The sequence below is a fragment of the Xenopus laevis genome, chromosome 3S (genome assembly GCF_017654675.1).
Source record: "Xenopus laevis strain J_2021 chromosome 3S, Xenopus_laevis_v10.1, whole genome shotgun sequence".
Classification (NCBI taxonomy): Eukaryota; Metazoa; Chordata; class Amphibia; order Anura; family Pipidae; genus Xenopus; species Xenopus laevis.
The window spans coordinates 78,358,481-78,415,739 of NC_054376.1; the positions used below are offsets into that span (position 1 = coordinate 78,358,481).

At 39.7% G+C, this 57,259-nt stretch overlaps 1 protein-coding gene across 1 annotated transcript; it reads left to right on the forward strand.

Annotated features, from left to right (window-relative positions):
* The first annotated feature begins 1,685 nt into the window (after nt 1–1,685).
* Nucleotides 1,686–39,295, forward strand: atp6ap1.1.S (ATPase, H+ transporting, lysosomal accessory protein 1, gene 1 S homeolog). The gene is given in 11 exon segments (NM_001094789.1): nt 1,686–1,834; nt 10,057–10,063; nt 10,066–10,183; nt 11,202–11,270; nt 12,148–12,341; nt 13,742–13,782; nt 16,068–16,153; nt 34,373–34,611; nt 35,562–35,615; nt 36,512–36,755; nt 38,794–39,295. Coding segments are annotated over 11 exon segments (1,293 nt in total). The 5' UTR covers nt 1,686–1,803; the 3' UTR covers nt 39,004–39,295.
* The last annotated feature ends 17,964 nt before the right edge of the window (nt 39,296–57,259 follow it).

The window sequence follows — 57,259 nt, forward strand, 5'->3', positions numbered from 1 at the left end:
TGCCCCTTGAAGTCTGAATGGGTGTGAATGGGGTGTAAGGGCTACTGTTATGTATCTCTTAGGGCTCCACTTTGTTAATGAAACCTTTAATCTCTGAGCACCTGTGTAAAATAAAATGATTGGTAAACCCTCAGGTTTAAGATACTCTCAAGTAATCTCACAGTGTATCTCACAGTGTATACTGTACTGTAGGCAAATGTGTTACTCCAAATATCTCTAAGCAGATATCTGTAAGTATCATTTTTTATATTAACTATCATGTCTGTTCATTGAAATGAAATCAGATTGCTGGACACAAAGGGGCCGATTTACTAACATTCATTTTTTTTTCGTTTTACCAAGTATTTTTTAGCTCTAAAAATTGTGTTTTTTCAGATTACTCTAAACCATGAAATTTTTTTTATTTATTAAGCGTTGAATCCACGAAAAACTTGAATACAAAAGTTTGCTTTCTAAAAGCTGTCAACATAGTATAGAAGTCAATGTGAACTGTCCTTATCCAGTTGTGCCATTCTTTGTCTCTAGGTTTTAGAGGTTTTCAGGGGGTGTTTGCTATTACAGGTATGGGATCTGTTATCCGGAAACCCATAATTCAGAAAGCTCAGAATTATGAAAAGGCTGTCTACCATAGACTCCATTTTATCCAAATAATACACATATTTAAAAAATGCTTTCAGTACCTTGTACTTGATCCAAACTAAGATATAATTAATCCTTATTGAAAGCAAACCCAGTCTATTGGGTTCATTTAATGTTTACATGATTTTCTAGTAGACTTCAGGTATGAAGATCCAAATTACAGAAAGATTTGATATCCGGAAAAACCCCATGTCCCTAGCATTCTGGATAACAGCTCCCATATCTGTAATTGCATGAAAAATGTAAGGAATTACAGGTTTTTGTTGTCTTTTTTTGTGCTTTTTATATTTAGATTTTTAATAAATAACATGGTATTTGTAGTTTTAGGATTAGGGATATATATATATATATATATATATATATATATATATATATTGAGCCAATGGTGGAATGCAATATATATATATATATATATATATATTAATATATTATTAAAACTACACCGGCTTTTCTTTGGCATCCACATTAAGGGCCAGATATTTCAAGGGTTAAATTTCAAGTTCATGGGAGTTATTTAAAACTCCCATGAACTCGAAATTCGATCAACTGCAATTTAATAAAAAATTCAAATAGTTTGAACCCGGGTGAATAGGATCAACCCGCAAACTCGAATCGAATTCGAATCAAAATAGATTCGAGTTTTTTCTCAGAAAAATCCTGAATGTCAGGAAAGCTGCAAACAACTCCAAATTGATCCCAGGACGTCCTCCAGAGGCTAAAACAGCAATTCGCAAGGTTTAAGGTGGCGAATAGTCGAATTCTAATTCTTAAAGGGCCAGTGTATGATAAATTTCAAAAGTTTTGGTCATAAAAAACTTGAAATTCGAAAATTCCGATTTTCACTTCGACCATTGATAAATCTGCCCATAAGACACATATAATTTCTTACAGAACCTTCTTCCTTACAGCCTATTACAATTCACCTATAGACAATGTTTTAGTTATCACATGCTCAAACTCTTTGTTTATATAAAACAAAACAGTTTTGGGTGAAACCAGGTGCTTCTGGCTGGACTAGATTTTCCTTTAGCCCTGAGAACAGCAGACGAGCAGGGTGAAATACACACATAGTTGTGTGCTGCCTGTTTGCAAATATGTTGCTGACTTCTTGGTTTCTTCTCTGCCTGTTCTGCGCCTTTATTCCTGCAGTAATGCCTATGAGTCATGTACCTGTACTGCTTTGGTCAACGGAAAGGTAGGAAAATGCCATGAAAGGGTTTTTTTTAAGCTTATTAAATCATTGCTTAAAGTCAAATATAGGATATTTGATATAAAATTATGGAAATGACTATTAAAGGAACATTGCAGCATGTAGTAACAATAAACTAAAAGCAACATTTATTTTCTGTATCTTTATTAGCTAAGCAAACCAAGGTCATTACTATGTCTTGCTCAGTCATGATTTAGAGAATGGTAACTCCAAGGATGCATTTTGCTTTACTGAGATGAGCTTTTATTCTTCTCAGTCGAGCAAAGACAACTCTGTGCAGAAAACCAATGTCTGTATGTTTTAGTGAAAGTTTATAGAAGAAATTAAAGGGAAACTAAACATAGTTTGTTGGATTCATTAGATTTATTTTATCCCGCTAAGGGGTAGGTTTCCCAAGTGTGAATCTGTCCCCACTTAGGCGGGACTAAAGCAATAGATAGGCCAATGTAAAACAAATTAAGGGTGGATGCTGTTACCTTTAAACTAAAAAGTAAATGGCACATGGGTCATATTCTCCTTTCCGCTACTGAATGTGTATGTGATGACAGGAACTGGATCAGCATACTTTAGCATTTTTGCATTGAAATGACTGGCTGACCCCATGCCTTCCAGTGCACACACATCTAGTGAGTGAAAGGTAGCGCATACACCAGCGATAAACCAACCCATGTACAATTAGGGTAATAGGTAGTTTTACAACATTTTTTTTATAACTTCAACAATGTATCACAAGTGATGTGGAGCAGAAGGTCTGCAGACAGTGTTAGTTATTGATTCATTGCAAGAGCAGAGGTTTAAATTGGGTATGTGAAGATAGATTTGTTATGCAGTGGAATGTGAATTTTGCCAGAGGGTGTCACATATTTTGCTGCTGTGACAGCTTTCTAACCATAATTTTCTTTTCAGGAAAGGGTATTATGGAGAATGTAGTTTGTCCTGAATCAAGTAGCACATTAGGTGACGGAAAGGCTGTGGCAGCAATAATACAGCTTGCAAAAGCAATGCTTACTCTTTTTCTGTTAAAAGTGTTCCTCTTTTATCAATCACCCCCTAGTTTTCTGCTACTCATCACACAGTATAGGGCTCATACACTTACCCTGACACAGTGAGCAGTTTGAGACTTAATTACCATTTTTTATACAGTTCATTGGAATTAATTTCCCGGAATTCAAGTGTTGTTGAGCATATAACGCAGGCATTGAAATTGCGTGGCTGCACTCTATTTCCAAAGTCTGCCTCGCCAGACTTTCAGTGTTTCAACTTTTAGTATGATGTAGAGAGTGATATTCTGAGACAATTTGCAATTGGTTTTCATTTTTTATTATATGTGTTTTTTTTGAGTTAATAAGCTTTTTATTCAGCAGCTCTCCAGATTGCAGTTTCCACAATCTGGTTGCTATGGTCCAAATTACCCTAGCAACCATGCACTGATTTGAACAAAAGACTGAAGTATGAAAGGCAGAGGCCTGGATTGAAAGATGAGTAATAAAAAGTAGCAATAACAAGATGGGGCAGATTCACCAAGAGTCGAATATCGAGGGTTAATTAACCCTCGATATTCGACTGGGAATTAAAATCCTTCGACTTCGAATATCGAAGCCGAAGGATTTTAGCGCAAATAGTATAATAGAATAATCCTTAGATCGAGCGATTAAATCCTTCGAATCGAAGGATTTTAATCCAACGATCGAAGGATTATCCTTCGACCAAAAAAACGTAGGAAAGCCTATGGGGACCTTTCCCATAGGCTAACATTGACTTCGGTAGCTTTTAGATGGCGAACTAGGGGGTCGAAGTTTTTTCTTAAAGAGACTCTTACTTCGACTATCGAATAGTCGACTAGTCGGACGATTTTTAGTTCGAATCCTTCGATTCGAAGTCGTAGTCGAAGGTCGAAGTAGCCCATTCGATGGTCGAAGTAGCCCAAAAAACACTTCGAAATTCGAAGTTTTTTTACTTCGAATCCTTCACTCGAAGTTAGTGAATCGGCCCCGTTATGTGTAGCCTTACTGAGCATTTGTTTTAGATGGGGTCAGTGACACCCATTTAAAATCTGGAAAGAGTCTGAAGAAGAAGAAGAAGAAGGCAAAAAATTAAAAAAAAAATTAAAAAATAAATAATGAAGGCCAATTGAAAAGTTGCTTACAATTGGACTTGAAGGTGAACTACCCCTTTAAGTGCATCAACACCAGTGTGAACCCCAGTAAATAACACCCTGATATCTAAATGCACATTTGCATTAGTACTCAATTTTCAGAATGCTTGCCACTGCAACGAACATTTAAATTACAAACTAGTAAAGTGCTGTAGTCCTGTAAGTAAACCAGATTTTGCCAGCATGTAGGTCTATATCTACTGATGTGTAGATGCTCTGTTATTTACAGTACACATACATTTGTTTGTACACTTAGCTCATATCTTGGTTTATAGGACAAATAAGTCATTGTTTTCCTCAAACTCTATAAATAGTCATTCAAACGAAAATACATACATTAAAGAGATTAGCATGCAGTGTCGGACTGGGCCGGCGGGACACCGGGAAAAACCCCGGTGGGCCCCGGGCTCTTGTGGGCCCCGCCGGCCCAGTTCCGCTACTTAGTGGGGCGGCGCGACCCCACTTTGTTTGGGGTCGCGGTAGACTAGAAGGGCTGCGCATGCGCACAAACGCGGCGCCGCGCGCATGCGCACAAACGCGGCGCTGCGCGCATGCGCACTAGCCGCCTGCAGCACTCCGGAGCGGCAGTGGCGGCTGGAGGGGGCCCTGGGGCAGTAGCCCCGGTGGGCCCCATGCCTCCCAGTCCGACCCTGTTAGCATGTATTTAAAAGAGAACAAAACCCTAAAAATGAATATGGCTAAAAATGCCATATTTTATATACTGAACTTATTGCACCAGCCTAAAGTTTCCGCTTCTCAATAGCAGCAATGATCCAGGACTTCGAATTTATCACAGGGGGTCACCATCTTGGAAAGTGTCTTCGACACTCACATGCTCAGTGGGCTCTGAGCAGCTGTTGAGAAGCTAAACTTGGAGGTTGTTGAAAATGATCGAGCAGAAAACGCAGTTTGTCTGTAATATAAGATGATGTTACAGGACTGATTATTAAATTCTGATGTGAATTGCACTGGTCTCTGTGCTGCCATGTTGTAATTATCTATATTAATTACTAATCAGCCTTATATAGTGACATTTATATTCTATGTGTACTGTATATTGTGAGTGGGTCCCTAAGTTCAGTAAGTGACAGCAGCACAGAGCATGTGCAGTAAATCAGCTGAAAAGAAAATGGGGAGCTACTGGGGCATCTTTGGAGACACAGATCTTCCCTGCTAAAGGGCTGTGGTTGCCTTGGGCTGGTACAAACCGCTTGGTAAAATATATTTTAAAGCCTGGACATCTGGTACATTTTGTAAGTTGACTTAAAAACTTAATGTACAACATTTCTAGCCTAATTATTTAGTTAGGCTTTAGTTCTCCCATTTGTGTGCAAATGAAAACAATCCAACACTTAGGGGCTGATTCACTAAGGGTCGAATATCGAGGGATAATTAACCCTCGATATTCGACTGGGAATTGAAATCCTTTGACTTCGAATATAGAAGTCGAAGGATTTAGCGCAGATAGTACGATCGTACGATCAAAGGATTATTCCTTCGATCGAACGATTAAATCCTTCGAATCGAACGATTCAAATTATTTAAATCCAACGATCGAAGGAATATCCTTCGATCAAAAAAAGTCAGGCAAGCCTATGGGGACCTTCCCCATAGGCTAACATTGGGTTTGGTAGATTTTAGATGGCGAACTAGGGGGTCGAAGTTTTTTTAAAGAGACAGTACTTCGACTATCGAATGGTCGAATAGTCAAAAGATTTTTAGTTCAAATCCTTCGATTCGAAGTCGAAGTCGTAGTCGAAGGTCGAAGTAGCCCAAAAAAAACGTTGAAATTCGAAGTTTTTTTACTTCGAATCCTTCACTCGAAGTTTGTGAATCGGCCCCTTACACATATGCCAGTTTATGCATTTAATCATTTTGAAAACTGTGATTGGTTTATTTAGAATATTATTTTGTGGTCCCATATGTACAATACATTTAGAATAGACAGCATAAAAGTATTCATTTTTGAACTTCACTATTTTCATTAATGAGAGAAAAGTCTAATCTAGGTATCCTTAAATAATGAAGAATGGATTACCATTTCCTGCTTGTGCATTTCTTGATACTGGTGGGCCTGATCACATTGATAGTACAAGTATGGGACTGGTTTTCGTTATGCCTGGGACCTGGGGTTTTCCTAAAACGGATCTTTCATAATTTGGATCTGTACACCTTAAGTCTACTAGAAAATCATGTAAACATTAAATAAACCCAAAAGACTGGTTTTGCTTCCAATAAGGAATAATTATATCTCAGTTGGGATCAAGTACAAGGTACTGTTTTATTATTACAGAGAAAAAGGATTATTTTGATAAAATTGAGTCTATGGGAGACAGCCTTTTCGTAATTTGAAGCTTTCTGGATAACGGGTTTCTGGATAATGGATCCAATGCCCATATATCATTTATATTTTCTCAGATGTGTGGTTTCATTCATTCTCTGCAATACAACTAGCTAGAAAATGCCACTTGAGTAGCCTATGCTTCATATGACACTTCTCACTCAGTAGCATTAGCATCTGTACTGCTGTTATGTGCTATAGAGTAGCAGTAGTAAAAGCACCTGGGTACCATTAGCATGAAGGATATGGTCTGGCTGCATATGAAGTACAGCTTGTTGGCTTTTCTAGTAAAGCGTCTGACTGCAGAAAGGCATTTCAAAGGCAGAGCCAAGTCATTTCATGCTGTACAGGTGGCTACAGAATTCTTTCATGTTACAAGATGCTTGGTGAGACAGTCTAATCAGCGGTAAATAGATAGTTACTCTAAACATTGTACAAAGGATCCATTTGTTGCATTGTTTCTATTAATACAAGGGTCCTTTTACATGAAAACAGCATATACTTATACAGCCAATAGAAAAATGTCTGTATATCTTAAAGGAACAGTTCAGTGTAAAAATAAAACCTGGGTAAATAGGCTGCACAAAGTAAAAAATATTTCTAGTTAGCCTAAAATGTAATGTATAAAGGCTGGAGTGACTGGATGTCTCCCATAATAGCCAGAACACTACTTCCTGCTTTCCAGCTCTCTCACTCTGAGTTAGTTAGTGACTTAAAAGGGGGGCCACATGGGACATACTTGTTCAATATGAGAAAGTTAAGCCAGGCACTCTCAGGTTAACTGCAAAAGTTTTAAACAAACAGGCAAAAGCCCTTTTTCAAGTGTTTCCCACAAAGTATGTTCTGATACTTTGTGGGAAACACTTGAAAAAGGGCTTTGCTCGACACATGTTGTGCGATTAAAACTTTTGCAGTTAAGCTGCTAGTGCCTGGCTTGACTTTCTCACATTGATCTGCCTTCTATGGACAAAGGTAGAGCTTCAGGTGCGTAAGGCTTAATTGGAACCAGTATTCTACATAGGAAATAATTGTTCAGCGAGTTTTCTTTTGATCCTTTACATGCAGCTCAGATAAAAAAACAAACAGTTTTGACCCATGTGGCCCCCCTCAAGTCATCAGTGGAAACTAATATGTATGCCTAAGATTTATTGCAGCAGGCCGCAGATGGGTATAACCCTAATGCGTTTTGGGAACTAACTATATAGAACTAACAGTTTTTATTTTGCACAGTTTATATATTCACCCAGTTTTTTTTCAACACTGACCAATTCCTTTTAATAAGTGGTCTTTTAAGAATATTACTAAACTGGTAAATATATATTACCCTTTACATATTTTCTCTTGAGACATTATTTTGTCACTCACTGACCACCTGACAGGAAATAATGCAGATTCTAACTGTAACAGGAAGTTGGGGAGTAAAAGACTTTGCTTTGTCTATTCATTGGTTGATGTAAGATAGCACATATGTGTCCTTGGTTTGTGTGAGCACAGTGCTTCATAAAAAGCAGGACAAAGCGTTGAGTTACCCAGGCCCAAGTTATGGTAAAAGTAAAAATTTCAGATCTATTTAGCATAGGTACACAAAGCAGTATTTTTCCCTAGAATGCAAGTGTCATTGTGACTAAGCTCTGTCTGTTGCAATTGTGCCTGATGAGCCAAAATAATGGGTACAAGTCTGTTGAGGCTATAAACACAATTCACTTTGGGAACCACATTTAAGGTGGTGCTAGCTTCAGGGTTCCCCAGCATCAATAGGCACATTTACATACAATCAATCAGAGCCAACTGGATAGCACTTAGGGCAACTAACTATATAGAAGTGCAAGAACTATGTTTGGACCTTAAACCTTTAATGAACAGCTTCAATATACACAATATATAGGTCAATTTTAATGTGACCACTTGCAGTTGTAAATTATACTTATAATGTATCAGATTCAAAACAATGACTATTCTTGTTGGATCATTTAGGGAGAGACTGTGCTATTCCATTCTGCTTGTGTATAATATTTAATCACTGTGGTTTCTAGTTATAAGGTGTCATGTGTCATTGACCCCAAGATGTAAGCCTGTGAAATTATCATGTAAATAGGTCAATAAAGTCAGTGCAAGGTATTGTTTTATGAGTCCTGTCCTGTGATATTGCTACCAGTTCTAAGATAAGAAGGTTACAAAGATTATTATTTTATAACGTCCAAAATTTGCTGTAGCTTTACTCAAAATATACTAAAAATGTCCCCCACCCCTTTGCAGTTGGTGAAGGTTAGGGGTCTGCAGTACCTCCTACATTTTACTGTGCTGCATAACCCCACTCGGTCAAAATAATGTTATCTTAATAAATGATAAAATCTGCCTTGAGCCACCTGGTTGGATGATGGAGTGCTAACACAGATTTTATCATTTCCCTTTTTCATTCAATATGATCCCTCTATTTACTTTTACCAGTCTGTTGCTGGCAGCATTGTTGCTGGTTAGGCAGATAATAATAAATGCTATTTTTATGTTACAATGGGAAACTTACGGCTCACTCCATAATCCCTCTTATACAAATACTAAGTACAAGTGCCCTTCAGTTTGATGGCCATGCAATAAATCAGTAGGCATCTACCATATCATTATGCAATTTCCCACTTTTGTTAAGGTGGTGCAAAGTTAATTTTAATGAAAAATTCACTGCAATGACCCTTGCAATGTCATTGTACCCACATCACATTAGATAGGAGATGTCAATTCTGAGTTTCATCAGTAGACGTGTGATTTTCTCATTTTATCTGTATGTGTTCTTCTAGCATGAAAACCTGGGCAGACAGTATTAGTAAAAGAGAGGTAAAAATATTTGCAAAGCAAGAACTTTGCTGTGTTCATGATCAACAAATGTTGTTTTGCCAACAAGGGCCTGTCTCTTTAATGGTAAAAGGTTGTTTCAAGGTCCCAAGGATCATACAGAACTTGATGTTTCTTCTATCAACAACAAAAAAATGAGAATGTGTACACTTTAAACAACAAGTTGTGTTGTGAATATTGTGATACAGGCAAAAGCTTAGTATTGCTTAAATGTATTCTTGTTGTGGTGAATATTTGATTACTAGTGTCCAACTTAAAAAAACAATCTTCCTTTTCCACTGATACACTTTTTGCTATAATATACAGTATAGTTCTTAATGTTACTGAAGTCAGCATAAGCCCATGCTAATGGAAAAAGAATACTGTTTTTTTTTTTAAATATGTTTCAGTAGCCTTAAGGCATTGAACTTGTTATTTGAGATAGACTCCTTGTTCAGGAAAGCTCAGGTCCCTACCTTTCCAGATTAGAGGTCCCAGACCATTTACGTACATACGTTTACAAAACAAGAGTACAACAATGAATAAAAAAGACAGTGTGACAGTGTGTATAACACAGTTAATAGAGCACAACTAGGATATGCAGTGCTGTTCAATTTTACAAGAGAGGAGCAGTACCCTTTACTATATACTGTAGGTCAGCTGTCCCTGGTGCTGGTTAAAGTAAATATAAACCCAAAAAACGTACCACACTCATTCGGGAGCTAGTGTAAATAAGTGATTTATTGAAAAAAATCAGTACCATGTTTTATGCAGTGAATTCTCTAAACAATATAACAAAATGATTGTTGTGCTTAACATTTATTGATTGTTTCCTTTCTATTATCAACTATTTCTCAAATAAAATACAGTTGTTCTTATTTTCAGGTCTTTTTTGGAATTTAAACCAACAGTACATGGTGGGCATGTAACCTCAGAACATGAATTTCATAGGCTGCTTGATCCAGCAGATGAAGCAGAACCAAAAACCGTCATCCTGTTCCTCCAGGAAACGGTATGTAATCTCTCTATCTATGGATCTATCAATCATTTCTCTATCTATCTCTCTATGTATCACCTGAAGCACGAAGACCTGAGTCCTAGGATCAAAGTGTGGAGCTGGGCGAGAAAGTCCAAAAAAGTACTTTGCACCCTGCCCTGCACACTGTAAATTATTTCATATGTGTTGTTGTGCTATCTGAAAGTAGTGTGTATAGTACAGTTTATGAATGCATAATATTTTCAACAGTTACATTTTATGAATAAAAAATAGAGGTAACTAACTATTGAAATTAAACTAAAGATATGGAGTCTCAGAGTGTAATCAATTAACTGTTTCGATTTTTTTTATCATTTTTGAATTATTTACCATCTTTTTCTAATTCATTCAAAAAAATCAAATGCTCTGTAAGGCTACAAATTGATTGTTATTGGTACTTTTTATTCTTCTTCTTTGTATTTAGGCCTCTCCTATTCATGTTCCAGTCTCTTATTCAAATCAATGCATGGTTGCTAGGGGAATTTGGACCCTAGCAACCAGATGGCTGAAATTGAAACTAGACACTGAAACTAGTCACTGTATTCTAAGTGCCTTTTTGTGATTTGTACTAGCTGGAGCCACGTCGTCTCATCTCACTGTGTATTTGTATACTGCTGATATGACAATAAAGTTTACTTTGACCTTGACTTTGACTAGACAGCTGCTGAATAAAAACCTAAATAACTCAAAAAAAACACAAACAATAAATAATAAGAACCAAATGCAAAATGTCTCAGAATATCCCCATCTACATCATACTAAAAATTCATTTTAAGGCAAACAATCCCTTTAGTTTTCATTATTAGGTATTGTATCTAGGCCCAAATGCATGTTGAGCTTTTCTCTACATGGGTTTCCCATCTCTGCAGAGCTATGTATCATTGTTGTAGACTGGGAATTTTAATGGTGCACATCCTGATCCCGGAACTCAAAGGTTCCATTCACTGATAATTTCTAATTACTTAATTTTGCCTCTTCTTTTCTTCATTTGCAGTTGAGTGTGGAAGACTTTACTTATTACAGTTCTCTCAGTGGATCTGAAGGCACATTGCATAATGTGAAGGTAAGTTTGTATATCATATCATATATGAAAATGCTGCACAATATGTTGAAGAATTCCAGCAAGGTATATTGTACACATCTAGCTTTTATTCAGGTACAGGTATGGGACCTTTTATGCTCGGGACCTGGGGTTTTCCAGATAACGGATCTTTCTGTAATTTAGACCTTCCTACCTTAAGCCTACTAGAAAATGATATAAACATTAAATAAACCCAATAGGCTGGTTTTGCTTCCAATAAGGATTAATTATATCTTCGTTGGGATCAAGTATAAGGTACTGTTTTATTATTACAGAGAAAAAGAAAATCATTTTTAAAAATGTGGATTATTTGGATAAAATGAAGTCTATGGGTGACGGCCATTCCGTAATTCAGAGCTTTCTGGATAACCGGTTTCCAGATAACGCATCCCATACCTGTACATGGAAAAAGCGTATTGCTAGGCTTGATAGCAGCTAAAGGTTAAATAAAATGCAATTGCTTCTGCTTTCAGTGAAATTGTCCTGTGAATAATTACATATCAGAATCAGACAAAAGAATCAACATGTTGATTGTTGCAATGATGCATTAATGCTAGCAGGCTTTTGTTCAATATATATGGAAAATATAACAACATGTACTTTATTTGCTGTTTGTTTTGGTGGCTTAGTTGTTGTCAGAGTTGTTGTCAGGGATTTTCAGCAGTCATGCTCATTCAAAGCCATCATCATCATCATGTCTGCTTGAATGTGAAACATGATCTGATTTTGGCACAATAGTTGAAAACAATGATATATGGTAGTAAGGTTTTTGCAGTGGAATGATGTTTTTTTTGAGTTAAGATACTTTTCTTACATCAGAGCCAAAGTCAACTAATGTCTTCTTGTATATTTTTTTCAGGTATTAATGGATTCCTCACCATCTTCTTTAGTTTTACCAGCAGTAAACTGGAAAACAATTCACCATCTCCCAGGTTACATTAAAAATCAGAGAAACTGGAACATAATCAAAGTTAATAACATCAGTATATCCTCTGTGGCACTGGAGAAAGCAAAGTCTAACCTTATCATAGTAAAACTACAGCCAGTTCCAAGGTATAGAAATTAATTTTCTGCATTTAAAGGGGCAATGTTTTATTAATAATAACAATAATGCATTTTTCCATTATAAAGATGACATTTATGTATGTTGTATTATATGCAGCTGCATAAAGTAATGCAAAGTACACTAATCGGATGAAATTAGCCATGATTTTCTACCCACAGTGCAGTTTTTTCTTCATAATTCCATCATAATTTACAAAAATGTTTTTATAAAGGAGATGATGTTTAATGAAAATGAAAAGCAGTTCAGCCAATGGTCATACAGACCTGAGCTTGTGCTTCTATGGGCATGCCTCCCACTCAACATATTAGATCTTTTACATTGTTGCTCATATTCATCATTCAATTATTGTCTTGGATATGCTTATTTTATGACTAGGTTTGCAAACATTTTGACAATCATTTGGTGATTAATGATAGTAAATGTGTATTTACACATTAAATTTGCTAGCAAAAAAATATGTTAAAAATATGGTAAATTTGGGTTATTTGGCTTTGCTTAGTTTTTCCATCCAGTAATGTTACTTTCAAGGCCTCTAGCAGACAGCAGAAACTTTTAGTCATCTAAAGCAGTGAGGTTAGACTTATTTGTGACTCTTATTATAGAGTTATAGATACAAATAGTAGCTTCACTGGGGGGTAATTTATCAACACTGGGCAAATTTGACCATGGGCAGTAACCCATGGCAACCAATCAAATTGCTGCATTCGTTGTTCAACTTTAAAAAGCTTTAAAAAGCTAATCACTGATTGGTTGATATAGGTAATTGCCCATGGGCAAATTTGCCCAGTGTTGATAAAAGAGCCCCCCCCATGTATCAATGTTAAATAATAGCCAAAATGTTGGAAGAAACCTACAAATTAAGGTGACCATCCATCCCACAGGGAAAGGCTCCATTTCAGGACCACGGTCCCTGTTGAAAAATGACCCTGAGAAATGACCCCAGTGCAGCAAGTGAATCAGCCCCACACTGCATAAATGGACAGGCAGGGGGCACAGGAGAACACAAGCAGATGGCAGGGTTAACCCTGAGCTGAACTGATGAGCCCAATAGCCACAGAGATTGCAGAAACATTGCTCATTTTTTTTTTGTTTTGTTCTGACTCCATGTTTCTCTAACTTGATATGCATGTTCTTCTACTTTTTACTGAGGGGGGGGGAAGGAAGTAAAACTTCCTTTTTTCATTTTTTTTTCTTCTTCTCTTGATTCTTTATTATCAGTCAGGTTTGTGAAGGCTTAGCCTTCCCTATCCCTAATGAAAATCCGCACATGACTAAACACATTACTAAACTGTTCATTATATAGGTCTGTAGAAAGTCTGTAGAAACTGAAAAGCCTTATTTTGCTACTGATATACATGCTATTTCTTTCTTTCTTTCTTGCTTGCAGATCAAGTAAAATGGCTGCTGCTAAAGCCTTCTCTGAAAATGGTGAGTAGCAATCCATCCAAGTAAAACATTACATGATTTGGCAATATTAGACATGATTACATTTGACCTTAATCTTTGTCAAAAGACGGGGCATAAATCCACCAGTGAACACAAGGGGTGGATTACAAGAAGACAGGATGGGAGCAATTTGTACTTTTCTCCATTGGCGCATCTACAGCAAGAAAACACTGTGTGTTTGCCACTGGCCTAATAGATACGGATTCACATCTATTATATAACTGAGCAACATTATCTGTCTTTACAAACTGTATGCTACTTTTCTATTTCCTCAGTACCTTCTTTAATGCTGCCCCCCTTGACAAAGCCCCAACTCATGATCATGGGTATCTGAGCAAGAAAAAATAATATTTTGGACTTAGGGTGGTGCCAATACTGTGTAATATAAAGATATTAGAAGTTACAGATTCATTCCTGGTCTGTGTAAAAAAAAAGACTGCATAAATATGACTATATATATATATATATATATATATATATATATATATATATATATATATATATATATATATATATATATATATATATATATATAGTAAAATTATTCATGTTTAAATTGGTTGTGTACACATACCATCATTCAGTGTAATTAATAATGTATAACATCAAGTATACACAGTAAGTATGTCTATTTTTATTTGTATAGTGTTCCTTGAGGGCAAAGCACTGTACAACAGGACTAAGTTATAAAAACAAACAGGAGGTAATTGCAATAGTAAATACAAATACATTCAAATTATAAAGTGCATTTACTATAGAGATTCAGTGCTTAGTGTCAAGGAGACAAAATGCTGGGTTCCCCATCCTGTGGAGTTTACAGTCTAAATGTAACAGTAACTTACACAAATCAGGGGATATTAAGTGCTGTAGGTTACAGTGGCTGATACTGCTATATACAGTAAGTGCCAGACCCCAGTTCAGGTGTTATGCAAGTGCTTTGATTTTAGCTCTGAAGACATTGAGAGAGGATTCACACCAGAGAAATTCAGGAATGGCATTCCAAATATAAGGAGCAGAAAGACAGAAAGGTTTGATGCGGGAAACAGCATTAGTATTGTGGGGGGGGGGGGGGTGCAACCAAGCTGTTGCTCTGAGAGAAGCGGAGGATTTGGAACATATAGAGAGACAAGAGAAGAGATGTAGTGAGGTGCTGAGGAATGAAGGGGTAGCAACCTATATGAGATTGTGTAAAGGCCACTTTGCATGACATTTAGTTTTCCTTCAGAGATGAATGATCTGATTTGTGTGCTTACTGTATGTGTGTATAAAGGGGATTTAATACAGTTGTTATATACTGTAGCTGTTATTTATCTTTAATATCAAATACTAAAATACATTGCTAAATAGTTCTTCTCCTTGACATATAAGCATTAAATATTATAATACTGTATTTTTGTATTAAACAGATGGATATCCAATATGTATCTTTGTCTTGCAAAGTGTTCACATGACAACAAGGAAGCATACATTTTAGTTTAAAACGTGACTGTGCTTTATGAAAAGCAAAGATCATTGGCATTCTTTGTAGCTATAGTTACTGCTGTAGACTTCTTCCCAGGGAATGCCAAATAATATACTGCCAATTGGAAGAACATTTGACTATTTAATGAGAAGGCCAAATATGTTTTTGTTGTGCCAAATTGCACTGATCCTGTTGGACTGACGCTGATTTTTAACGGAAACAGTGAGGGAGAAGTGACCTCTGCTGGTGGCATTCCACGTGTGCAATAACATGCAGTATTATTCTTGCCCTGATTCTCATATCATCTTCAGAGAAACAAAAATAACATATATTTATTGCTTAAAAAGCCTATTTTAACCATTTCTGTGTCGTATCTCTGTGATATTTCCATACCATGTGTTTTCAGTGAGAACATGGCACTCGGCAGTGAGAACATGGCACTTAAAAGGGTTAAGCTTGGTGATTATACCATACAATAATATTAGTAATAATATTAGTAATACAATAATTTTAGTACTTGTCAACAATTTTAGTAAAAATCATCTCCCCAATAATAATTTTGTGCATTTACATAAATGTTACTGAAAAACTGGGCTCTTAAAATTCCATAAGGTGGGTCCAGACTACAACTCGCCAGTAAATGCTCACCTTTAGCTCCCAGTAACAATCTTTGCCTGGCAGGGATACTGTGTTTTGGAACATATAAAGGCCTACTGTTATCATAGTACAATTCAGCAAATGACCTTCATATTTTCAAGGGAAATCTAATTATTCATAAATGGTATAATTACTGTTTTGCTTGCAGATAAACTAATTGGAAAGCTCACAAAAGATCTGATAAAGAGAGACATTGTTTTTACTGGGATTTACACTGGAATGAAACCACCCAAGGTACCCTTCTTTCTTTTTTCTGTTTTCTGTTATTTGACAGAATATTGCAATGGTTTTATCGGTTTTATTTAGACATATTAGACCAACATACCTCCTAGTATTTTAGATTTAAATATAAATCAACAATCCTTGCATAATTATATCCAGGTACTGTCCTCATGCATAAACACCTTATCGCCTTCATGTTAAGCCTTCTTGTTTTCAGAACTGTCTAAATAAGGATAATTGTGAGGGAAGTATCAGGCGTGAATATTGTGTTATTCTTAAAGGTATTCTGTTATGGGAAAACATGTTTTTCTTTAATAATGAATCAGTTAAAGGAAAACTATACCCCTCAAGCAATGTAGGTCTCTGTGAAAATATATTGCATAAAACAGCTCATATGTAAAACCCTGCTTCATGTAAATAAACCATTTTCATAATACTGTAATATACTTTTTTAGGAGTATGTGCCATTGGGTAATCATAAATAGAAAACTGCCATTTTAAAAAATTAGGGCAGCCCCCTGGGAACATATGATTCACGGTGCACACAAACATATCAAACAAACTATACATGTTAGGTCATATGAGCCAATTAACAGACAGAGTTCTGTCTTTTGCTTCCACACTTCTTCCTGATACAGTTAGAGCTGTAGTTATTTCTGGTCAGGTGATCTCTGAGGCAGCACTCAGACCATCACAAAATGGTGGGTCAAGTCAAGAGATGTAAAAGGGCAATATTTACTTAAATATATATTCCAGTTTGGTAAGGTTCTTTAAAATGCATCTTAATTTTATATAAAAGGTCTGTTGCTCAAGTATTCATTTTGGGGGTGTTCCTTTAATAGTGCTGCTTCAGCAGAATCCTGCATTGAAATCCTTTTATCAAGACCAAACTGATTTTTTTTTAAATTTGATTTTAAAATTTGACATGGGGCTAGACAGTCTTAGTCTCCCATGTGCCCTCAGTGACTCTCTACTACTGCACTGCAAGTTGGAGTGATATAACCCTCTCCCTTACCTACCAGCAGTCAATCAACAGAACAATGGGAAGGTAACAAAATAACAGCTCCATAACACCTGCATTACTAAAAATGCTTTACCTAATGGTAAATATGAGAATAGAACTCAAAAATAAAACACCTAAGTCCAACCACGACTCCTCCTACATTGAGCAGGAGAACCAATAGCTTATCTGAAAGTAGTTCCATTGTGAAGTGCTGGCTCTTTCTGACAGCACAAGACCAGGCACAATGCACTGAAATGACTACACACCAATATTACAGAGTAGCACTCAATAGTAAAACACCCAAGTCTGACTGCAACTCCTTCAGTTATACTGAGTAGGAGAAAAAATAGCTTACCGTATATACTCGAGTATAAGCCGACCCGAGTATAAGCCGAGGTACCTAATTTTACCTACGAAAACTGGGAAAACTTATTGACTCTAGTATAAGCCTAGACACAACTACAGCCCTGTCTCCCAGCAGCGCACATTCTGCCAAAGCGACCCCAGCAGCGATCAACCAGACTTCTTTGCAAAGTTGATGGTGACAGAGAATTGCCAAACGGATTACTGTGTGCATTGTCCCACTGTCCCACTACCATGTGCAGAGGGTGCTGTTTGATATTGCCATCACTGTTAATCTTTCGTATAACCAACAGAGGGCGCTGTGTGATATTGCAGTCACTGTTATTCTTTCATATAACCAACAGAGGGTGCTGTGGGATATTGCAGTCACTGTTAATCTTTCATATAACCAACAGAGGGCACTGTGTGATATTGCAGTCACTGTTATTCTTCCATATAACCAACAGATGGCGCTGTGTGATATTGCAGTCACTGTTATTCTTTCATATAACCAACAGAGGGTGCTGTGTGATATTGCAGTCACTGTTATTCTTTCATATAACCAACAGAGGGCGCACTGTTATTCTTTCATATAACCAGCAGAGGGTGCTGTGTGATATTGCAGTCACTGTTATTCTTTAATATAACCAACAGAGGGCGCTGTGTGATATTGCAGTCACTGTTAATCTTTCATATAACCAACAGAGGGCGCTGTGATATTGCAGTCACTGTTATTCTTTCATACAACCAACAGATGGCGCTGTGTGATATTGCAGTCACTGTTATTCTTTCATACAACCAACAGATGGCGCTGTGTGATATTGCAGTCACTGTTATTCTTTCATACAACCAACAGATGGTGCTGTGTGATATTGCAGTCACTGTTATTCTTTCATACAACCAACAGATGGCGCTGTGTGATATTGCAGTCACTGTTATTCTTTCATATAACCAACAGAGGGTGCACTGTTAATCTTTCATATAACCAACAGAGGGCATTGTGGGATATTGCAGTCTCTCCCCAAGTGTACTGTTGGTATAGGAATGATTAAAAGTGACTGCAATCTCAGCTACTCGGGTCTGGTACCGCTGACCCGAGTATAAGCCGAGGTAGACTTTTTCAGCACATTTTGGATGCTGAAAAACTCGGCTTATACACGGGTATGTGATGACTCTTTCTGAAAACACAGGATGAAATACAATGACCTAAGATGGCTGCCTATACCCCAATATTACAGTTAAAAATTTATTTATTGGTCAAGAATAAAATGACAAAGGGATTTATTTGTAATGTAAACATTGTAATTTATAAATAGAAAGTGCACCATAAAATGACAGAATTCCTTTAAACTCAGCCTGTTGAGAACTAAAGGCTGTATCCTGTGCATAAACACAACTGCGTTTCATACCATAGCTCTATATGCCTTTGAGTGGACGATACATTATTTATAAGTAGCTACTGTTTTTAAGTAGCTCAAATTTTTCAAGATTTATTATACCCAGAGGTAAAAAGTCAGAATGTGAAGATACTCCATTTTCAACCTGTCAATGACAGAGGTCCTATTTGCAATTTGAAAATATTATTATTGTGCTGGGTTTCATACAATAATACAAACATTTTAGGCTTTTCCGCCAATTTCACGAAAAATTATTACTTTTTGTGCGTCAAATCTGAAAAATTTTGATTTTTTTTTTCCAATAATTTTATTGAGATTTCTATAAACACAATAGAATATATTACGCAGATTGAGTATGTCAAGAAAATACAATGCTGTATAACATGTCAAAGATACAAACAAATATCTATAAATATATATTCCAAAGCACACATTCCAAAGGAAAATAATTAACATAGTAAATAAAATAATGAAGTAAAGAAACAATAATAAACCAAACTTCACTCAGTGGATTTACTTATTTATGTAAAAAGAATTATCAACAAAAATGGCAGTTTCAAGTATCCAAAATATTCATGAACTGATAAAGCCACCTTACTGTCAGGGAGCCGGGAGCTCCCTCCAGGGAGGTTGTCAGGATCAAGGAGGAAGCCCTCTTGAGGGAACAAGGTCGCGGTGTCCAAAGGGTTAAACGAAGAATAGTCAGGATCAGGCAAGAGTTCACAGGCAGGCAGAATACAACAAGGTCCAAGGTCCAGGCAAAGGGGTCAGGAAACAGATCAGGAACAAGATTTGGCAATAAGGTACACAGGAAACCCAGGATACACTTTAGGGAAGGTAATCCTATACTTGGGCGCCATTCTGGCGTCTAAACAGGCTTTTTATTTGAATTTGGCGCCTTAGTGACGTCATTGACGTCCTTGCGCCGACGTCGGCGCACTGACGTCATCGCGCCGGCGCCGCTTACCCACGTGGCGGCCATGGGCGCCGCCATCTTGGGAGCGACGCCGGCAGGAGAGGACGCGCCGCCCGGAGATCTTGGACCTGCTCCGGGCGGCGCTCGTGACAGTACCCCCCCCCCTCACGGGGGGCCTCCGGACCACCAGGATTTGGCTTCTGGGGAAATTTGGAGTGGAACTCCCTCACCAGACGAGAAGCGTGAACATCACGGTGACCTTCCCAGGAGCATTCTTCAGGGCCAAAGCCCCTCCACTGAATGAGGTACTGAAGAGACCCTCTGGAGATCCTGGAGTCTAGGATTCTCTCCACCTCGTACTCGAGTTGACCCTCCACAGAGATGGCAGGAGGAGGAGATTGACCGCCAGAGAACCGGTTGGTGATGGCGGGTTTCACCAGAGACACGTGGAACACGTTGGGGATTCTCATCTCTGGTGGCAGTTGGAGTCTGACAGCCACAGGGTTGATTATCTCCAAGATGGGAAATGGACCCAAGAATTTTGGACCCAACTTGGGAGATGGTATCTTCAACCGGATATTCCTGGAAGAGAGCCAGACATTATCACCCACCTTGTAGGGAGGAGAGGATCTTCGACGACGATCCGCGAAAGTCTTATGAACAAGAGCGCTCTTCTCTAGGTTCAACTTGGTAGCAGCCCAAATAGCAGACATATGGGCTGCGGAGTCGTCAGCAGCCGGGACATCAGATAGCACAAAGTCTTGGGGAAAAGCTTGAGGATGCAGACCATACACCGACATGAACGGAGACCTCCCTGTAGAGGAATGACAAGCATTATTATGAGCGAATTCCGCCCATGGGAGGAGATCAGACCAGTCATCCTGGCAGAGGGATACGTGGTTCCTCAGGAACTGTTCCAGGGCTTGGTTGACACGTTCAGCTGCCCCATTCGTCTGCGGATGGTATGCAGATGAAAACTGAAGAACAATTCCCAGGTCTTTGCATAGGGAACGCCAGAATTTGGCAGTAAACTGGGTGCCTCTATCGGAGACGATCTCCACCGGGAAACCATGCAGGCGGAAGATGTACTGGATAAATAGCTGGGACAACTCCACCGCAGAGGGCAACTTCTTCAGAGGGATGAAATGGGCCATTTTGGAGAAGCGGTCAATAACAACCCAGATCACAGTATTCCCACCGGAGGGAGGAAGTTCGACAATAAAGTCCATAGAGAGGTGCGTCCATGGACGAGAGGGTATCGGCAAAGGCTGTAACAACCCACTGGGGCGGGAATGGCTAGGCTTAGAAGTGGCGCAGACATTACAAGCAGCCACAAAGTCCTTTACATCCTTGCGGATATCAGGCCACCAGACTAGGCGCCTCAAAAGTTCAAGGGTCTTGGCCGGACCAGGATGTCCAGCTTGCCTGGAGCAGTGGGTTTGTTGCAGGATGGCCAGGCGAAGTTCTGGAGGGACGAAGGCCATGCCAATCGGAGTATCTTGAGGAGCCGAGGACTGCCCAGCCAGAATCTGGTCGGCAAATTGGGGATACAGAGAGGCAATGATCTTGACTTGTGGAATGATTGGTTCCTGTCTCTCAGGGTCACGGTCCACCGGAGTGAAGCTACGAGACAAGGCGTCGGCCTTCAGATTTTTGGAACCTGGGCGATAAGTCAAAACAAAGTTAAATCGGGAAAAGAAAAGGGCCCACCTGGCTTGTCTGGGATTTAGCCTCTTGAGGGACTGTATGAACTCCAGATTTTTGTGATCAGTGAAAATCTGGACAGGAATTTCAGAACCCTCCAGGAGGTGACGCCATTCTTCAAGGGCAAGCTTGACTGCCAGGAGTTCTCGATTTCCGACATCATAGTTCTGCTCTGCGGATGAGAACTTCTTGGAGAAAAACGCACAGGGGTGCAATTTTCCATCAGAGGAGTGTCTCTGAGACAGGATAGCTCCGGCTCCGACTTCAGAAGCATCAACTTCGATGCAGAAGGGTAGTGCAGGATTGGGATGTCGAAGAACAGGAGCAGACGTGAAGGCCTCTTTCAAGGACTGAAAGGCTTCTATGGCAGATGGAGGCCACAGGCTGGGTTTACCCCCTTTTCGGATGAGGGCCAGGATAGGTGCAATGCGGGAAGAGAACCCCCGGATGAACTGTCGATAATAATTAGCAAATCCGATGAATCTCTGGATTGCTTTGGTACTCAGTGGGAGAGGCCACTCCTGGATGGCCGACACTTTCACGGGGTCCATCTCAAATCCCTCTGGAGAGATAATGTATCCTAGGAAGGGGATCTTGGATACCTCGAAAACACACTTCTCCAACTTGGCGAAGAGAGAGTTCTTCCTCAGACGAGAGAGTACCTCCTTCACCTGGGAGCGATGACTTTCAAGGTCCTTGGAAAAGATCAGGATGTCGTCCAAGTATACGACTACGAACCTTCCTAGGAGATCTCGGAACACATCATTCACAAACTCCTGGAAGACGGCAGGGGCATTGCATAGGCCGAAGGGCATAACGAGATATTCATAGTGCCCATCCCGAGTGTTGAATGCCGTCTTCCATTCGTCACCCTCCCGGATGCGAATGAGGTTGTAGGCCCCCCGGAGATCCAACTTGGAGAAAATCTTTGCCCCTTTCAGCTGGTCAAAGAGCTCGGCAATCAGGGGCAGAGGGTATCTGTTTTTCACGGTGATCTTATTCAGACCCCGATAGTCTATACAAGGCCGAAGGCCTCCGTCCTTCTTCTCCACGAAGAAGAACCCAGCCCCTGCAGGAGAGGTAGAAGGGCGGATAAACCCCCGCTGGAGATTTTCTTGGATGTACTCCTTCATAGCGGTAGTCTCTGCAGGAGAGAGAGGGTAGGTGCGCCCTCTGGGGGCATAGCTCCAGGCAGGAGTTCAACCGGACAGTCGTAGGAGCGATGTGGGGGAAGGAACTCTGCAGACTTTTTACAAAATACATCGGAAAATCCCTTGTAAGTGGAGGGCAAAGTCTTTAATTCCGCAGAGGAGACATTCACCTTCTCGAGGGGTTTTGGCGGAAGGCAATGTTGCAGGCAAAATGAACTCCAACGAGAGATCTGCCCAGTGGACCAGTCTATGGTGGGGTTATGCAGACGTAACCATGGAAGACCCAATATCACTGGAGTAGAAGGACAGGGGATGATGAAGAATGAAAGTTTTTCTTGATGCAGCGCCCCAACTTGTACAGATAGTTCCGCCGTGAACTTTGTGACGAATTCAAACTCCAGGGGTTTGTCATCTATGGCAGTAATTCGCAGGGGAGAAGACAATGGAAGCAGAGGAATCTTCATGCGTTCGGCAAAAAAGGCATCCATGAAATTGCCATCCGCTCCGGAGTCGAGGAAGGCCCTTTCGAAGATAGACTTACTTGCCAGGTGAATCTGCAAAGGAAGAAGAAGCCTGCGTGAATTTTCTTGATACTTCTCCAGAGAACCTCGAGTGATGCCCCCTACATGAGAAACCTGAGACATACCTCGGGGTACAAAACTCTTGGCTTTGGCAGGACAGGCGTTGGCAAAATGGGAATGCCCACCACAGTATAAACAGAGACCTGCCATACGTCTTCGGAGTCTTTCCTGCTCGGAGAGGCGAGTCTTTCCTACTTGCATGGGTTCCTCCAAGGGAGACGTCGACACATGGGTCACCGGAACAGCGGGTGTTTGCAGAATCGGCCTTTGAAAGCGAGGGGCCAACATGGGAGAAAATCGTCTACTGCGCTCTCTCTCCACCTGGTGCTCTCTGAGACGAGTGTCCACCTTAATGGATAGAGCGATCAACCCTTCCAGGGTGTCAGGAGTCTCTCTGGAGACGAGATCATCTTTGATGCGGATGGATAGGCCTTGGTAGTATACGGCCTTGTAAGCGTCATCACACCAGGAAGTCTCCGCCATCAGTGTTCGGAAGTCTATAGCATACTCATTGACACTGCGGCTTCCTTGCCGGAGCTGCAAGAGACGGGCAGGGGCGTTCGTAACCCGACCTGGAGCATCAAAAACTATACGAAAAGCCTGGAGAAAGTCTTTAACATCAAAAGTCAGCGGGGAATTCTTCTCCCAAAGAGACGTGGCCCACTCTAGTGGCTTGCCTTCCAATCGAGACATCACATACCCCACCTTGGAACGCTCGCTAGGAAACTGTGTGGGTTGGAACTCAAATTGAATTTGGCATTGCGTGGCAAATCCCCTGCAGGCTTGTGGGTCCCCACTGAAACGAGGGGGAGGTGGAATGCGAGGCTCACCTGTCGGGTAGCTTGTGTTCGTGGGGGCTGCCGCCATGGGGGGATCCCCAGTAGGTGGAGCAGTGGAGGACGCAGAAGGCACTTGAGCCAGCAGGACATCGAGTGCTTGCCCAATGCGAACCTGCTGGTTTTCGTAGTCCTCCATGCGGGATGCCAGTCCGCGGAGCGCTCGTCCGACATGAGGTGTGGCTTCCTCAGAAGGATCCATGGCCCAAGTATAATGTCAGGGAGCCGGGAGCTCCCTCCAGGGAGGTTGTCAGGATCAAGGAGGAAGCCCTCTTGAGGGAACAAGGTCGCGGTGTCCAAAGGGTTAAACGAAGAATAGTCAGGATCAGGCAAGAGTTCACAGGCAGGCAGAATACAACAAGGTCCAAGGTCCAGGCAAAGGGGTCAGGAAACAGATCAGGAACAAGATTTGGCAATAAGGTACACAGGAAACCCAGGATACACTTTAGGGAAGGTAATCCTATACTTGGGCGCCATTCTGGCGTCTAAACAGGCTTTTTATTTGAATTTGGCGCCTTAGTGACGTCATTGACGTCCTTGCGCCGACGTCGGCGCACTGACGTCATCGCGCCGGCGCCGCTTACCCACGTGGCGGCCATGGGCGCCGCCATCTTGGGAGCGACGCCGGCAGGAGAGGACGCGCCGCCCGGAGCTCTTGGACCTGCTCCGGGCGGCGCTCGTGACACTTACATTTCAATATATTTAGATTTGTAGTAGTTCTAAGACTTTAGTTTTTTGACCAGGATCAATTAGTCCAGTCATCCATAAATTTGAATTTAAATGTGGTTCAGCTGTTTTTGCCCATATCGCTTCTTGCCAACACAATTGATCTGTGATTAAATATCTTTCATGGAGGGGGGAGATTCTAAAATGAGAGTACTATATGAGAGTAACTTTTTTCGTAGAAGCAACAAAACGAAGGATTAAGGTGAAATTCCGATTTTTCGATTTGATAAATAAATAACCCCCTAAAAGTTACCTATAGCTCATTTTGATAATTTTTCATTGATAGGGCTGCTTTTGTAAGTAATTCTTACTTGAAGTTCCTAAACCTGTTTTGCCAACCTGACTGTCCCTCATCAACCTGTCAGCTAGAGTTTTTAATGCTAATGGACTACTTTTGCACAAATATGGCAGCCCCTTCATAGAGAAACATGGGGGGATACTTTTTAGGTAAAATTATAAATAGTATGGAAAGACAATGTTATGAGAAAGCTTTCATTTCTGGTGTCAGTACAAAAAACCAGCACAAAAAGACAATCACTGCTGGGAAGAACTCTAGAAAATGGGATTGTCCTGTCTTGTCTAATTAAAAAACATACTGTTACTGCGTAATTATTCATAGGCGGCATTGCACACCTCTTCTCTGCCGCCTGCAATATGACTTATAGCAGCTCCAATGGGCCCCAAGGGCCTGAGTAAATACCTGCACCCCTGTAGTTATTCCACTGGTTCAGAATATGGAAATGAACTATATGGCAGCCAAATCCTAGAGGATTAACACCCCTGGGTATTAAGCTTTATGCTACATTATTAAATATATATGATTAAACATTGGTAGACATTTCCAGTGTTTTTCCAGTTTATAGATTACCAAAGATGGGAGTTAATGAGAACCCAGTCAATTTATATTTCATTTGTATTTTAAGTGAATATTTAACCTTCTCCTACTTTCCAAAATTAACTATATATATATATATATATATATATATATATATATATATATATATATATATATATATACACATATATGACTTTAGCTGACCTTGTTGGCTTTCTGGAAATGTTTGCACTCTAGAACGCATTAATAGTCACTTTCATCTGGTTTAGACCAGCTGATGCTACGGAAACATGACTTGACCTTACCTAAGTTATTTAGAATGATGTGAAGCAAGAAAAGGGAGTTAGTTTCTGTAACCAGGACCTAGATACTCATTAAGCAATTCTGCATCTCACAGGAATGTATTTGTTCTCTTTTCCAGATACTTTGACTGTCATACTCTTTTGGTGATAAGCACTATGGGGCATTTTAAGGGTGAAAACAGAGCTTGATAGTTCACAAGAAGGAAATCTCAACACTCTCAATTTGCTTTTGTAAATTTATAGGGGCATGTTTACCAAAGAGTAAAGATAGAATAACTTAGTAAATATACATCTCATGGGCACATTTACTAAGAATGAGCACCCACAGAGACATCACCAATTTACTAACAGGCACAGGTGCCAACTCGCTAGCTAAATAGACCATCACTAGTGATCATTTTGCACTCGCACTTTTCGTCTGGATTTTACTGAACTTAACCTCTTTCGCCTTTGCCACCTCAGACCAGGCAAAGTGCTATAAAGCAGCTAGATCTTCCTCAATCTTCTGTCACATACATCACATCCTGTGAGCCAAAAATGCATCAAAGTTCAAAAAAAACAGGCGACTTTTCCTTTTTTTAAAGGAATTGTTCAGTGTAGAAATAAAAACTGGGTAAATAGATAGGCTGTGCAAAATAAAACATGTTTCTAATATAGTTAGTTAGCCAAATATGTAATGTATAAAGACTGGAGTGACTGGATGTCTAACATAACAGAACACTACTTCCTGCTTTTCAACTTTCTTGGTTTCCACTGACTGGTTACCCTGGTTACCAGGCAGTAACCAATCAGAGACTTGAGGGGGGTCAACATATCTGTATTTGAATCTGAGCTGCATGCGGAGGGTCAATTGCAAACTCACTGAAAAGATATGTACCATGTGGGCCCCCCTCAAGTCGATGACTAGCTCAGAGTTATAGAGGAAGTAGTGTTCAGGCTATTATGTTACACATCCAGTCACTCCAGCCTTTATACATTACATTTTTGGCTAACTAACTATATTAGAAACATTTTTTTATTTTGCACAGCCTATCTATTTACACAGTTTTTATTTTGACGCTGAACTATTCCTTTAAGCGGGATTGGCTGCAAAAGTCCTAGCTTACTTTTTTGGGTAAGCGGGTTTTCTCAACACATTTTATAACATTTGGAACATTCATACAGTGGGGGCATTATATTAACTCTTGTCTTTATTAAGGTTCCCTGAACATGTGTAATATAAACTGGTAACTTAAACCATTTGCAGCAACATTTATAATAAAGACATCCATACAACTTTATATTACCCGCCCTATGCAAATTGACCGAAGTTTTGCTAGGCACCAATGAATGCTGGCGCTTCTTCGATACGAAATGCTCGCACAGCCGAAGTAACGCTAGTGAAAAGTCACCAGCGCTCGATGCCCGGGACAAAACTTTGACAATAGTGAATAAGCGCATTCGTAGCATATTTGGGCCTGGTGAAGTGTTGCGATGGGTGCGAAGCTGATGCTGGCGAAAATCCGCCCATTAGTGAATCTGGCCCATAGGGGTAAATTTATCAAAGAGTGAGGTTCCACCACTAGAGTGAAATTCAGCAGCTCTCCATTCATTTCTATGGGATTTTGAAAGGCGTATTTATCATTGGGTGAAAGTGAAATTTCAACCTTTTGATAAATATGCCTTTAAAAATCCCATAGAAATGAATGGGAAGTGGCGGAATTTCATTATTAACTTCACTCTTTGATAAATATACCCCATAGAGAGCTGAAGAGTTCCCTTCCCTCTCTACACACTTTGATAAATATGCCCCGTGAATCATGTTATCATGAAAAATCACCAACATCATTAGAATTTTTCCATGCATTTTATTTCGTTGGTAAAAATGTTTTTTTTTTTTAAATGGAAAAAATAGGGAAAAAATCAACACTATTAAAATGTTCCACACATTTTGTTTTTGCAGGAAAAAAAATACATTTTTTATGCAGGAAAAATTCCTTGCCACTGACTCCAATGGATTTTGTAGCATTCTGCAGAAATTTCAAAGTTTTCCACCACTTAATCCATTTTTTTCAGAATGGTCTAGTTTTATTCATCACAAGTGGTGACATACATTGCATGGACCCCTGTGCTGGAGCAGTGTTTGGGCCCTTCTCCCATTACATACAAACAATAGATGGCATTTTAGGAAAATATTTATAGGCATCTTAAGAAGGTTTTAAAGATACCAGAAGCAAATCACAGCAAGAATAATATATTTCAATAACTGCAGAAGCTAATTTAGACTGCTGCTTTAAAATGTAAACTAACCCAAGTGTTTTCAAAAATGTTCAAGATATTTTATCCATATTTTTTATTTCTCTATTAGCTGGTGTACTTGACGGTGGGTGTGTGGTAAAACATTGACAACTAGGCAACTGTAAACGTTTTTACTGTCTATATATGCAATCATTGATCATGTATAGCTGAGAGATTTTCAGTGTGTCAAACAGTTAGCAAGGTGAAAAAAAAATCTGTAGGGTCATGAGGTTTACTTACCAAGTATATAGACATGATGTCAACTGAAAGGTAGTAAAATCACTTTATGGGTGGAATTTAATTTCACTTCACATTTCCATAAATATATATGAGGTTATGTAATAAAAAGTGTAATGTTTGTAATAGGCTGCGTGACCTATAGTAATAACCAATCAGCAGGTAACTTTTACTGGAATTTTTACCATTATATCCCCATTATATCATAGGGCCTTATATGCTAAGATCTACTTGTTTGGCAAATTTAACAAATGTGCAGGTGGTGGGTCAAGCTTATTGGTAATCCCCCACCACCACCAGAGATAGACATAGTACTCATTTTTCAGCCACCCCAATCAATATCTGTCCCAACAGAATATCAGTTATGATGGCCACGATTTTGGCCATGTACATGGGACAATAACATTGACAACTTGACCAGGAGTGGCACAAGAGACAACATAGAACTGTGTATGGGCAACATTAATGTTACCATATCTAATGCAGTATCAAGGCTTTCACCATATGACAATATAATTAGGGATGGGCGAATTTTTTCGCCTCGTTTCGCCGAAAAAATTACGCCCATAGACTTGTATGGAGACGTGCGTCAAAATTTTTTTTTTTACGCCCATAGACTTTAATGGGCGTCTGCGACATTTCGCCAGCGGCGAATTTTTGGCGAAACGAAACAGGTCAAATTCGCCCATCCCTGAATATAATCTAAGCATCAAATTTGTTGAAAAATTGCATATTACTTTGCTTTTGCTGGCAACATTTTATATGCTTTTTTGTAGCAACAAAAAGGGTTTGTATATGGTTTCCACCTCACCCCTTTAATACAGGCCATATATTGAATCCACAACCTGCATGGCTAATTAGCAATTAGCTTAGATACATGCTGGAGACTGAACTATATTTGTGTGTTATGTATCAGAATTGATTGCTAATTTAATTAATTTGTAGATAACAAGTTGTCTACTTCTGGGCAGTGTCATTCTGTGGCTACAATCCTAGTTGTGTATACAAATACAATTTTGAAAACTCTGTGCTTGGTGGATGGGATCAATTACCAATTTTGAGTACCTTCCAGAACTGTTTGTGTAGACTGGTGTACACTAACTGCAGGGTTACCATCTAAAAGATTATGTAGTGCCAGGTTACATGAATAGCTTCAGACACATTTCTAAAATGTACTTTCCATTAATTATATCACCATCAGGGCTGGATTTAAAGATTTTGTGCCCCACAGCCGCCACTCACCATTTATTGATCCCACCCACCCCTTATGCTCTCATCCCCTTTCACCCAACCATTACTTGCAGCTTCCCCTACGCTGCCCCCCTTCCTCTGATTCCCTCTTGCAGAATGATCGCTTCCATTGGGGACTATCCAAGTGGGAGTCCCCAGTTGAGGTTTTACCAGTGAGTATGTATGCTACCCCCTGGTTTTTGTTGCCCTGTACCTGGGTTTTGTGATATGTGCACAAATCTGAGCCCATCAATAGGGATGTAGCGAACTGCCGATTTGGTGTTCGCGAACGCCGTTCGCGAACACCGGCAAAAAATGCGAACGTTTGCGAACAGTTCGCGAACTTCGAACACCCGCTAAAATCATTCGAATCGAACGATCGAAGGATTTTAATCGTTCGATCGAACGATTTTCTTTCGAATCGAACGATCGAAGCATTCGATCGAATGCTTTTCATTCGATCGAATGCTTACAATCGTTCGAACGAATAAAAATCGTTCGATTTTTAGCGGTCGAAGGAATTCGAATGGTCGAACGATTTGTATTCGAATCGAACGCGAACTCAAAATGCGAACGTCGCGCGACGTTCGCGGACATTCAGCGGACGCGAACGGTCGAAGTTCGCGCGAACAAGTTCGCTACATCCCTACCCATCAACCATCATTTTGGATGTGAGAAATACATGACAGGTTTTACTATATGTTTCATATGGTGGAAAATCCATGTCCTTAGGAGATGCAAGTAGGCCACAGTAAACAAAACCAGAGTGTTTGGTATTAATATGTTTTTTATCTGGTCTTCTTGAGTCTAGTATTTTTAGAATTCCTTATCCGTGCCTCCATGTAAGATATTTCCAGGTAGTTCATTTCTCAAAACATTCATGGATTCACAGACAGATGTCTTGCTGCGTTTACTGCCAATCCCTTTGACCTATTTGGCAAACTGAAAACCCCAATCTAATTGCCACTTGACCAACTGTGAAATGCTGACATACACTGTCACTGCTTTAATAAATGCAACGTTTTGTACTACTTGGCTAAATGCTAATTTGGAAAGGAATTTCCCAGTAAACATTAGAAATGAAAAGTTAACCTTAACACTTTATTAAGTAAAACAACAATATATAATTCAGCTAGGCTAATGAGTTTATGTAGTTAAAACAGAAATCCTTTTCTGAACATTCTGAAAGAGATTACATTTCAGTTCTAGTCAGCATTGTGTAGCAACTAATGATGGATGAATCATGTGTGCCAAACTGTGCAACAATTTTTTAAACTGCATAGTGCTTTTTAAACTATCCATTATAGTTTATGGGTGTTTTTTCCTTGTAAAACAAGGCTCAATATTTTGCTCAACCCTAGTAGCAACATCAATGTGAAACCAAAGTCAAAAGGTAAGGTTTCTATGTTTGTCACAATGGTCCTTTTGCATCTGCAGCCAGAAAGTTCAAGGCCACCCTTATTTATTTACTGTTATAACATAGAAATGTGTCTAACTAGGCAATATAGTTGGGTGTGAAAGATAACCAGAAGAGATCGAAAGGGATGTGAAAGGTAACCAGAAGAGAACGCAGAAATAAAATATCTACACCCTACAACAGTTATCAGGAAGATAGACTTGGCAGCCTGCAGAAAGACCTAAGGAATGCATCTGGCACATTGTGCTCACAATTTAGTTCAATGGAGATATGGTTTTGAATGTGAGCTGTAAATGTTTTAATAAAAGGGGCTCAATGTCTTCAGATTTTTTCATTAAGATTATACCTATGTGGCAAGCTGGCGGCTTGAACACGTAACTTTTAGGGGGATTAGTAAATGGTGGGCAGGCAGCATAGGACAAAGCAGCATAAAGACAGGGACACACAGCTTCTTCAAGAAAAACACATGTTTATTTTTCCCACTTTCCAACAAACACTGTCAATAATGCACAGACACAGGGGTGACCATTGTATCATACAAACAAAACAAAATAAAAACCTTGCCCACTGGGCACTACCTTCACACGTTGAAGCAGTCCCTGACTAGACTGGGCCCCTTGTGGACAACCAGCACAACAAATAGTTTGGCTCACCCCTGTACTCACAGGACTTTCTCCCAGGTAATATTCAGCCTCCTGGCTTCCTCATTCTCTTCACAATAATCTCTGTGAGAGTCACAGGCTCCCTCTGCTTCTTGCAGTAACAGGCAGCATTCCCAGCTCCTCTGGGAGTTCCTCACACAGCCAGGTCTCCAACCTGCTGTGCCCTAATGAGAGACACACTCTCCCATTCTAATTAACTTTAAATAGTCTTTCCACAGGACAGCTTTCCTGTGGAAGGTGAACTCCAATCTCTGGACAGGATCTGCGGAATGGAGTCCCTGGCTACTAAAGTCTTTAAACAGAGCACTGATTCTCTGTTTCATAACTCCCTTCCTGGAGCCTATCTCCATACCTGGGAAGAAATTAAAGGCTAGAGTGACCTTTTTCCACCTTTTCCTAGTCACTCCGTACAAAGTACATAATGTAGATACATAGGGGCACATTTACTTAGTTCGAGTGAAGGAATAGAAGAAAAAAACTTCGAATTTCGAATGGTTTTTTTTGCTACTTCGACCTTCGACTACGACTTCGAATTGAACGATTCAAACTAAAAATCGTTTGACTATTCGACCATTCGATAGTCAAAGTACTGTCTCTTTAAAAAAAAACTTCAACCCCCTACTTCGGCAAGTAAAACCTACCGAGGTGCAATGTCCCCTAAGGTCCCCATAGGCTTTCTAACAATTTTCTGGTCAAAGAAAAATCGTTCAATCGATGGATTAAAATCCGATTGATATCCTACCATGCTGCCATTGATCATCAGGCCATGTACATTTCTACCTTTTTCTGTTGACATTATGACCAGAGGTTGAAGCCAGTGGTATGTGAAAAGGATCTTGTGGCTGACGATGTTGATTTAGTAAATTTTATGATAATCGCAATGCTAAGTACTATAAGCTACAATTACTTTTTTGTATTCTGTTTTACTGATGTTTGGGTGAATTTCAGCAACAATTCATAGGGTTATTGCATTTGCTTATTCTTAATGATGTAATGGAGTGTTGCAAAATGAGTCACATGGTCCCTTTTAACTAATACATATATTTATATATTCTGTGTATAACTTTTTGTCTACATTTTTCTACTAATATTCTAGTACTAATTATTATTCATTATCGGCATCTTGTTTTTTGCAGCACTCTACAATACTACTGCAACAAACAATATGATGTATAGTTGTATGTGTATATATACTGTACATGGATATATATGGCACACCCAGACAGGTCAACAGCAGGACTAGTTGTAAATGTTGTCATTTATTTCTTGTCACGATAAAGTTCTATCTGGTCTGTTGTGTTCAAAAAAACCTTAAAGGAGAACTAAACCCTAAAAATGAATATGGCTAAAAATGACATATTTTATGTAATGAACTTATTGCACCAGCCTAAAGTTTCAGCTTCTCAATAGCAGCAATGATCCAGGACTTCAAACTTGTCACAGGGGGTCACCATCTTGGAAAGTGTCTGGGACACTCACATGATCAGTGGGCTCTGAGCAGCTGTTGAGAAGCTAAGCTTAGGGGTTGTCATAAATTATCAAGCAGCAAATGAGGTTAGCCTGTAATTTACACTGATGCTACAATGTTGATTATTAAATTTTGATGCTAGTTGCACTGGTGTCTGTGCTGCTATGTAGTAATTATCTGTATTAATTACTAATCAGCCTTATATTGTGACATTTATATTCTATGTGTACTGTATATTGTGAAGGGGTCCCTAAGCTCAGTAAGTGACAGCAGCACAGAGTATGTGCAGTGAATCAGCAGAAAAGAAGATGGGGAGATACAGGGGCATCTTTAGAGACACAGATCTTTACTGCTTTAGGGATAGGGTATCCTTGGGCTGGTATAGAAGCCCAAAACATAATGTACAACATTTCTAGCCAACTTCTTTAGTTAAGCTTTAGTTCTCCTTTAAACTGACCACACATGTCAAAACTTGCAGTTTGATTTAGGTACAGTATAGTGGTGTCCATCTGGGCATGTATGTAAACCATCCTGCAATCCTGTCCATGGTGGACTGTAATTTGGACAGTAATTGCATTTGGTCTTTCAGATAATGTATTCCAATAAGTCACCACCATACCCTAGAAAAGTGGCATTCAGATTTAAATTAGATTTAAATTAGGAATGCAGCAAATCCATGATTTTTTGTATTTGGGCAAATACTGAATCCTCCACAAAAGATTTGGTCCAATAACAAACCAAATCTGAACCATGATATGCATATAGATTATAATATGCAAGAAACTATAAGTAAGATTAAGTGGAAGACTACAACATTCTATTTTTGATAGTTTGCAAAAACAGTATTTCTTCAATAGTGGGAATTTTATCTTATCTTGTTGGTCGCTGTTTTCCTGCACTCACCATCAATGTGCTTCAAATCCAAGAATAAAGTATGAAAAACTGCTGACAATACACAGTTTCAACCTGCAGATACCTTTATTGTGTGGGTCACACCATGTTTCTGGATACTTCCCTTTATCAACCCACACAATAAAGGTGTCTGCAGGTTGGAAACCACATATTGTCAGCAGTTTTCCATCATTTATTGTTGGATAAGACGTGATTCTTGCAGAGCACGTGTCATAACAATTATTTCTTATTGCAGGTTTTACAAACATTTGAGGTGACAGCAAAAATAGGACGACAGCTCCAGAGCCTTGATACAACTGTGCAGTACCCCCCACTAAATGTGACAAATGGAACTGACAGCACATGTGTTTTGATCTATGCCCAGAAAATACTGATCACAGCCAATAATTCATTGGTTTTTGACTTAACAAATATGACATTTGAGGCTAAAACAGCAAATACTTCATTATCTAGTTGTTCAGAATCCAATACTACGTAAGTAAACCCAATATGTATTTGTTCTGTATATTTCATAAGCCTGCTGTTTTCTTCATTAATTGATGTTCCAAGGGCATCATCACAATAAATTTGACATGGCATATATATATATATATATATATATATATATATATATATATATATATATATATATATATATATATGTATATATGTATATATATATATATATCTATATATATATATATATATATATATCTGTATATATATATATATATATATATATATATATATATATATATATATATATATATATAGATATATATATATATGAAAACAATTGTTGTTTCCCATGTGAATATATTGTATTATTGTATTGGTAAAGTGATACTTACACCCACATTAGGTGGGTCCTGGGTATGGCACTTTTTTCACTGTATTTGCATAATAATGAGCCTTGGGAATGGGAATGGCACTTTTTTAACTACTTAGAATTTTTTACTTGAGGGCATCAGTATAAAATTTTAAGCCACTAATCACTTTAGTTTAGATGCATGTACCTGGGGACACTCTGGGAGTCACTGGATCTGCAGCCTTTATTTTATATTTATTATATATATAGTATAAAAACTTATATTTAAATAAACATAGTTAAGTCAGTTGTAGATTCCTTGTAGCTTATTACTATATTTATTAAATGGTGCTAACGGTTGCAATCAGCTTTACATCAGTCCCTACCCCACTGGAGCTTACAGTCTAAGGTTCCTATCACATTTCCACAATGCATTAGGGTACATTTTATCAGAAGCCAGTTGCTCTGCCTAAATTTTGGAGAGTGGGAGGAAACCTGGAGTATCTAGAGGAAATGCATTCAGTGTCACAATCACTAAGCCACTAGGCCACTGATCTAATGTGTACATTGTATAAATCAATACATTTTGCTGTACTTGTAACATAAAATGTAATGATTTTCTTAAAATATGTTTTAGATTGTCATTATTATATTCTTCTCCTGGAAATGGAATTGGAAGCCTTGAAGTAAGGTAAGAGTTTATAAAGAAACCACATTTTATTGTTTCTACCAGCTACCACAAGCATAGAATGTAGCCTCGTTTATATCTATTGTCACTACAGGCTTCTTCTAAGTGCTTTGGGTGTGTTTGTGTATACAATGATTTTTCAAGAATCATTAAGGTTTCTCAAACTTTTTCTTTCCAATAAAAAATGTGTTTTTGGGGTACAGCTTTATATTCATAAAGCGCTGAACTACGGGAAGACCATCTCCCATAGATTCCATTTTAATCAAATAACGCAAATGTTTAAAAAATTATTTGCTTTTCTCTGTAATAAGAGTGCCTTGTACTTTAATACCACCAACTGTAGTAAACGTAAGGTATGGAGATCAAAAGACCCATCATCCAGAAAATCCCAAGTCCCAACTATTCTATAAGAGGTGCTTTAGCTATATGTTTCTTGACATTTTCATGTTTTAGCACTGAGTTAAAAAAAAATATCTTTCTTTGGCTATTAATTATTATTGCTACGATTTAGTCCTATGTGAAAACTTGCAACAATTTTGGCTATAGTTTATATTTTTTTTGCCAACTTAGAGTTGCTGAACAGTTTTAGGAGAAAGACCATAAGGGAAAGTCAAAAAAATGCTTTAATTAATAGTTCAACAAACATGCATTTGTTGTAAACAAAACTTGTATAACTTTAATGAACTTTTCATAAGTTAAAAACAAAATTTCATGTTGGAAAAACACAATATTTATACAAATTTGCACAGCAAAAAAAAGCAGCCTTTAATATGTGTCTGTGTGTGCCTCTGTATTGTGTGAGGGTGGGATCTTCAAATGACTGTAAATTGCATGTAAGTCATACCATTATAAGTTATTATATATAAATATATATATATAGCTTTGCTTTTCTTTACCAGGTTTGTGATGACTAACCAATTCTACCCTGGCTCTGCTAGACACTGGTTCAAGTTAGAGTCTGTTCAAATAATCCCAGATGGAGACGAATCCAGAACTGCTGTGTTTAATACAACATATGCCTCAGTTCCTGCAGAGTATTCATACCACTGTCAGCAAATAGGATCAAGCTCTCTTTATGGAGAGCAGCTAATTAGAAGCAACTCACAAGCAGGGAGATGGGATATATTCATTTCTGAGTTTCAAGTGAGTAAACTATCCATTTCCTGTTTGATATATTTAATAACAGCATAAAAAAATTCTATAATACATAAGCGTATTTACAAGGGATGACCACATTGTTATAATGGACTTTTCTCAGCCTTTAAGTAGCAACTCTGTAGAATCAAGTTTATACAACTGATCCAAGTAATTGATCTTTTTGGTTATATTTCAATACGTTCACAATCTGTTCATTCCATTAACTTGCACAAGTGTAACAACTTACCCTGGTGGTCTAGTGGGAGGGGGCCTGCAGGGACGCCTGCAGCCCCCTCGGCGGGGACGCATGCGTGCAGGCGTGATGACATCAGCGCAGTGGCGCGAAATTTAAAAGTATTTAAAGCCACAATACGTATTTTCACATTGCCCGTTATAGGATCTTGTTCCTGAGTTTCCTGGTGCTTCTGTGATATTGAGCTTTTTGCTATTCTGTAATTTTGATTACCTGGTTTGACCCCTGCCTGCTTCTGACGATTCTGACTTCCAAAATCCTGACCCTGCCTGGTAACTGACTCCTCTATTCTGTAACCCTTCTGATTGATCTCCTGGTTTGACCCTTGCCTGTCTGACTCCGCTTGTACTCTGCCTGCCCCGACCCGGCCTGATTGACTACACTTTCTGTCTACTCCTTGTACCTTGACTTTCAGCCCCAAGACTTTGCATTACCGTTGTGCCCCGTTGCTTTGCACCCCTCTTAATAAGACCTGGCGGCAACCGACTAGCCAAGGGCTCCTCCCGAGGTGAAAGGCGGCTGTTAAAGGCAGAAACAAGAGCCGAGAACAGGGTTCTTAGCATCGATTCTGAATTTAGGGTGCCAACATTAAGGGGCACATTTACTTAGTTCGATTGAAGGAATAGAAGAAAAAATACTTCGAATTTCATACGTTTTTTTGGGCTACTTCGACCATCGAATAGGCTACTTCGACCTTTGACTACGTCTTCGACTTCGAATCGAACGATTCAAACTAAAAATCATTCGACTATTCGACCATTCGATAGTCGAAGTACTGTCTCTTTAAAAAAAATTTCTACCCCCTACTTCGCCAAGTAAAACCTACCGAACCTCGATGTTAGCCTATGGGGAAGGTCCCCATAGGCTTTCTAAGCTTTTTTTGATCGAAGGAATTTCGTTCGATCGATGGATTAAAATCGTTCGAATCGTTCGAATAGCGCTAAATCCTTCGACTTCGATATTCGAAGTCGAAGGATTAAACTTCTACAGTCGAATATCGAGGGTTAATTAACACTCGATATTCGACCCTAAGTAAATCTGCCCCTAAGAGTATGCCTTAAGATTTCTTTGTTTGCTAAGAGTAAGAACTCTGGCTCTTTTGTCAACTCATCAACTCACATTGGATTACACCCAGCTGTCATGATGTCCATTCCATTTGAAGAATACTGTTCTTCTGCCAGTTCCAGTTGTTAAAGGAGATATCTATGCAAAAAACAATGACTTGCATAATGATAGAAAATGTAATTTTAAGGAACTGTCTAATAAAATAGTGAATAATTTACCCCTTATTTTAAAATATAAAGATGGTAGAAATCACTGAGGCTTTCCATGACCTTATAAAAGAACGAGACAGAAAGCCTTGTGCTTTTATACAGGTCATAGAGTGCTAAAGTGATTTCTAATATCCTCATATATTAAAACAAGTGGTACTTTATTTAATATTAAATTATGAGACCCCCAGTCAACTGGATTTGGAGGTGCGCCCTACCAACTAGTAGCACTAGGCCTCAATTTAAAAAAAATGCCCCCTGCACTCATGGTCATGCTCCCAATATTCCCCTTCTACACTTATTATAAAAAAAAACTCATTCTTTCCTTGCAAACCTAGTTATACCACTGTAAACCTGCTGTCTTTGTAATCTGCAGTCTGAACCTTTAAGTGTCTCTGCTACAGGTGATTTGTCTGGAGTACCCCCATACTGCCCAAATGAAAGATTTATGCATTATTTTTATCACATAATGTTTTGGCAATATGCATTGCATCTAATTATTTTGTTGTTTTTTTTGCAGATCCAAGGATTTAACATCAAGAATAATCTCTTTTCCTATGCAAGCGACTGTACCTCTTTTTTTACTCCAGCGATATGGATGGGCCTTGTATCCTCTATTGTTTTATTGTGGATCCTGTCTTATGGGATTTTTATGATAATGCAGCTAACAACAAATGACAAATTTGATGATCCAAAAGGTCAACCATTGTCTGTTCCTCAAACAGAATAACAACCTGTGGGATGATTTGTGGTTCCTATCAATGTTATTCTATTGTAGCTATGCAGCTTTTCTTATTATTCCAGTAGCTATTCTGTCAAAGATAAGTGACATTCAATGTCAGTAATAGTGAAAGAAGACAGGCAGGTATATAAATAATGCAGTAAATCCTACTTAAAACCAAGTCACATAACTTGTTTCTAGATGTTTCACTCCAGATGTCTGTATCTGTCTTAATCCAAGAAGAATTCAGGCTTGTTTTGAATGATACTTCAACTGGGCTTTTTTTGCAATGGAAAAAAAATTAAAAGGACACATCTTTTTTCCAGCTACAGCTGCCTGGAAATTTACAAACATTTATTATATTCTGTGTATTGCATACAGTTCTACCAACAGGTAATTGTTTATTTAACTGTTCTAGTTAAAAATAAATACACAACTGTTTAAATTATACATTTATCTGTATACTCTTCTCCTTTCCTTTTGACCTTATGTGAACCTTTTATGTGACAGTTTTATGCCTGTCTCTAGAATTCCTTGCCACATTCTATTGGACAATGCTTATAAGTCTTCAAATGCTCCCTGGAGACCTTCCTATCTCTTCATAGATGCATCTAACATGCACCCAAAGTGGACGCTCTGAAGAAAAAGAAATAGCGTCTTCCAGAGTCTGTAGGGCTCATTTTTCATCATTTGTGCACATTGTGCAGTGTGCAAAATGTAATTCTACCATGGTTTCCCCCCATGTGAGGTGGTGTTGCACCTGTGTTTAAATGCATATAGTTGCGATTGACACTAATTAGACACAGTTGCTCTGAAAAGCTGCATTGTTCAGATTTTGTCACTTCTGGCGTCTGCATCAAAATTACACCCGTTTCTGACTATTAAGGGCTCTTACTGATGAGCGGTTGTAGCTGTGCTCCCCTGCGTTCCGCTTTTCTGTGTTCAGCCGCAGCATGAATAGAGCATGGAGAGAGCATGAATAGACGCATTACATTTTTCAATGGGGCTGTACTCGCACAGGTGTAGGCGCCGAACGCAGGAAAAATGCAGCATGTTGCATCTCAACCTATGTTCGGTGCCTGCATGCGCCTGTGTGAATACAGCCCCATTGGAAAAATTGTAATGCGTCTATTCCTGCGATCCCATGCGGCTGAACGCAGAAAAAGGAACGCAGGGGAGCGCAGCTACAACCGCTCGTCAGTAAGAGCCTTAGAGAACCATGCACTGCATCTATTCACACAGGCTTGCATCAATAGTCACACATGTGGCTCTTGTAAATGAGCCCTAATATTATGATAGCAAGGCTCAAGGGTATGTGCCTAGGACAGCAGCTTTTAAGCAGGGCATCCCTTGGATGCCTATATGGTAAATTCATTTTGCATTAAGAAAAAATCCTTTTCTACTGCTTGCTGCCGGAAATATTTCCATGAAATCCGGTGGCACGGGTGGGGGTATCAGCAGGTCCGCTCCTGCCATGTGGCAAGGTAAGAACCTTGCCTTAGGTAGCAACCATCGACCAGCAAAAAGCTGTCTCTTATAACTTTAAGAGACGCTCCGCTAGTGCAGGGATTGCTATTGCACTCATTGCAATAGCGATGTGACCCCCCTTTGGCCCACTTTGATGCTGATGTTTAAAGTGCGGAGCGGGAGAGGGGGCAGCATTGGGATGGAGGCATCAGCTCCAGGTCGCGGTGACATCATGTGCACCTGCCAAGAGGCCCAGTGTTTAGGGCAGCACCAGACCAGAATGCATCCCTGCTTAGAAGCAGAATCTTATTTCATGGGTAAATGATAACCCCCTACGTTTTGTGGGGATACTTAATTTTAACTTGAAATTATTTTTTGCATTTTCATTCTACTCAGTTCTACAACTCTTTGTACCATCTAGTGTACCATCTAGTGTACCATCTAGTGTCCTTTTGCCTTAACCCTGATTGCTTTTCATGGGTTTTCACACTTGGCTGGACACGGCCTACTATCTTCTGTTATTACATCATTGTTGACAAGCCTTCTGTTTGATAAATATTCCCTACTCTCAGTCCTTTTGCTGTTATTCTCTACTACACAGTGAATCAGGATAGAGGTCATTTACATAGTGAAGGACTGGGTGTAAAGTTCAAAATATTAAGTAATCCACCATTTTTTTACCACTCTGTGCCCTGCCCTTTTCATTGAAAAATGTTACTGATCTCTGCATTCTGTTTCAGAGCATAGAGACCTGTGACCATCACATGAATACACGCTACTGGCAGTGGGATTTTTTTTGGAAAGCAAATAAAGTATATTTTAAGATCAGTCATGGATTATTTAGATTTTTAGTTAAAAAATATACAGTCTTGTTAAATCAGTCAGTAGTAGAACTGTAAGTTTATTTACCTTTCCGTGATAAGGCTAGCACTATATTTTCCAGAGGTATGCCCTGCTACGTCTATGTTCCAGCTATATATCCCCTTTGCTATGTGAAAGATACTGGGAATTTTTAACGCAGTGCATCCGCCTAGTGAACACTGAGGAATTACACCTCAGGGGTTTTCCACTAGGACAAAATAAACTTCATGCAGGGGCTATTCTGGGGCTGCTGTGGCCAGAGGCAGAAGCCCAGATGCCCTCCCTCCTGCTCCGCGCTTAAAAATGGGTCAAAGGGGGGCAGCATCACTAGCGCAATAGTGCTTTCTGCACTAGGTGAGCCGAATTTCCAGGTTAAAAGATCTTTTTGCTGCCCTTTGTAACTGGCCATTCGCTGCTGCCTGAGGCAAGGTTCTCACCTTACCACATGGAAGGAGCGGCCCTGACCACACAAGTGCAGAAAACAAATAGTAAAACAATTTTATCAATATCACCCCTGCCCTGGGGAACCAGTATGGTAAATCCAACCCTGGCACAGTCTTTACCAGAACATAGTCCTATACTCAACCCCAGATGGACAAAGAAAGTCACAGTTTGGTCCCTTTCCCCAAGGGCTCTTAAACTTTCCCCAGGTTGCTCTACCTGCCCCAAAGTATCTCTCCCTTTAGACAAGGCAGTAGCTCATATGTAGCAGGCTCTCAAACAGCACCTGCCAGTACCCTACCTCAGGCAGAACACTCAACGAGGACTCACAACAGAAGGGTACAGGCATCCACAGCGTCTACGAAGAACTCTTTCAGCTTTAGGTCTGACGTCCAAGCATTCTAGCTGAGTATACAAAGCTTCTTTCTTTATCTTCAGGCTGACCTCCTATCACTTATCTGAAGTTCAAGCATATCCAAAGCCTCTTTCACTGGAATTCCAGCTCTTTTTTCATTCTTTGCTGCCTCAAGCTCCCGAACATCTCTTCCAGGACAAGCTACACACATTGCACTGTCCCTCCCATATCCAAATAATGAGCAACTCTTAGCTGGCCACAGCAGGAGCTTGCCAAGCTGTAGGAGATTTCCAGAATATAGGGGAAGTGAAAGATATGGAACCCTACAAGAGCAATTCAATTACTGCCCTACAATGGTATCCAGTGCACTTTTAAACCTTCCCACACCTTTCTCAGAGGGGATTAATGAGTGCCTTATGTGACAGAACAGTTGGTAATGCATTGACTTTATACTTAACATTAATTTACAAGAGATCATTTGAAACAGATTAATTAGATGTAGAATAACTTATTCTCCAGCCCCTCAGCATGTTAGTAACCCTATAAACAGCTACAATCAGCTCAGTCTTTGGCACTTTCTGGCACAGATCAGTGCTGACCAGCAACAAGTTGTGTGCACTTTGACTCATGCATCAAGGAATGTAGTAACGTGATCCCACATTTGAGTTTACACTCACTACATGCACTCTGCAGGTAGTTGGATGCTCAGGACTCTTCAAATTGCTAAGTGGTCATTATGAGACACTGGGCCTTTTGTATTGAGTTACTCATATGTTCCTTCTTTGGCCTGACTTTCTGGGTTTGAACCTTTTCTTGGGTTTGAGCCTTTGCTGCCTGCACTGATGTTTGGATTCCACTCCTCCACTGGTTGCAGCCCTGTCTTAATGCTCAAAGACTGTGTACCCCATGGGAGGAGTGGATTTACACAGACTCCCTCATATCAGGGCTAGATTAACTTCTCATGAACCTAACAACAAATGAAAATCAGCAACATTTATCCAAACTATGAATTCCGTATTCTACAACAGATCCCCATAAGTAATGGTTATGAGTACAGTGCACAGATAACCCCCTGCACTTTTGCAGGTCCATGCACTGTTAATCCAAATATCTGCCTTGTCAGAACTGAAGAGGGCATTTTCCCTGTTTGCCCTGTTTAGCTCAAGAAATAACAAAAGCATAAAGTTTTCATGATCCAAACAATCAGCAAATTTATGTTCAGCACAAGCAATAATTATTTAACTTATGTTCAACACTAGACATTTTGTGCATACTGCTACTGAAAAATGCCTTACCCTTTAAACAAAACAGGGATTGTTTGTCCATATATTGCAATTTATTTAAGCTGGCCAACTACGTCAAAGTCATCCCATATCTAGCCAGTCCTACGCCAGTCCATACATATGGACTGTTTCTAACTACAGTATATTAGAAACATTTACCTATTAACCTATTTACCCAGTTTTTATTTTTACACTGAACTGTTCCTTTAAGCTCACATGCTGGAATTCTACAGTTGAGTTTGTACATTGTAAATTGAAAGATAAGGATTCAGGAAATACTGTAAATTGGCAAGGAGCTGAGCCAAGGCAAACGTCAATCAAATATTAGATTTAAATGTATAGCGCGCACAGAAATATGTCTGCTTGTCATGTTCAGATGACAGGGAGAAAGAAATATGGATTGAAAAATGCCATATGGTAAAATGCAGTATGGTAAAGGCTATTTTAGTTAAAAAGATAAATAAGGATGGCACTGGTATTTAACATTGCCAATAGCAATTATCTCCATAAAGAAAAACTCCAAAAGTACATGGTCCTTGTGAGTGAACAAAAACGTGAGTGTTTGTAGCATAGCTGTGCTCTTCATGCACAAGGCAACTTGTCCCAGCCATCTGCCATATACTCCCTAATTAGCATGTCCAAATGGAATGAAAGTGCTGTATTTTTCAGGAACACACAGGAGCTCACCCTCAGGGTCGGACTGGGGGGCTTTGGGCCCACCGGGGCTATTGCCCCAGGGCCCCGCTCCGGCCCCCGCTGCTGCTCCGGCGTGCTTCATCGGATGCAGTGCGCATGCGCGCGGCGCCGCATTTGTGCGCACGCACGCGGCGCCGCATTTGTGCGCACGCGCAGCAATACCTTTGTGCGCATGCGCAGATCCTCTTTTCTACCGCGACCCCCGACAAAGTGGGGTCGCGCAGCCAAATTAAGTAGCGGATCTGGGCCGGCGGGGCCCACAAGAGCCCGGGGCCCACCGGGTTTTTTCCCGGTGTCCCGCCGGCCCAGTCCGACACTGCTCACCCTTCCTTGTAATTCCTCTATTTGGTTGCTACTTTTATTTACATTTTTTCTGTGGAGATAAAATATGTATAACAGTAATGTTTGCACTCTCCAGCCTCATAATGATTATGGGGATAATATTTTACATATTTGTAACCCCCATATGTAATATAAGGCACTAAGTTTGCCCAGGAGCAGTAACCTATAGCAACCAATACGATATTTGCATTTAAAAAAGTGATCAGTAAATGCGACCTGCTGATTGGTTGCTATGGGTAACTGCCTATGGGCAAATTTAATGCCTTTTATTACATAACCCCCCATAAAGCATTGATTACACCGGTGCCTAGTACACATTATATCTGATTTCACTAGGGGCACACATGTTTATTATAGTATAGTTCATTAAAATAGTCCAACCTACACAGCCTAGTTGTCCTGATGATGATGATGATTTCTCCAATGATAAAGGCTCTGGGATAGTTTTGGTTTAAGAAGGGGCACATTTTCCTTTTGTAGGTATGGGTGACCTTCATAATCATATTCCCTATATTCCCTATATGTTCCCTTTGTATGTAAGTATTTATTTATCCAGGTATCACTCCTCAGTCTCTCTAAGTAAGAGGGAGTTTATCTGAGACCAGAACATGGCTTTAAAAGCACAATATCCTTTTAAACATTAATGCTCATGACATTTTACAATTTAAGAAACATTAAAACCCGATTTAGAAAAAGCATTTACAGTTACAGGCCGACATTTCATAAGGCTCATGGACAGATTTTACAATTTTTTTGACCTAAAACTCAAATAAAATGAAGTCACTGGGGATCATTTATAAACACTGGGCAAATTTGCACCTGGGCAGTAACTCATAGCAAGGGATGTAGCGAACTGCCGATTTGGTGTTCGCGAACGCCGTTCGCGAACACCGGCAAAAAATGCGAACGTTCGCGAACAGTTCGCGAACTTCGAACACCGCTAAAATCGTTCAATTCGAACGATCGAAGGATTTTAATCGTTCGATCGAAGGATTTTCATTCGAATCGAACGATCGAAGCCATTCGATCGAATGCTTTTCATTCGATCGAATGCTTACAATCGTTCGAACGAATGGAAATCGTTCGATTTTTAGCGGTCGAAGGAATTCGAATGGTCGAATGGTCGAACGATCGAACGCGAACTCAAAATGCGAACGTTCGCGAACATTCGGCGGACGCGAACGGTCCAAGTTCGCGCGAACAGTTCGCTACATCCCTACTCATAGCAACCAATCAGAGATTAGCTTTTTTTCAGCCAGCTGCAAGTTGAACAGTGAAAGCAATCATCTTATTGGTTGTCATGATTTACTGCCCAGGTGCAAATCTGCCCAGTGTTTAAATGGTGTGTATTTGAGCAAAGAAATCTGCAAATGAGGGGTGAGTTTGGAACCTGATCTACTGAAATTAAACAGAGGAATGTAGTAAACAGTATTAACAACAGAACATAGCAAAACACCTCGTAACACTATATTCTGTGTTTAACTACACTGTTTATCAGGATTTTGTCCATGGAACTGAAGGCGAGTTACACTCTGAACATCTTCTTTTCACCCACATCTAGGAATACAAGGGTATTGGTGTCCTTTTTGCCCACCTAAAAGAATATTGTGACATTGTGGCAACTAACACTAAAAGGGTTACATTAATAGTGTGTTTGGTGGAGGCACAGTATGTTCCCCATCTCAGCAGTCACCCAGAGGACATTCTGTTCTTCTGTAATACTAGCAACAATCATAAGAAAACAGAACAGCTATTTAATCCTTATATGCTAAATTCTGATTTCTGAACCTCTGAAAGCTAAAAACATGTTATACAGAAAAAAATCATACATTGGCATCTGCATCCTTGAAACAGTTGTTGGCACAAATTGATATGCTATGTTCTAGAGAAGGACTGAATTTCTATGGAAACTGAGATTACCTTAAAATCTCCATAAAGAAACACAACAAACGAAAAAGCACATTAATCATTGACATGTATAAATGAACAGATTTTCATAAAATTCACATTATAATTTTCTATCCTTGTAAAATCGCATATTTATTAATACTAAACAATACTTTTAGCAGCACGAGCACATCAGTCTATGACGAGCAGCATTATAGCATCAAAACTAGCCAGGTCAAGCAATGGAAATCAGTTAAAATGTGTAACCTCATTAAACCTGGACCCATTTCATTATGTGATGTTTATGTCTACATCTATGTCTATCTATCTATATCTAAATATTTTTACTTCTCTGCTACTAAAAAATAGTCAACAAAAAACCTAACTAGAGGGCATTACTCATCATCCTTTCTGAAGCCAAAATAGAACAACATGCCAAAGATTAGAAGCAATTGGTATGTGTCCCTTTTATGGAAAGACAGCATAATAAAATATCTATTTCTCCAACAAGCTATGCATTGATCACTACTACATTTTTTCCTGTCTTTGTTGGAAAGTGCTGACTCGGTCTGACCATTCTATCTATCTATAAAAATGGATGGTTTTCAGCCTATCCCCCTGTAAAAAGTAAAAGACACCAGCCTTTTTTGGGACTTTGAAACTATCTTATGACCAAGTCCTATCTACTCTATTGCACTTCGCCTGGTCTGAGCTGGTGAAGGCAAGTCTAGCGCAAGAGGTAACATTCAGTCGAATCTCAATCTTAGTGAATTAGCGTAGTTACATCCGTTCGCCAGAGCGCAACTTAGCCTGGTGTTAGGGTGCAAAGTACCGCTAGAGTCTATCTCCTTCACTAGCGAAGTTGCACCAGCTCCCGTTAGTAAAACGGCGAAAGTTCCGAAATGACATCAGGCTTGCGAATTTTCGCCAGCGTTAGTCACTTCGCCCTTTAGTAAATTTCCCCCACAGACTGTGCTTTACTTTTTAAAAGGAAGAAGTGTACATCATAATGTCCTTCATTCAATGGGGGCATGGAACATGGAAAACATGCAAAACCAAACTCCATCCTGTAACACACATGTTCAACATTTTCCTACAATGTTTGTTCTTCTACATGAGCAGCCACTGTAAAATATAACGAATTTACGGTGTTTCTAATTACCTTGAATCTGGGTCATGAAATCTTGCTGTACCCATCTCATTTTAACTTTTATCCATACAGTTTTCTTTCTCTATGCTTGAAAAATTAGAGTGAAAAAATAAATGATGATGAGGCCTTTAATTATGTATGGAGCAGAATGTTGGACATTAACTAAACATGAAGGAAAGCTACAGGAAACAGGGAAATAAAGGTTTTGAGAATGATACTGTATATAGATCTGTAATTCAAGATGGTAGAATGAAGAACAAGGACTAAAGCTGAGGTCATCATCATCATCATTTATTTATATAGCGCTGTCAAGATACGCAGGTCATAGAACTATATAACAATATAGATATAGTGAAGGATATGAAAATCCATAGACTGCAGTGGTTAGGACATATGGAAAGGTTTGATCGTTGCACAGCCAAAAGAAACTTCTAAATAGCAACCCACAAGTTAGAAATAGTACTGGGTGGCTGGATGAAGTAGAGGCTGATCTAAGGAAACTCCAAGTAATAGGACAGAGAACAAGGCACAAGATGGAGAACAATGAGGCAGAATCTTTAAATAGGCTGAGGCTCTGCAAGGGCTGTAGTGTCATTGGGTAAGGTAACGTATGCTTAAAAAAGTATTAATTCATTTGTAAAACAATAATTATTTAATTATTTTTGGAAGAATATAGTGGAAGTTTGTCTATTCATATCACGGAATTTACAATCTAGATGATACAGGGTACAGGGAGATAAAGTGGCCATGTTCATTCATAATAAACTGTATTATTCCAGACTAGCTATGTGCTATTCATCTCAACATGATTCAGCAACTTTTCTTCTAATTAAACGTTTTCTTTGAAAGGAAAAAAAAACATTATTCTATTGTAAATATTTGATTAAAGCATACCAGTAAGAATGAAACCATTCATTGCCAAAGGTTTATAAGGAAATATAATCTTCAGCCCTTTTTCATAACTTTAATGATATAGAATTACCGAATAAGGTGTAGCTAAACACTGCCTACCATTGCTTGTTTTTAATATCACTTTTAGTATCAGAAGCCTGGATAGTGCTTAAGTGCATGAGGCTGCAGTAATGCCATTTCTTTTGGGGGATGCATTGATTTTGCTTAAAGGCACATTTGCCTAAAACTTTTACGAAGACAGCGTGACAAGGTGCTTTTCTTCTGTCCTAGGTATGTATATATTATGTGCAAACAGAATTTTACGGATAGTACATATAGGATAATTCAAATAAACCCTTTTCTCCTTAATTCAGAAGTAATTAATAATGAAATTGTGTTGGAAATAATTTGATTCTGTTATATGAACATTATCTTCTGCAATGTTTAGCTCAAATGTTGTGTTTAGACTGCTACAGAGAAGATATACTGTCAGAAATGTGAAAATATATTTTTATGTATACACTGTAAATATATTTCTTTTCCATGTCAAAACAAATAATGATTTTATTTTATTGTGAAAGAAAATGTAATTAACAAATATTTTTCAATGATTATAAAGTTAATTGTAAATGAAATTGCTCTTCGCTATTCTCTTCTCGGTTTGCCCAACTACAGAAACAATGTATAATAAATCAGCTCTCTTCCATCCAAGACTCCATTTCATACTGTGCCTTGTACGTCTCTGTTTTTCTCCTTCTTAGGTCTGACCACATGCGAGGCATTATGGGATCTGAACATGCTTTAATGGCATAAGTAGTAGGGAAAGCAGAGAAGAGAACAGAGAGAAGGAATTAAAATATTAGGAAAGCTTACTGTGGTTCTCATCTTAGACAGCCAACGACTTGGCCACTCAAGTCTGCCATGGTTAACTCCCTTGTGTGGTGGTTGCCAAGATACAATTGATGATGTCAAGAATGGTATGGATGTACAGGTATTTCCTGAACACTTAAACGTTGGTTAGTATGTGTTTGGTATATTACTTTATCCCTGGCTTGATAAAGGATTTAAACAGATGGCATAATATACTTGATTGTAAATATGATGTTATGCAAGTTTCACTGCATATGAAGATTCAGTGCTGTGTCATATTTTGACCATATATATATATATATATATATATATATATATATATATATATATGGTCAAAATATTATACAAAATATATAAATATATATATATATACATACATATATATACATACAGTATATATATATAAATAAAGTAAATTGAGGAGATCTCCTTCAAAACGTAGTACAGGCATGGGATCCATTATCCGGAAACCCGGTATTCATAAAGCTCTGAATTACGGAATGGTTGTCTCCCATGTACTCCATTTTATCCAAATAATCCAAATTTTTTAAATTGATTTCCTTTTTCTCTGTAGTACTAAAATAGTACCTTGTAATTGATCCCAACTAAGATGTAATTAATCCTTATTGGAAGCAAAACCAGCCTACTGGGTTTATTTAATGTTTATATGATTTTCTAGTAGGCAAGGTATGAAGATCTAATTTATGGAAAGATCCATTATCCGTAAAACCGCAGGTCCCAAGTATTCTGGATAACAGGTCCTATACCAGTTAGAGTCACTAGGGATCAATTACTTATGGAAAGTGCTATTTCAAACTCAGTTGCCATGATTCTACCCACAATAAAGTGTTTTAGCCATAATTCCAGCATTTCTGCGGTTGCTAGGTTAGTTGCCCCTGATGCAATTTCACCCAATAAATGAAAATTAACACAGTTGTACTTCTGAGTGAATTGGACACAATTGAAAGTACAAGAATACAAACGTGCAAGGAACCCATGTTAACACAAGTATCTTTAATACATTTTTGTTTAGTGCAACTGACTGGCCAAGAGCAAATGCCCCATCACTGACTCTGGGGGACTTCCTCTGATTCTGCCCCGAGGACAATAAAAAAATGACTCAATGCATTTCAGCAGTGAACCTGAATTTCTCAGTTAATTAATTACGGTATTACCAGAAACCTGCAAATTATATAATGAATGATAACATCTCTTTCATTGAAATAGCTAAAATTTCAGCCATTTACAGCCAGAGCAATTTCCATCTTAGAAATATCAAATTACGGTATTTGTACAACTATTTATGTGTAATTTAAGATATAAACCAGTAGGAGTTTGAGCAGAATAATCAAATTTATTGTTTATCTTTAGAGATGTCGCGAACTGTTCGCCGGCGAACTTGTTCGCGCGAACATCGGGTGTTCGCGCTCGCCGGAAGTTCGCGAACGTCGCGCGACGTTCGCCATTTTGGGTTCGCCATTGTTGGCGCTTTTTTTTGCCCTCTCACCCCAGACCAGCAGGTAGTTGGCAGCCAATCAGGAAGCTCTCCCCTGGACCACTCCCCTTCCCTATAAAAACCGAAGCCCTGCAGCGTTTTTTCACTCTGCCTGTGTGTGCTGAAGAGATAGTGTAAGGAGAGAGCTGCTGCCTGTTAGTGATTTCAGGGACAGTTGAAAGTTTGCTGGCTAGTAATCGTTTTGATACTGCTCTGTTATTGGAGGGACAGAAGTCTGCAGGGGTTTGAGGGACATTTAAGCTTAGGTAGCTTTGCTGGCTAGTAATCTACCTTCTACTGCAGTGCTCTGTATGTAGCTGCAGTGGGCAGCTGTCCTGCTTCTGATCTCATCTGCTGACTGCTGCAATAACAGTAGTCCTTGTAAGGACTGCTTTTATTTATTTTTTTGTTGTTTTACTACTACTACTACTACTACTATAAGAGCCCAGTGCTATTAGTCTAGCAGTGTTGGGGAGTGGGACTGGTGTGCTAATCTGCTGCTCCTAGTAGTTCAGCAGCACCAACTTTAATTTTTTTTTTTTAATATTCATTTTTTTTTTATTTTACTTTTTTTTATTTTACTACCGCTGTAGTAGTGTATAAGTTGACCTTTTAGGCATTATTTGCCCTGTAGGCATTATTTGCACACTGTTTTCTTCAACCCGCCATCTAGCTGTGTGACCTTGTTCACATTCTGTCTAAATATCCATAATATTACCGTCTCCAGAAAAAACACCGGAGTGACTTTTTTCAAGCAGCATTCATATATTTTACGTAATCCGTATCCACCGCTGTAGTAGTGTATACGTTGACCTTGTAGGCATTATTTGCACACGGTTTTCTTCAACCCGCCATCTAGCTGTGTGACCTTGTTCACATTCTGTCTAAATATCCATAATATTACCGTCTCCAGAAAAAACACCGGAGTGACTTTTTTCAAGCAGCATTCATATATTTTACGTAATCCGTATCCACCGCTGTAGTAGTGTATACGTTGACCTTGGTAGGCATTATTTGCACACTGTTTTCTTCAACCCGCCATCTAGCTGTGTGAGCTTGTTCACATTTTGTCTAAATATTGATAATATTATCGTCTCTAGAAAAACCACTTGAGTTACTTTTTTTCAAGCAGCATTCATATATTTTACGTAATCCGTATCCACCGCTGTAGTAGTGTATACGTTGACCTTGTAGGCATTATTTGCACACTGTTTTCTTCAACCCGCCATCTAGCTGTGTGAGCTTGTTCACATTTTGTCTAAATATTGATAATATTATCGTCTCTAGAAAAACCACTTGAGTTACTTTTTTTCAAGCAGCATTCATATATTTTACGTAATCCGTATCCACCGCTGTAGTAGTGTATACGTTGACCTTGTAGGCATTATTTGCACACTGTTTTCTTCAACCCGCCATCTAGCTGTGTGACCTTGTTCACATTCTGTCTAAATATCCATAATATTACCGTCTCCAGAAAAAACACCGGAGTGACTTTTTTCAAGCAGCATTCATATATTTTACGTAATCCGTATCCACCGCTGTAGTAGTGTATACGTTGACCTTGTAGGCATTATTTGCACACTGTTTTCTTCAACCCGCCATCTAGCTGTGTGAGCTTGTTCACATTTTGTCTAAATATTGATAATATTATCGTCTCTAGAAAAACCACTTGAGTTACTTTTTTTCAAGCAGCATTCATATATTTTACGTAATCCGTATCCACCGCTGTAGTAGTGTATACGTTGACCTTGTAGGCATTATTTGCACACTGTTTTCTTCAACCCGCCATCTAGCTGTGTGTATTATCGTTTCCAGAAAAACCAACTGAGTTTTTGTTGTTGTTGTTGTTTTTTTAAAAATAATGCCAGGCAAAGGCAGGCCGCCACGCAGAGGCCGTGCTAGGGGCCGTGCTGCTATGCAATCCTGTGGCCCTAGCAAATTGCCCAGTTTTAAAAAGCCAATGACCCTGAACTCCCAAAATGCTGAAGAGGTAGTTGACTGGCTTACACAGCACACCCCATCCTCTACCGTTTCTAACTTTACCACAACATCCTCCTCATCCTCCACTGCTATGGCCACCCCACGTAACACTTCCTCCACCACCGGTGCCCCTTCTTCACTGGGGTCAGAGGAGTTATTTCCCATGAGTTTCTTGAACTGAGTAATGCGCAACCATTATTGCCAGAAGAAGATGAAGGAGATGAGGACCTTACACCAGATTTAATTCTGGCAGAGAACACGATAGAGATGGACATAATGAGTGATGAGGAGGAGGTCCCCGCTGCTGCTTCCTTCTGTGATGTGTCAGAAGAAATTGATGCATCTGAGGAGAATGATGATGAGGAGATTGATGTTTTGTGGGTGCCTAGTAGAAGAGAGCAAGAGGAGGGTAGTTCAGATGGAGAGACGGAGAGTCAGAGAGGCAGTAGGAGAATAAGACTTAGAAGAAGCAGGGAGGACAGCCCGCAGGGATCAGTAGGGCAACAACATGTATCGGCACCTGTGTTCAGCCGGCCAACGCACCCGCCATTGCCGCCAATGCCGCCAACTTCTACTGTTACCGCCAGATCGCACACTTCCAAAAAGTCAGCAGTGTGGGATTTTTTTAATGTGTGTGCCTCTGACAAAAGCATTGTAATTTGCAATGAGTGCAGTCAGAAATTGAGCCTTGGTAAGCCCAACAGCCACATAGGTACAACTTCTATGCGAAGGCACATGAGCGGCAAGCACAAAGCACTTTGGGAGCAACACCTCAAAGGCAACAGGCAAACTAAAAGCCACACTCCTTCTGGTCCAGCATCTTACTGCTCTACCTCTGCTCTCCTTGACCCGTCTGAACCACCCTCCACTCCGCCTTCCACCTTGACCACCTGTTCCCATTCCCAGTCATCTGCCACCAGCCAAGTTTCTGTGAAGGCCATGTTTGAGCGTAAGAAGCCAATGTCTGACTGTCACCCCCTTGCCCGGCGTCTGACAGCTGGCTTGTCTGCACTCTTAGCCCGCCAGCTTTTACCATACCAGCTGGTGGACTCTGAGGCCTTCCGCAAATTTGTAGCAATTGGGACACCGCAGTGGAAGGTACCCAGCCGCAATTTTTTTTCTAAAAAGGGAATACCACACCTGTACCAACATGTGCAGAGCCAAGTTACCGCATCTCTGTCACTTAGTGTTGGGCCAAAGGTCCATATGACTAGGGATGTAGCGAACGTCGGAAAAAAAGTTCGCGAACATATTCGCGAACTTGCGCAAAAATGCGAGCGGTTCGCGAACGGTTCGCGAACCCCATAGACTTCAATGGGAAGGCGAACTTTAACATCTAGAAAAGACATTTCTGGCCAGAAAAATGATTTTAAAGTTGTTTAAAGGGTGCAACGACCTGGACAGTGGCATGCCAGAGGGGGATCAAGGGCAAAAATGTATCTGAAAAATCTGCCTGTGTGTGCTTGGAAGAGATAGTGTAGGGGGAGAGCTGTTAGTGATTTCAGGGACAGATGATAGTAAGCTTGCTGGCTAGTAATCTGCTTGATACTGCTCTGTATTGGAGGGACAGAAGTCTGCAGGGATTTGAGGGACATTTTAGCTTAGGTAGCTTTGCTGGCTAGTAATCTACTGTTCTCTTTAAACAACTGCCATACGTTGACCTTGTAGGCATTGTTTGCCCAGTTTTTTTGGACGCAGCCACTGAAGCACAGTTGCCAGAAAAAATATGCCATATAAATGCTGAAAATAGTAATTTTTCGCCATACGTTGACCTTGTAGACATTGTTTGCCCAGTTTTTTGGACGCAGCCACTGAAGCACAGTTGCCAGAAAAATTATGCCATATAAATGCTGAAAATATAAATTTTTTTGGTTGCAGCCACTGAAGCACAGAGGCCAGAAAAATTATGCCATATAAATGCAGAAAATATGCATTTTTTTGGTCGCAGCCACTGAAGCACAGTTGCCAGAATAATTATGCCATATAAATGCTGAAAATATAAATTTTTTTGGTTGCAGCCACTGAAGCACAGAGGCCAGAAAAATTATGCCATATAAATGCAGAAAATATGCATTTTTTTGGTCGCAGCCACTGAAGCACAGTTGCCAGAAAAAATATGCCATATAAATGCTGAAAATAGTCATTTTTTGCCATATACGTTGAGTCAACGTATGGCAAAAAATTACTATTTTCAGCATTTATATGGCATATTTTTTCTGGCCTCTGTGCTTCAGTGGCTGCGGCCAAAAAAACTGGGCAAACAATGCCTACAAGGTCAACGTATACACTACTACAGCGGTGGATACGGATTACGTAAAATATATGAATGCTGCTTGAAAAAAAGTAACTCAAGTGGTTTTTCTAGAGACGATAATATTATCAATATTTAGACAAAATGTGAACAAGCTCACACAGCTCGATGGCGGGTTGAAGAAAACACTGTGCAAATAATGCCTACAAGGCCAACGTATACACTACTACAGCGGTGGATACGGATTACGTAAAATATATGAATGCTGCTTGAAAAAAGTGACTCCGGTGTTTTTTCTGGAGACGGTAATATTATGGATATTTAGACAGAATGGGAACAAGGTCACACAGCTCGATGGCGGGTTGAAGAAAACAGTGTGCAAATAATGCCTACAAGGCCAACGTATACACTACTACAGCGGTGGATACGGATTACGTAAAATATATGAATGCTGCTTGAAAAAAGTGACTCCGGTGTTTTTTCTGGAGACGGTAATATTATGGATATTTAGACAGAATGGGAACAAGGTCACACAGCTCGATGGCGGGTTGAAGAAAACAGTGTGCAAATAATGCCTACAAGGCCAACGTATACACTACTACAGCGGTGGATACGGATTACGTAAAATATATGAATGCTGCTTGAAAAAAGTGACTCCGGTGTTTTTTCTGGAGACGGTAATATTATGGATATTTAGACAGAATGGGAACAAGGTCACACAGCTCGATGGCGGGTTGAAGAAAACAGTGTGCAAATAATGCCTACAAGGCCAACGTATACACTACTACAGCGGTGGATACGGATTACGTAAAATATATGAATGCTGCTTGAAAAAAGTGACTCCGGTGTTTTTTCTGGAGACGGTAATATTATGGATATTTAGACAGAATGGGAACAAGGTCACACAGCTCGATGGCGGGTTGAAGAAAACAGTGTGCAAATAATGCCTACAAGGCCAACGTATACACTACTACAGCGGTGGATACGGATTACGTAAAATATATTATGGCTGCTTGAAAAAAGTGACTCCGGTGTTTTTTCTGGAGACGGTAATATTATGGATATTTAGACAGAATGTGAACAAGGTCACACAGCTCGATGGCGGGTTGAAGAAAACAGTGTGCAAATAATGCCTACAGGGCAAATAATGCCTAAAAGGTCAACTTATACACTACTACAGCGGTAGTAAAATAAAAAAAAGTAAAATAAAAAAAAAATGAATATTAAAAAAAAAAAATTAAAGTTGGTGCTGCTGAACTACTAGGAGCAGCAGATTAGCACACCAGTCCCACTCCCCAACACTGCTAGACTAATAGCACTGGGCTCTTATAGTAGTAGTAGTAGTAGTAGTAGTAAAACAACAAAAAAATAAATAAAAGCAGTCCTTACAAGGACTACTGTTATTGCAGCAGTCAGCAGATGAGATCAGAAGCAGGACAGCTGCCCACTGCAGCTACATACAGAGCACTGCAGTAGAAGGTAGATTACTAGCCAGCAAAGCTACCTAAGCTTAAATGTCCCTCAAACCCCTGCAGACTTCTGTCCCTCCAATAACAGAGCAGTATCAAAACGATTACTAGCCAGCAAACTTTCAACTGTCCCTGAAATCACTAACAGGCAGCAGCTCTCTCCCTACACTATCTCTTCAGCACACACAGGCAGAGTGAAAAAACGCTGCAGGGCTTCGGTTTTTATAGGGAAGGGGAGTGGTCCAGGGGAGAGCTTCCTGATTGGCTGCCATGTACCTGCTGGTCTGGGGTGAGAGGGCAAAAAAAAGCGCCAACAATGGCGAACCCAAAATGGCGAACGTCGCGCGACGTTCGCGAACTTCCGGCGAGCGCGAACACCCGATGTTCGCGCGAACAAGTTCGCCGGCGAACAGTTCGCGACATCTCTACATATGACTACTGACGCATGGTCCTCCAAGCATGGTCAGGGCAGGTATGTCACCTACACTGCCCACTGGGTGAACTTGGTAATGGCTGGGAAGCAGGGAATGGGTAGCTCAACAACAACAGTGGAGTTGGTGTCACCGCCACGGATTGCACGCGGTTCTGCCACCACCTCTACTCCTCCATCGCTCTCTACCTCGTCTTCTTCTTCTTCTTACTCTGCTGCTGGGTCCTCCTTCTCCTCCTCCACACCTGTGCACCCCCAGCTCCCCCTAGGCTATTCGACGTGCCAGGTACGCCGTTGTCACGCTGTCTTGGGGATGACGTGCCTGGAAAGCAAAAACCATACCGGATCTGTACTCCTGTCATCTCTGCAGTCACAGGCCGATCGGTGGCTGACCCCA